At 40.4% G+C, this 71768-nt stretch overlaps 2 protein-coding genes across 12 annotated transcripts in view; one reads left to right on the top strand and one right to left on the bottom strand.

Moving 5' to 3' along the window:
* SEC22C (SEC22 homolog C, vesicle trafficking protein) overlaps positions 1–6512 on the bottom strand; it is a 22476-nt gene extending 15964 nt beyond the window's left edge. Inside the window, exons 1-2 of one of the 2 annotated variants that reach the window (XM_074573973.1) lie at positions 6438–6512; positions 963–1016 (exon numbers count right to left, since the gene is read on the bottom strand). The gene's annotated coding sequence lies outside the window, so the exon portion shown is untranslated. Of the gene's footprint in view, positions 1–918; positions 1017–6437 lie in introns of both variants that reach the window. The other variant, XM_074573972.1, reaches the window with a different exon arrangement.
* A 23908-nt stretch (positions 6513–30420) lies between these two features.
* On the top strand, positions 30421–70983 carry NKTR (natural killer cell triggering receptor). Of its 10 annotated transcripts, none has more exons than XM_074573969.1 (17): positions 30421–30565; positions 31014–31102; positions 38369–38443; positions 42013–42120; positions 43162–43206; positions 44972–45059; positions 54109–54138; positions 55012–55157; positions 56427–56649; positions 57227–57379; positions 58385–58472; positions 61257–61402; positions 62413–65355; positions 65592–65687; positions 66012–66071; positions 66693–66788; positions 68464–70983. In XM_074573969.1, the coding sequence occupies exons 2-17, from the start codon at positions 31045–31047 to the stop codon at positions 68540–68542; spliced, it is 4434 nt and encodes a 1477-aa protein (XP_074430070.1). In that variant the 5' UTR covers positions 30421–30565; positions 31014–31044; the 3' UTR covers positions 68543–70983. The 10 variants fall into 10 exon arrangements, with proteins under 10 accessions (XP_074430070.1, XP_074430068.1, XP_074430063.1 ...); XM_074573967.1 differs by having other exon boundaries at positions 66690–66788; XM_074573962.1 differs by having other exon boundaries at positions 65575–65687; positions 66690–66788.
* Positions 70984–71768: the final 785 nt, after the last annotated feature.

Raw genomic sequence — 71768 nt, 5'->3', positions numbered from 1 at the left:
GCACATTAACAGATTTGATATTAGTTACTTACAATCCAATATGCTAGCCAGAAATAAGTCAAGATAAGAGTTTATTCACCGCTGCTACTGAACAGTACTTTGTGTAACACCATTGCCACTGAAAGGCAATCAAACTGTTCTCGAAGGTCACAGCTATGTCCATTTTTTGCCTCTCTCAAACAGAAAGGTGATGCTGGGGATTTGACAGGGGAATTATCTACCTGAAAAACATCAGTATTTGCCCTCTTTCTGCTTTACCTCAAGCATCAGAAATGCCGATTAAAGTTCTTGAAGGTATTTATGGAAACCAGCTAACTCCCACTGACACGCTGCATCTTCACCAATATCCCAAATATCATAGAACTATAGAATGGTTAGAGTTGGAAGGGACCTTAAAGACCATCTAATTCCAACCCCCCAGCCATGGGCAGGGACACCTCCCACCAGACCAGGTTGCCCAAAGCCTCATCTAACCTGGCCTTGAACACTTCCAGGGATGGGGCATCCACAGCTTCTCTGGAGAACCTGGGCCAGTGTCTCACCACCCTCACAGGGAAGAATTTCTTCCTAATACCTAATGTAAATCTCCCCTCTTTCACTTTAACCTTTCCTCTTTCAGTTTAAAACCATTACCCCTCATCCTATCGCTACACTCCCTGATAAAGAGTCCCTCTCCAGCTTTCTTGCTTTAAGTACTGGATATACAGACAACTACAAACAACAAATGGCTGCATTAGTGTTGCAGTTATCTGATTTTCTAGTATAACACACAAATACAAAAATAAATTTTAGGCTACAGCCCATCAGGGTCTTTGTAGAGAATCAACTAGGACTAAATAGAGAACAAAAGTTGCCCTCTCAACTTCTTACTCTTTAACAGGTCACAATCTCCCATGAAAAGTTATTATTGGGATTTACCTGGTACATTCAGAACACACAAGAGATCTGTCCTTCAGACATACCATGAGTATTCAGTCCAAGATGTTAGAAGACTAATGCGGCAGCTCACATAATCTCTGAAAGATAACCATAATGAACTTTTTAGAAAACTAACTAATGATCTATATGCACATACATATTTACAATGTAAGCTCTTCCATGCAGTGGGTAAACATATCCTAGAAAGTATTTTGCCTAAAGGAAAACAATTAATTTTCTTATCCAATATATCAATTTCTAGATGCATTCAAAGACACTATGAGATGATATGCAAAATATTTCTGATGCCCCAATCACTGTTTTTAAGTTATCCTAGCTTCCTGTAAAAGAGCAGCTCTACATCAGCAGACTTTGATTATCACAGACAAGTAAAGAGAAAAAAAAAAAAAGAAAAAAATGCATTTACTCTGCTTCAAGCAGACTACATAAATGAATCATTACGGGGGAAAAAAACATCAGATTATGACCTCAAACTTTTGATAGAGGGAATGACTGCCTTAAACAGCCCTGTATCAAACAATTCATTATGATGCTCAAAGTTTCTTTGAAACATGTGTCTCATCATCAAGTGTTTCTCCTGTCTAAGAAGGTAAGAGAGCAAAGTCTCTCCTAGTTCAGGCATTCATAAACTCTCTCGCCTCCAGAGCTGCTCTAACATCTAATAAAGGTTGGGTTCTTACTACAAGCAGCACTAGGAGAGTCTCGCTTCTGCTCCACAGGAATCATTTCAACATAACTTGTAGTAACTACCCCTGTGTCAAAGGTGGTTGCAATTTGCCAGCATATAAAAGCAACTAACAATTTTCAGAAACCATAATTGCACATAACTTGTTTCCTTAGAAAAGGAAATTAAAACTACAGAAGATCACACATCACTTGAGAAGTGTTATTTTGAACTTTTAAAATGGAGATTAACGAAGAATTAGATGGGGTTTTTTTCCCCACTCTACCTCTCACAGTTCTTCTCCAGTAGTCATTTGAGTTGTAAAATCAAACTAAGCTCACTAACTTCATTTCAGCATGCATCAAAGCCAATTTCAATAATAATCAGGATTATTACACATCAACTTGAAACACCTCATCAGTCTTCAATGTGTTGTGCTAGTGGCCATGAAAAAAACAGCTGCTTAAGCAGAAAGCTGCTTAAACTTTAACATAAAAGTGAAATGAAAACTAAATAGAAAATTGCCAACTCAGAAATATTAACTTTAACACAGTCAACTTTTAAGTATGCTGCTTAACTCTGCTCCAAACAGCAGAGTTTTATGGTCAATGGTCGGTAATGCTGATGAAGTATAAGTCCAAAATACCCCACTTGACAAACACTGCAGAGGCATTGAACACTCTCATTTACATTTCAGAAACAGTCAGAAGATGACCAGGAAAATGGAAAGACACCAAACCTGGAAACCAAAGACATTTGCTAAAATGTGTCTAGCCTATGAAATTATTCAACTCACTATGCCACTAACAGCAAGAGTTTAAGATTAGGATAAATAGTTTTTTATATATATATATATATATATACACACACAATATATATATTCATCCCTAGCGTTAACATCACCTATAGTTAATACACATATAAATGTATAGAACTTTCCAAGACATACAAACCATCATGCTTCAGAGGGTAAGGCTCTCCCTAAATATCAGCTGCCCACTAGAGGGATTCTCTCTTCTTCTGTGAAAGATCTGGAATCAGTCACCATCAGGCAGACTTCCAGATTAAATGCCAGACTTCACTGGAGAAATGAGTCAATGCTCCTTCCTTGCAGAATACACCTGCTGTAATGTACTACCAGACTATCGCTGCTGTATTCATCCAAAAGGATTGATTAGTTTTGCCACTTAAGGAAATGAGGCTCACATAACCAAGCTGTAGGTGCAAGTGGAACAGATCTCTTGCGTGCCTTTTGGTTTTGTGAAAATAGGCAAACGTGTAAAAAGGAAAGGCACATCCCCCACAGAGAGAAAGGCTGATGCAGTGACTCAAATTTAACAGAGAGCAGGTGAGCGCAACCTCAGGGCAAAACAACTAGAAATGTGTTCACTGGTTCTGCTTCTTATAGAGCTCCCATTTACACGGTCTAAAGGAAGGTTTGCATAGGTAACACCCTACTCCCCAAAAGAGAAAAACATGTGAGATTTGAGCACAGTACTCTCTAAAGACTTATGTGTTAAAAAAAAAAAATACAAGTTTTTTTTTTTAATTAAGGGATTTATTTGAAACGTAGCACAGGTGACACTAAAAGAGGCGAGAGTCAACATGACCTCAGGGAAGAGGGCAAAGCCTGAAAATAAATTCATGCAACTAGTTTGCCTATCTTTTGTGTAACTCCTATCACCACGCACCAACCACTCAGACACATCGAGCCCTCTCCTTTCCTTTTCCACGTTCCTCCAGCCTACCTACCCTGGCACTGCACCTCAACGAGGCTTTGGGTTTTCCTCGTCCTTTTTCACAAGCCTCTTGTTACTTGCACATTGGAAGGCGCTCAGTGCCTGTGGCAAATAACAGTTACTATGTCACCTCCCTCAAAAGTTCAATTATTTGCAAACCAATCTTGCCACGTCACCTGTAAGCGAACACATACTATCACAACTTATTGGACTGATCAAGGGTACATGGACCAAGTGAATCTATGATCTTACTATTTCAGATCGACGTACCCTTTCCCTCTCCAGTCTCTTTTTATTTACATATGATTAGCAGCCCAAAGTATCTGCACCGGACTTTACGTGGCAGACCTTTGAACTTAAGTCCCGAACTTTGACAATGTACTTTTGTCTTTTGATTAAGCAGATATCAAATCTTTCACTATTCAAAATTAACAGCATCATGTCAGCCCAGCTATTTCACTGGCACAAAGCAGGCAAGACCTTAAGAAATATTTCAAGCAATTGTTTCAGAAGAATAAGTTATAATTTATGACTGAAGGAAACAAAGCTTGTTTTTTTCATTCTTTGAAACACCTGCACGTCTAACAACACTTCAGAAGAAAACTGTTCGGTGTCAGACTCACATTAACAGTACATATTTACCAGTCTTATAACAAACAAGACTTTTCAGGGTATTCCCGCAGTAGGCAACTGAAGTTTCTGAAGCACATCCCTCACTACCCTAGTAGCGGCCAACTCTCTCCAGTAACTACACAGGGATTATTAAGGCAGCCTTAATCAGACCTCTTATACTTTACTGTACTGTTACGCAAGCTCCTTCAAATAAGAAGATTAGACCCAATTCTCAAGCGCCACACTTCTCCAAATGCCAGGCAAACTCCTACCTTATTAGGAGTACTGTAGTTCCTGTACTTAGAAAACAATCTACTCAAAAGGGTCTGAAAGCTAATGCATAGTTCACGGAGGGAATTATTTTAAAAGAAATGATTCAAAAAATTATTTTATCTAAGCAACAAAAGCAGAAGTTTCCTTCTAAGAATGGCATAACACTAACAAGGACTGTCCTACTCTCAAGCATTTGTCTTCTCTCGCTGTTCAGAGTCACATCTCCCTTCTTTCTAGAGGTGGCACATGGGACAGTTTCAAACCCAACGACACCCAACCATTTCTTCAAGTTCTGATCTTCCTACTGAAGGAAGAGCAGAAAGCTTTAGTGGATGTTACCATAGTCCAGGAGGCTCCTGAAGCAGTCTGTGAGGTTTTCTGGACACATGATAGCTTGATACATGATTATAACTACTGCACCTCATGCAACTTTCCTCAGGTGGGTCAGTTTCAGAGGGAGTCACAGACTGATACAGGTGTGATGCCAGGATATAAAAGAGATTCAGGTTGACTCAATCAAACACAAAACATTTAATAGAGCTCCAGCTCAAGTGCTGGTTTCACTCTCAACCAACAAGAAGAGAAAAGGAACTGAGACATGGTTTATGAGGGAGAGTTACTACTTCTCTGCAGGATCACAAGATGGCTTTTATCCTCTTCTCACATATATAAAAAGGCAAATCTGAAATGCTGTTAAATTTCTCATCTTCTAAGGCCACAGTAACTGTATCCATTCCCACCTGTATTTCTTCCCAGCTGCTCTCCCTCAATGCTCACAGCAGTGCTGACCAAGCTACTGATATCACAGCCCTACAGCACGAGAGCCACTCTCCCGATTTAGCAGTCAATAAAAACAATTTGAAAGCATGATGTTATCTCAACTTTTAAAACAGGATTTATGGATATCAAGAGCCTTCAGGCTCCTATAAACCCTAGAGAATTTTTTCTTATCCCCAAAAGGAAGCACGTAGAAAAACCTTACCACCACAAACTTGTTCACACATACTCCTATGAATTACCATAAATAACACGTATTACACAAAACTCAAACCCCATTAACTGCGCTGCCTCAAAGGAGAATCCTCCTAACCCTTGCCCAAACCACACTGACACAACTCTGGAAGGCTCTGAAGCTCTCCCCATACATTAATCTCTCAGAAACATCAGACACCTTATCTGCTCCCCAGTATGTACCCACATCCACCAATCTGCACCTTGAAGCCTCCTAAGAGCCTACCAGCTCACCTCCAGAGCTTCACCAGTCCACTTAATTAACAACCCATCCTGTTCCACTGGCCTTTTTACACTTACCTAACCTTTATTCATCTCTCACTCCTCAATAAACCCAGATATCCTGAAACTCTTGGCACCCTGAAAGCCACCCCCACATGAGGGCACTCTCATACTGACATGTCTCCCCAAACACCCCTCAAGCACCCTAGACACCCCCAAGTCTTACTCCAATTCCACAGGTCCCAAATCCTCACACAGAACCATTTAGGTTGGAGAAGACCTTTAAGATCACCAAGTCCAACCGTTAACCTATCACTGCCAAAACCACCACTAAACCACGTCCCTCAGCACCACCTCAACACCTCTTTTACATACCTCCAGGGATGGTGACTCAACCACTTCCCTGGGCAGCCTGTTCCAATGCTTGACAACCCTTTCGGTAAAGAAATTTTTCCTAATATCCAACCTAAACCTCCCCTGGCACAACCTGAGTATGTTTCCTCTTGTCCTACAACCCGTTACTTGGGAGAAGAGACCGACACGTTATCCCAGCTCACCTCAAGACATCCCTAGCCAAACCCAAGCCCTGCTCAGAGTCTCAAGTCCCCTGACACCCCTCAAGCACTCCAAGGAACCCCCAGATCCTACCTCCATAGGACAGAATCCCCAACCCAACAGATGCACCACTCCTGCTCATCCCATCCCCACATCCCTCCAAACCCCAATCCCCTCATCGCCTCCCCACACCCCTCTCAAGCACCCCAAACCTGCCAGAGGAACGCACACCCTCACACTACCCCTGCTCAGCCCGGCTCCCCGCCTCAGGGCCCATCCCTCCCCTCACACTCCCTCAAGCACCACACACACCCCCGGGGCGGCACGGCTCAGCCCCGTCCCCGGGGACCCAGAAGTGGACGGAGGAGGAGGAAGGGAAGGAGAAGGCTTCCCCCCAGCCCCGGAACCCCTCCGCCGCTCACCTGCCACGGCCCCAGGCCTCTCCCGCCGCACGGCAACGGCGGCGGCACGACAACACACCCCACCCGCTTCCGCCCACAGAGACGGCGGGGAGAGCGTCCGCCGCGCGGGGCACGCCGGGACGGGGGAGGCCGGTGCAAAGGCCGGAGGGGAGCCCCGGCCCCGTTACACACCCACGGCACGGGGGGAGGTGGGGACACCGCGGGAAGCAGCGGCGGGATGAGCTTGGGCCGCCGGTGGTGGCTGGAGCCCGGTCGCGAGAATGTGGCGGTTCCCCCGGGCTTCCCTCAGCGCCGGGCCGGGGTCGCAGCCTTCAGCCCCCACAGGCCACCCGCAGCAGGTGGTCACACAGGGTCAGGTCTGGGCACGGGATTGACCCCAGGCACGTTGGCAGGGGCAGGGCAGTGAGATAGGAATAATTATGAGAAATAGCATGAGTAGGACTAGGGCAGTGATGGTCTCCCTGTACTTGGCACTGGTGAGGCCCCACCTCAAGCGCTGTGTCCAGTTTTGGGCCCCTCACTACAAGAAAGACATTGAGGTGCTGGAGTGTGACCAGAGAAGGGCAACGGAGCTGGTGAGGGGTCTGGAGCACAAGTCTTACGAGGAGCGGCTGAGGGAACTGGGGGTGTTCAGCCTAGAGAAAAGGAGGCAGAGGGGAGACCTCCTCACCCTCTGCATCTCCCAGAAAGGAGGGGGTAGTCAGGTGGGGGTTGGTCTCTTCTCCCAAGGAACAGGTGATGGGACAAGAGGAAATGGCCTCCAGCTCTGCCAGGGGAGGTTTAGGATGGATATTAGAAAAAATTTTTACGCTGAAGGCGTTATCAAGCATTGGAACAGGCTGCCTAGGGAAGTGGTGGAGTCACCATTCCTGGAGATATTTAAAAGAGGTGTTGACGTGGTGCTGAGGGACATGGCTTAGTGGTGGTTTTGGCAGTGTTAAGTTAGCGGTTGGACTGGATGATCTTAAAGATCTTTTTCAACCTGAATGATTCTGTAAGATTAGGGCATGGGCTGTGGGTGCTGTCGTCTTGGTGGGAGCGTGCATCCATCCAAGGCTGAGGGACCCACACTGGAGCCCATCTAGCAGCCAAGGGAGGGGAGGAAACAGTGAGGTTTTCACAGTGGTACAATGCAGACACCAAATCAAACGTGAAGCAGCCTTCCCAGGCTCTTCTGGAAGCCGATGGCTGAAATAAAACTAAGCTGTCTATCTCAGTCCTTGTGCTGGTGCTTCAAGAGGGACTCTGTACTGCTGTGCATCCTAGGTGACAGATGGGTTTTTCTAATTACGAGCTGCTGCAGAAGTTGAACTGGGATTCAAAGTAGATTACCTTCTTCCTTCCTTCTGGTGGTGCCAGGCATAGAAAAAAGTCAGGAAGTTCTGCATCTGGAATGATACCTGTGCCGCATTGCAGTTGTCGTGGCAGTAACACACCACAAATTGTCTTCTCACAGCATGTTCATCTGAAAAAACAGCAGAATAAAAAGAGTGAAAAATAAATAAATAAATGTTACCGGGCATGGGAGCTCTGAATCATAAATCTTGATGTGGGGACATTATCTGAGTGTAATCAAGTTGTTGCTATTTCTAAGCAATAGCAGCACTGCTTAGCACCATGTGAGGTGAATAATCATTGATGTTCTGCTGTTCTTCTAACAGCTTCCCCTCATCAAAACACATCATCACGCTGGTGCAGGTCTAGCTTGTTTCACAGTCTGATTTCATCCCCGCTGAGGGTTGCTGCTTTGGATTCTTTCTGTCGGTGAAATGAAATATCCAGCTTTAGGGGGAAAAGATGGATTTGGGATTCTGGGGAACAGCAATAGATCAGCTTAATTCCAAACACTTCTTTCCTTTCATCCATGCAGGGTGTTGTTTGCCCAGTTCCCATAGTATGGTGGATTTTGATCTCATTCACTCTGCCTTTAAAGGGAACATCTCTCCGTTTACTAGCACCACCGAAAGAAGTAGGTGTGGTGTTTGGTAGGCTTTTTCCTCCGGTTTGGAGGCCTTCGTTAAGAAGCTGGTGACCAAGCAAGTCCACAATACAGTCTGACTACTCAGCAGTAGCTGCATCTGTACTCCCAGGTGTGTCAGAGGGAGCCGTGCTGCCACCAAAGCCAGCATTCTTCTCCCTGTGACTGGCAAAACTATGAGCTGTTACACTCTGTTAACAGCAGCTGTATTTTATTAGTAGGCAGAGGCGAGCCAGTTAGAGATCTGAGGATGTCACAATCTGTTTGTGTCATGAGTTCTTTTGAGGAGATGGCTAAAGTCTAGCTGCGTGGGGATTTGTTAGCCCATGACAGCCATCCTTTGAAAGCCTTTGCTCCCCTCTTTAACTCTTCCACCTCTTCAAGATACTCGCCTGCCAGAAGACTGAGCAGGATATCAATCAGGCAGTGACTGCGTTGCTACTAGCCCGGGGGGGATAAGCAGACAGAAGTTGTGTCAGATGGTTAGCACTGCACAGCACAGATTATGTTCCATCGTGCTTATCTTGACTTAGCGACAAAAACCTTCCTGCTAACCATTTCTCCTACTGCAGAACAAAATGCAGGGTTCCTGTCCTTTACAGAGAGTGGAGGGTTGATCTACAAAGTCATTGTATGTTTAGAAGTGAACTTCTTATGTTATTGTAGCTTAGCAGCATCCCAGTGAATGACAACCAGCACTTTGCAGGGCTCCATCCGTACTAACTAAACCAAGTTATAGCACAAGAGTGGCTCGGGAGACAAGGAGATATAGGTTCCTCCAGTAACACTTTGCAACGTCTTGTAGGCTGAGCCACTGCTGTTCTTTCCCAGTACCTGCTGTCAGGGAAAACGAGGAGCCCAACCAGTAAATATGCTGAAGCGTTGCCACTCTGTCAGTAAGGCTGCACTGACCACCAGATGCTCCATATCTTTCCAGTTGCTCCACCAGTCTGCTACCAGTCACCCAACATTGTTCCTCTTTGCAGCAGGCAGTGGATCTGGGACAAGAAGTTTGAAGGCTGAGCCCAAACAATTATAGGGAAAAAAATGTTTCCATCTACATCAGCAGTGATCTACCCACTGGTGCTGAAAAGAAACAAAAAAGCTGATTTTTTTCTTTTGCCACAACTCCAACTGTAAGAAATGAGAACAAAGAAGCACAAAGCAACGATGCTGAACTTCCAAAGAAAACAACATTACACGCAGACAGGCTTGAACCAGATAAGCTGAGATGATCTTATGCTGTATGAGAAGCTTTGCCAGGGAATTTGAAGCCAATCTTTGCTTCCATTTTGAAGCAGCACATCCTTTTGTCAAAGGCAAAACTATAGAGTATTTGGGGAAAAAGAAAATATCATCCACCGCTGAATACTATCGTGTTTGAAGAATCTTTGACAATGCATGAAAACCACAGTTGTTGAAGAGTTGTTTTACCTACCGGCTGAGAGGTGGTGATAGCAACGGTTAGCAAAAACAAACCAGACAAGAAACTACTTACTGCTACTCAGACTGTTCAAGTTTTTCCACTTCACATGGGAAGTAACTTTATGTGAAGATATTTTTTAACAAAAAAAAAGCCAAAACAAAACAAAACAACCAAACCCAGCGTACCGTCTGAAATCAGAACAGCACCTCGTTTACTGATATTGAAGGCGAGGTGATGGAAGATGGTCACATTGATAAAAGGTGACCAAGTAGGTAAATTGAACATATTTTAAGTTTTCCTTCCGCAAGGTGGTACAGAACTGGGTTAGCAGACATTAGACATGGCACATTCAGGGTTGAGCAGCCCGGCCAAGTGGATTGTACAAAATCATGCCGTAGTCCCTAAATCCCCAGGAAGCCGTGGAAGTGCCAGCCAACACGAGCAGTGCCTTGCTGTGAAAATAACTTGCTGTTATTTCACTGAATGAGTTTTTACACTTTCATCTCTTGCATTAAATGCAAATTCACTTCTTATTGCTGTGGCATGGTGGTTAGAAAGAGGCCGGGTACTCGTGCCCTCGTTTCCCTGTGGCATTCAGAAAAGCAGGATTTTTTGACTGACCTTCTGTTTGAATTATCCTGCCAGCCACAAAACAAAGGACCGCTTTATTAGATTGCTTGCCTTCGGGATTTTCTTATGATTTAATGATCCTGGCCATGACTGGGAAAGAACCAAGCATGGCAAATACTGAAACTTTCACTAAGAGGTTTAAATTAAAATAGAAGAAAATGCACTGACATGCAAACCCCTTGACAGCTTTCTGGATGAATACAAGTTGGCATTTGGCGGTGACGTTAAAAACAAAATAGACATAATAGCTTGTTAGAGCTCAAATATCTTCACCAATACTTCCTGAGTGAGCAAGAGTGCTGGACACAAATCCTGCTTTTAGAAGGCCACAATGCCGGTTCCAAGGTAAACAATTCTGAATTATCCAGCTGATAGCACACAGCTCTGCTTAAAAAGAAAGGTAGAGCCTAATCTGAAAGAGAAGGCTATTACAGTCCTAATGCCTTTCACAACCGCTTATTTATGGTATGTGGATACACCTTGTGCGTGTATGAATAGTGGAGTGAAACCACTGGTGTATATCTTAGGTATGCAAATAGTGAATCCAAACCATTTGCGAAATGGGAAAGTATGTGTAAAATTAAAACCTTCTCAGCATGCTCGATTTTACACATGTCCAGTAATCACAGCCTCAGTGAAAATACGTCTGAGGAGGTTATTCATTTTGTGAAGGGAGATTTGGCGTCTTACCCGAGGTAGAGGATCGTGGTGCTCCGCTGATAATGGCTGGCAGGGCAAGGTCGCGCAAGAGCCTGGTCTGTAGCCAGGGTTTCTTCTCTAGCTGCCACATTTCTCCCCCACGCTGTCAGCAGGGTGACAGGCTGTCATGAGAGACATCATTAAACATTTTGCATCACCAACAGAACTGCATAAGACACCGGTTGAGCACTGCATTCAGACAAGCTTAAACACATAGTAAAGGCAGTCTCTGAATCCCCCGGTAATCCTCATTTCATTTCTTCCCAAAACATCCGTGATGGAGGAACATAAGGAGCAAAGTCTTAAATTTTCATTTCCTAGGGATTTGGGAAGTAGATTTGTTAACTTCCAGAATAGTTTATTTCATATTATAACAGGAGGTAAACCCTTCTGTTTGCTCCACATGATTGTAGAAGAACATATCATAATTTGTAATCTAAATCCCCGATTTTGTGAGCGTTTGATAAGCACATGAAAGGTCTCTGTCTGACTACACTCACTGAACTGAATCCATCCCATCACATGCATTTGAGAAATGTAATGTTGGTTTGTATAAACATTCTCAGGATATAGGGTCTGTTTTAAACATCGTATGAGAAGAGTCAATAAACAATTGTTCAGCTTTGTCGTATTCATGTTAATGGTTTGTTGTTAATAAATAATACCATAAGGGCAAAGCAAGAGGGATGCAAATGCACAACCACTGCCCTGATTCCTGAAGTGTCCATAAGCAGACGTCAAAGCATGAATAAGTGACACTTCCCCCACCAACTACAGTTCCCAACTACCTTCATCTCAGAGAATGTCATGAACCTGATGTGGTTGGTCTACTTGGTAACCCTCAGCAGATCTCTCCTCTCTAAAATCCGGTCTTCATTTCCCTTTTAACCCAGGTAAACGTTCTGCATCTGCAGCCTCTGGCAAGGAGTTGTACAGTTCAGCTGGCCATAGCATGAAGAACCACCTCTTCTTCCTCTGTATTTATATTGAAATATGTGAATACATACTGACATTCTTGCATATGTTTGGTTGGGGTTTTTTTAATTATGGATTTAGCCTGAGTTCTCATGCGTTTTTCAGATGTTAACATGACTTACGTACAGGTTATTTCCATTGCTCCTACACAGCCTACAACAACCACTTCCTAATATAACAAATCTTTTTTGTTCCCTCAAGCAAAATAATCACCAGATAAATGCATTCGCCAAATCCAGCCCCATCTCATTTTTACACTGCTTATAACAAAGTGCTCAAAGTGACATGTAGTGAACTTTGCAAGACATCAGATAAACAATCATGCGATCATTATGTTTTAAACCAATGGTTTAAACTGAATGGTGTGTGGAAAATACTGACTGGGTGCAAATATGGCTTGGAGTCTTACCAAAAAGTGCAAATCGTTAGTTCTCATTACACACTTCACAGCTTATTTTGTTACTCAGAAATAGCAGAGGCATCAGACGGGATCAGCTCAGTCTATCCAGAGGAACAACCTGACTTCATCCGTAACCAGGAACGTCACTCCAGGGGAAGGCGTGAGGATGCTGCAGCATGAAGGCACGAGCTGCACCAAGTATCTCTTCCTGAACAAGTCCATATACTCTGTGCTCCCTATTTCTCTTCTTTCACTCCCCAGCTAACGCTCCAAGGACAAAGAAAGCAGCCTGATCCTCGAGGCAGCTCACTGCAGCTTTTAACTTTCTGCCCGGGTTTGGCATGATGTAGAAGTGACACAACTGGCTTGAAGTCTTCCCGCACCCCGCTGTTCATTCCTGTCCTACGCTGACGCGATGGCTTTGGCGGGGGCAGCCGTGAGAAAGATCAGAGAACGCAGCAAGAACAAAGAGGCGATGCACCTACTTCTCCTCTCCAAAAACTTCAGAGCAGAGCCCCACGGGCACGTGGGTGCAACCAAAGGAGGAGTGCAGGAGGACGGTGAGAGCGTTTTAAGCTGACACCGCCGACCGCTTTGAGGACGTTTCACATTGCGTTCACCCTTGAGTCAAGCAGCAACTTGGAATATTTTTATCAGCAGGGAGCCCTACGTACTTTGACTTTTAAAAGCCTGAGCAGCATAAGCAATAAGCCAGCTGTGCTTTCTGCTAAATGTAGCCCCATCAACACGGTTTAATTCTGTACTCCATTTGCGGTCCACGTGAAGGAGGACACAACGCCTCTGCAAAGGGAATTAATAATCAATTATGCATTTATACTGGCAAATAATCACACCATTTTAGTACTTACTTAAATGAGCAGAGTGGGAATAAGCCCTAACTTTTATTGTATTACTCTGACCTCCATCTTCTTTCTTCCCTCTGCCAGGAAGCTGAAATAACTGCTCGGCAAAGCCAGGCAGAGGACAGCCATGCCTGCACCTCAGCTCAGGCAAGGACCAAGGGTAAAGGCTTGTGTTGAAATGCAGCTCTCAAGCCCAGGGTTGGAGGGTTCACGGACAAATACACCAGACAGGACTTCTCATAGCTCACTCTTCCAACTTAGCTGTTTCCACAGCAGCCTGATCCAAGGTTACAGCTGCCCCACGTCAGGGCTGACCCTGAGCACCAGCAGCTAAAGCCCTAGGAGGGGCAGAGCAGTTGCAGAACCTGTTGGTGCACTTAGCGCTGTGACAGCTACCTCCCTTCCCGTTGCTGTTGTCCCCACACCTTACAAAGGTCCATCTTTGGAGTGATGGGTGTTGTGAAATGCTCAGTGTGCAGACACCACCCCCCATATGCCAGATTAATCTGGAGGTGTTCAAGGGCCACCCATTCAGGGTGCAACACTCTGTAGATGCTCCCAGCAGACTCAAATCAATGGGGTGACCATACAGGCAGTGCGGTGGCAGTGTTTCCATCCGCATCGAAGATGTTGGCAGTCACTGCACTCATCTGGGAGTGTGGCTGAAGGGTGAATCTTGTGCCTGGGGCAGGGGCATGGTCCTGGGAGTGCAGGATAGGGCAGGACAGAGTCTGAGCATTCGAGTGACCTGGAGGGGAATGGTCTTGGGGATGATGGACCCCCTTTGGGTGCTCCTCTCACCGAGAGCAGTGGCAGTCATCGGGGTGGCTCAGAACTGGGTAGATATCAAGGCTTTGTTGGCAAACTCAGGCAACAGAATTACAGGACGCCCCAGGTCCACCGGAGCAGCAGTTTGGGTGGTGCACCCACCCAACGGGGTGATAGTAAGGGGTAGTGCGAGGTGGGGCTCCAGCCTTAGCCACAGCCATATAGGTTGTGGTACCCCCAGAAAATGACCCGGAGCAGTGACCATTTTCAGGATCCTTTAGTATGGGGCTTTGACACTCGGTATAGCGCATGACACAATCACAGAGATCTGGGACATTATTTTCATTGAACAACTAAAATCTGCTAAATAGGTGGCCAAGATTAGTTGCATCTGACCAGTGAAGACCATAGCCTTGCCCAGTCCCCATTAAGCAGTTCAGGTCTTGAGGGATAGGGACCATTGTGGCTGCAGAGGTGTCAGAGAAGCCTGCAAGGTCAAGACCTACCTCTGTAGGCTGACCAGAGTCCTCTGCAGGGCTTGGAGGTCACCCAGGAACTGTGGAGTGCATCTGCTTTACAGCAGAAGGATAACCAAGAGCTGAGGGTGGCTGCAGCCTCCCAGCGTGGGCTTGGTTCCACAGCAAATAGAGCAGAGCAGATCCAGTGAGAGTGACCAAGTCCACCCAAGAGCCCAGCAGATGCCAGAGAAGACCGTAGCAACAAGGAAGCCAAGTCAGCAGGCCAGGGTCAGCAAGGTACGAGGCAGGGCATGGACAAACCTCAAACCTCAATCAGGCAAGGGTGCAAGCTGAAATGCAGCTCCTGAAACACATGAAGGAGACCTCACGTGGGTCTTCTCACAGCAGCTCCTCACACACACTCATGTCAGAACAGGCTTAGCCAAGGCTATGGCTGCAGCGTTATCAGAGCTTCCTCCAGCACAGGCAGCTAAAGCCCCTTCTTGAGGGGAAGGGGGGAGGTTGTAGAGCTTAGTGGTGCATGCAAGACCCTGATGAAAGCCTCCTCTTGTTCTTTACATCCTCTTATCACGCTATATTAACATTTAAGACCAGACACTGGTCTGGGAGCCTCTCAAGCTGACAAGGACTTAGTGGAGGCTGTAAGGGAGCTGATTGCAGCTTTGCGTTCCTTAACCCAGAGCCTCCCTCTCTCTGTTCCCTCTCCCCCTTCGTTGTAAGTCACAGCATCTTCAGACTTTAAAAGATGGCATCCACTTGATATTGGAGAGCTTTGCTATTTCTTGGGACCTAACAGGACACGCAGCTCTGGATAAATGTTATGACAGTTCTTCCCCTGGAGAGCCCTCATTGCTCCTCCTCCTCAGGCGACGCTGTGACATCTAAAAAGCATTGACAGGAGGTAGTTTAGAAGGTCGGGCATTTTTTTGGCTCACAAATAAGCTAACTGATTATATCTATACCTGTAAATAAAGAAGGTCAGGGCTCATCCTCTGACCCGAGATCAAATGCCATGTCAGGACCCCTGTTTATACAGCTGAACTCTGCTCCTGTTCTGCCTGCCCAGGACAGGGTGGCTTCTTCCTTCTGCTGGTGAGGAAGTGCTCTTGGCCCATGACCTTCTCAGACCATGCCCGGGTCAGTCAACAGAAGCCAACAACACAACAAAGAGCAATGCCAACAACTGAACAGCACAGACAGCCACGGACAAGTGTTCACACCAGTGTCTGGCCCTGTTTACCGGTTTGGATATGTCCATCCAGTCCATTGGGTAAGTACGTGCATAATTCTTTTCAGTATTTGATCCTCAATATTTAATTTTCTCCTCTGATTCCCAACTCAAAAAGGGGGAGTCTTCATTTACCTACCATTTGTAGGTTACTGACTTTTAGGTCAAGTGACAAGTTATCAGACTCTATGGAGAAGTAATTGGGGAAAAAAATCCAACCACAAGTGAGGTCAGATTGGATAATTTCCTTGTCCCTTTTAGCTCTCAGTTCTGAGGATTTTGGTGCTGATACTTCTGCTTTTTTTCCACGCTTTTTTTTGCCCTGACTTGTGTCACTCGATGGGTTTGGCCGTGCTGGAGGTCCAGCTTTTACTTCTGTGCCAGTAAGTAGGAATGCATTACTTCAAAGAGGGAGGCAATGACCTTGGTTTGCAGGCATCTCGCTGTCCCCGGTGGCACTGTCAGATAGCAGATAAAGAGTCTCTGTGCTTGATGAGCGCTTTTGCCTCCCATCTCCGAGCCAGAAAGAATATTTCACAGCCTGCCTTGCATTCGTTAACCCTTCCCTACCTGCTTTCAGGGTGTTTTTCTTCTTCCTAGTCCCCAAGAAGATTCAGATGGAGGTTATATTTGCCTAATTAGCAGTAGGCAAGTATGCAGTTTTATAATGTTCAAAGAACCTTTTCCCCCTGAGGATCCCTAGGATTAGCCCTTTGGAGAAACAACATCATCCACCACATAAATACACCCTGCTTGTAGCACAGTCATGCTGAATACACAGGAACGGCAAAGTGCAAATTAAAAAAAAGAAACATATCAAAAGGGGCCAGTTATAATTACAAGGGGAATTCAAGTCAGGAACATCAGAGCTAACATCCCTTCTTACATGCCACTCTTTAATGAATCCTAGGGAGAGGTTTAACACAGGAGGAGGGACTGTGGCACCTACACTGATACTACGTGATGTAGTGCACCCTGCACCGCCAGCGGGAGAGTGGCAGTGGTGTTACTGCACACGCCACTTCTGCTTCATGCTCATGGGTCTGCGTTCAGTCCTGAGGGATGCCACGCTTCCAAATATCAGGAATAATGCGGCCAGCAGGACTGGGGCAGTGACCGTCCCCCCTGTACTTGGGACTGGTGAGGCCCCACCTTGAACACCGTGTGCAGTTTTGGGCCCCTCACTACAAGAAACACATTGAGGTGCTGGAGTGGGTCCAGAGACGGGCAACGGAGCTGGTGAGGGGTCTGGAGCACAAGTCTTGTGAGGAGCGGCTGAGGGAGCTGGGGTTGTTCAGCCTGGAGGAGAGGAGGCTGAGGGGAGACCTTCTCGCTCTCTACAACTACCTGAAAGGAGGGTGTAGCCAGGTGGGGGTCGGACTCTCCTCCCAAGTAACAGGCAAGAGGATAAAAGGAAACGGCCTCAAGTTGTACCGGGGGAGGTTTAGGATGGATATTAGGAAAAATTTTCACACCAAAAGGGTTATTAAGCATTGGAACAGGCTGCCCAGGGAAGCGGTGGTGTGACCACCGCTGGAGATATTTAAAAGAGGTGTTGATGTGGTGCTGAGGGACATGGTTTAGTGGTGGACTTGGCAGTGGTAGGTTAATGGTTGGACTGGATGATTTGAAAGGTCTTTTCCAACCTCAATGATTCTACAATTCTATGAAATGTAATCTCTTCCTCCTGCCAAATAGCACAGGTCACCAGATACACAGTGTTCAGAGCATGTTGGGGCATTTGGTGCATACCTGGAGTGTGGCTTCATGGCAATTAGAGGCTGGATTGCAACATGCATAGGTGAAGTGTGTATCTTCTATCACAGCTTTAATTTCCCCTGGGAAGAAAGGATTGTTGCCTTTGGTATGTATGACAGAAGCCCACCAGGGACTCTGGGTGTATTCTCCAGTTGCCGAATCGCACCGAAAGGCTGTGCCGCCAAACTTTACCGTCGTCCCCTGCTTAGCTAGGTTAAACCTGTCCCAAGCACACCTACAGGTTTTGGGCACACATCCATTTGCAGGTACCTACAGGCCTTCACTGATGAGACAGAGAAAATAGCAGCTTCTGAGTGTCCCTGGAGCATGAGTGTACTTTACCATGAGGGCTAATACAATGTATTTAGGGAGCTACATTGCATACACGTACATCCCCCGGCAGAGTTTATGGGAGTTTCAGGGATGAGAGGTGAAGACACTGCCTTCCTTCCAGCAGCAGCCCTTTCCAGCCAAGCCCTTGTCCCAGTTTGTGTGTTGTCCACACAGCCCAATCCATTCCAGTCCATAAAACCTCAATCCCAGGCAGTCCTTATCAGGAAGTCCATGAAACAGCCATTTGATTTTTCCTCTCCTTTCCAGTTACATGAGAGGTGGTCTGAAAATTAGACTGTTCTTCATCTGGTATTTAGAGAGGATAAAAGAGCTTACTTAGCTTATTTTGAAAACCGTTATCATGTTCATCAATATTACCGTGACCTCTGAAATATATGAGATTTTAAGGTTCAAAAATCTGGATTAATGAGAAACCTGGGGAAATCCCATCTTGCTTTCTAAAACGAAGGTAATTTCTAGATCTCACAATGGGAGAGTAGAGCAAAAATATGAATCCTTAAAAGTATAAAAGAAAAGCACTTCGACCTCCTTACTTTAAAAATCTGCTAGACTTTAATTCAATTTTAGGATTATTTGGGGCTGGACTCAGGAGATGAGCATCTGGAGATGATGGTATCACAGATGTACACTGGGAGTGGTGCAGCAGGAGGTGTGTCATCCGCTGCCTTTGCTGGTGGGAAAAAGGAGCAGCCGTGCATCAGGTTGACGGAGCGACTTGTCTTAATAAAGACACACAAAAGAATGCATGAGAAATATGCCCTGAACAATGAGATAACACAGGTTCAACCACTCATAAGTGGATTTTCTTGGGAAAAAAAATCACTTGAGTACAGAAACTATACTGATCTCTTGATTTCCAACAAAAGTACTGTTATTCCACATTGATATTTCACTGTATTTTTCTGCCAAAACTTGCTTCTGCAGCCCAAAATCTGAATATGAACATAGAATGAAACTTTCACATCTTCCTTCTGCCTCAGTGAAGACCCTTGCTGATCAAGAGTGATACCCACCTATCACTTGCATGCTGCAAGACACATACTGGCCAAACTGGAGGATATTTGGTGGGAATGAAGCAGGGAAGAATGGAGATAATGATGATGCACTCGCAATTATACAAATCTCAGAAGTCAAGGAGCCAGGCTCAGAAGTGGTTTCAATTTTGTTTTCTCTGTCTTCCTTCAAAGAGACCGCATTTCACTGCCTTCAGCAAATGATGCCTCTGCTCATAAATATTGTTTGTCCTAGAAACCTGCCTTCTTGGGTAAAGCTTATCCATCCGTGTCACTCCTGTTATGACTAATCCAAATTAACTAATTTGTCTCTCAGTTTTAGAACATCAAATACGAACAGTGCCTGCAACAGCCTATAAAACTCCAAATGAGAGGCCAAAGCATCGGGAAAATTATTTGGAAAATCTGATTGAATAGGGAGAGAACAACAACAAAAAAGAAAATCGCCAGCCTCAGGAGCAGAGAATGGGCTGTGTTGACTGAGCACGTTGTTTGCTGTAAATAACGCGGTGCAAGCACGCTGACTTTTGCAAACACTGCAATTACTGTCAGGCTGCCCTAAATCTTCGCATTTATCTCAGGAGACTTTCTCCACTGTGTATGATTTTTCACTGCTCTTCCTCTAAGCTGTTTCTTCCCCGGCAGTGTTGCTTACATGCTCATTATTTTTATGGCTTTTCCCTTTGTTTCCTGATAAGCAAGAAAATGAAAACATGGTGTAGAGAGAGGGTGTGAGTGAGTTTGTGCGGTGGGTCGGTGACAGTTTAGTCAAGCCAAGCATCAGCAGGTGTTTTCTGACAGCAAGTTCATCCTACAACTGTTTGAGACAAGTCAACAGCACAGGTTGCCTTTAGCGAAGGAAAATGATTGATGTAGTGCTCTGGCAGAGGGGAAAATAGGAAGACAATGAAGGCAGAGACATGGTTTTCTTTCCAGAAATGAATTGTTTTCACCTGAGAATTAGGGGACGCAGTTTGCTTACATTTATAGTGCCAGGAGAATTTGACTCAGCCACGTCTTGTCCACGCCAGAAGGGCCCGCGCGAGGAAACGTGCCCATGGAGATGTGATTACATCCCCTCTAATGAAGTTTTCTGATGATTTTCCTTGCCTCATATATTTTAACCAGACCTCAGTGTATCCAATGCTTGGGTCAGAAATTATATTCAAAACACTTTTTTCTACTGTGTGGACCTCAATTTGGCCAGCTCGGCAGATGTTGGCCAGGAGCACTGAAGCTCAACTTTACGGAATGTGGAAGAAACATTTTCTAGTGCAGCCAAGACCTAACAGTCCAGGAACACAGGTTTATAGCTGTTTCTAGATGAGCTTGTAACAACTAGATTTATAGATTTTTTTTTTTTTGTGGCTTTCCATTATAAATTGAACATTAAGTAAATCATTTTGAGTTAGAGGGTTTTTTGCTCGTAAAGTCTTTTTTTGCTCTTTTCTACTTCATCCTTGATGCAGTTAAGTGTTTCTTCTCCTAGAATACATGTACATACTTTCAGGAATTCAATGCAACCACCGGCACAGGAAGATATTGAAGCATTTTTAGGATATACCCGTAGGATGCTAAAGGTACAGGCGATCAGGAAATTAAGTTTTATAGTCTTAAAGCCTCTGAATCCACCCTCAGAATCTGAGGCTGAATGTGTGCAGCCAGTGTTTTTATTGATCTTGATTTACGTTTATAGACACTGTGTGATAATATCACTCCTTCACTTACCCTGATACATTAACACTTCCATATCTGACTGTCCAGTTAGACGCTAACTGGCAGCAATGGCTGCATGGCTGGATTTTCTCTTATTCTGTTCCTTAAGTCACCATAAATGCTTCATTATTATTGTGACAGTAAAAAGCTTAGTTATTCATTATTACTCTCACGAAGGCCAGGCGGTTACCCCAGATAAATACTTGACAGATTTGAGCACCAGGACTAAAACTAACAGGGTGCAGTAGAATGTAACACAAGTGATTTCCCAGCTGATCTATAATCCTCCATCAAACCAGAAAAAAATTCTCTTCCTTTGACTGACCGACGCACACAAGTCGATCAGGATACCTTTGCCAAGCTGCAGGTACAGGATACCTTGCCTAGATGACACCTCTGTGGTTCAGGTTCATCCTACTTAACCTACATGATGCACCTGTAGGTGAAGTTTTATGAAATTCCTGAAGGTTTGTGGGTTTGGTTTGGGTTTTTTTTTTCCATTTTTTTTTTTTTTGGTTGGGGCAGTTTTCTGCTGGTTTTGTTGGTCTGTTCAGGCTCAGACAAGTGCCACAGGTAGAGCAGAAGTGGTGGGAGGTTGGGACTGTGAAAGGTGGAGAGTCAATAGGTGGGTTCACTTGTTTTAGGGAACCTTACATGAGATGAGAGTTCAGTTCAGTGCATAAAGTTAGAAGGATGGATATTTAAATGTATCCGAACAACGGGTAGAGGACAAAGGCTATTTACTCACATAAAACCTGGGCTGAGCAATGGAAAGGATCGTGCTCGGGGAGACTTGGCTGCAAACTGGAGCCATGGAGTGGGATGGGGTTGGCAGCCTCCCCCATACTCCCGTTGTGCAAACTTGGCATCAGGAGAAGGACGAGGCCTTCTCCTTGTCTCTTTTTTTCCCCCCCTGCAAGCAAATCCACTTTGGTTATAGCAGAAACTTGAAGACTCCATTTTGGAAATCTCTTTGTGGTTTTTTATGTGGCCAGTCCTAATTTCTTGCAGTGGGAGGGAAGTTTTGTGGTGCGCTGTAAGGGGAGCAGGACTGGAGGCTGGCTGCTCCCTGTCTTGAAACATTCTCCTATTTTTCTTGGTCTTCATTGCGAAACTGCCCTTGCCCCCATATTTTAAACCAATCGAACTGAAAGGTGACGCAATTACCGTCTTTATATCACAAAAGTTCGACGTTAAAAGTGCAATTACAGTATATTTTAAATCCCAAGCAATTACCATTTGTTTATAGCAACAATTGTGATCCATTAAACGAATATGCCAGCACAATTGATGGTATATCTGCAATTATTAGCGTGCTGCAAACCTATGGCATCCTGGCCTGCATTTCAAGTAGGAGCTAGAGTAAATAGCAAGCCATTTTATTTATATTTTGGGAGCTAGAATTTGCAGTCTAAAGTAAATACCAAATCATTTCATTTATATGCTTACATTCAGGTTTTATTTTAAGCTCCTGCCTTATCATAAGACAAACTTTCTCTGCCGCGGCATAAACAAGATTCTCACTTGATCACACTGGCACCTTTATATATCTCTGTCCACCAAGAACTTTTCGTATCAAATTAAGTGAGGCCAAAGCTTCTGAACCCCCAGCACAAATATTTTGTGCTTGTTGCAGAAAAGAGAAACTGTTGTTCCCAAACAGATCGATGCAGTATCCTGTCTCTGACAGTGGTCAGGGTTGAATGTTTCAGAAGACAATATACATCCTCCCCTTCCAACCTCCCCTGTCTGTAAGTGCACACAATGCGCTTAATTGTTCAAGCCAGAAAAATAATCTCTTCCTGACCTTAGCTGATCATAATTGCATATAGCTTTATTTATATCAATGTTAACATTAATCTTGACAGTTATTACTAGCGCTGTTACCAGGAGGCACTGCATTTTTTATTAATACTGTTCTCTAAACCCGCTGTGCCAGTCGAGGACTTCTGGCAATCCTTCATTCCCCAGCACGTTCCTCCTATAGAAACCTCCCACTTCTTTGCGGGAACTCCCTGAAGGAATCCGTTCCTCTTCCTCATCTCAATGATTCTGCCCGTATCCACCAGCCAGAATTTCTGTGTGTCCGGCAAACTCTGCCCTCCGTTTCAGGGGCAGGCTGAGGTTCCCTTCTGCCTACTTTGATCTGTGGAGAATTACCCGCCTCGCTGCAGCCACGGCTCTGCCAACCACTCAGATTTTTTCCTTCTTGGCACTCTCCTCGCTATTATCATCACTCTGCTTTGAAACCTCAGCTGCAGATTCACAGCTTTAACACCAGAACAAAGTGCTCTATCAATTAGTCTGACCTCCCAGCTCACGGGGGCCACTACATTTCACCCAGTTACCTTTGCGTAGTGACTTGAATTCTTTATTTTTAAAGCACAGCCGGCTGTCTGGATTTAGATGTACCTGAGATGGCTTTGTGCGGAGTCAGCTTGGCTTCGATCTGATTTACTGTTTCAGGACCAGCAGTGCATACAAATGGAGCTGTACTTGTTCTGAGGCCAATTTGGGTCTCGCAGCAACGCAGCTGCCTTGAAACAGTGCTGAGCCTGGGCTAGTAAAGCCCTGCCAGAGCTCAGCTGCTTTTGCCTGGAACCAGCTCAAGCATCTCTGTGCCACATGTCACACTCCTGGAAACGGGAACTTTGGGAGAACGGTGACAAGGTGTCCCACCAGCTCTACGTGAAGTCATTTCTGGCTCAGCACAGCAAATTGTCTCCGATGAATCTCTGCTGGTGGTAGGCTGGTCTGTGGAGCTACTTTGATGTCTCTGCTCCATGGTCCCCTGAACCTCTGCTGGCTGTCGGCATCGCAGCGGAATTAACAAACCCTCCTGCGATCCACAGTGCTGGCCACCATGGTGCAGAAACGTCCAGTCTGTCTGACCTCAAACTAACAAGCTCTGAAGTACCCGAGCTGACTCCGTTTCAAGCTTTTCAAGCACATTGTGCTGCGTAACAGGGTGTTCTCAGATGGTGCTTAGTGAGAACGCTGGGCTGGGGTTTATACATCTTTAATGCAGAGGTAAAAAGGTAAATTAAACTTTAGAGAAAAAAAGAAAGAAAGAAAGTAAAAACTTAGGGGAAAGGAGTCATCATGCCATTTTCCCCGCAAAAAGCTATTAATTAAATATTAGTTTGAATCAGATTGATCCTGGGGATATTACGTTTCATACCAAGCTTCTTACAGGGTCGGTTAGCTGCCTTCAGCAATATGTGTGATTTTTCCTTCCTACTTGTTCACTACCGTTTTTTATTTCTAAGCCCTACCTCAGTGTCACTTATGAATAAGGGTAGCCTTTTAGGCAAAATTGTCTTATTTCTTTCACTGACATAAAACCGATATAGGTTGTCAAAGTACCTACCAAAAGACCTTCGTCTCATTCATTCCAAGAGCTCATAATTTAATACAAGAGACAACAGGCGGAGATAAACAGATGGAAGATTGCAAGAACACGGTAACACAAACAGTCTAATTTTATTGTGAGGGTAGAAACTCGCTTGTGTTGCTGTTATGCAGCGTGGCCCACTCACTGGTTTCCACACAAGACTCCACATGCAGAAACAGACATCCTAGCATTAACCTCTGTGCTTTCCTGTGGCACCAAGTTTCACCAGTTAATTATAAAAGAATCTCTTTTTTTTGACCTAATTTAAGTATTATTGAATGGGTAAATCAAGTCAGATATAAAGTAGGCTTCATCCTTTGGATAAAGAATAGTTTTGATTACTAGCAAGACATCATTTTCTTTCAATAGTCCTGAGTTTTAATCCCCTGAAGTAAATGAAAAAAATATTAATTGCGTTGGTGTTTGGATCAGGCCACATGTGATCTTGAGACCTACACAATCCACACGTCAGATATCTGGCATTTATTTGTTAAGGCAATATAAAATCATCCGCCTCTTTCTCTACAAGCAGTGAAAGAAAAGCGAAATGGAGATATTTTTGTAAAATTATTTGGGGAGAACTCAGATAGTAATGAAGGGGAGAAAATAAGCAGGTAGGTAGATGGGAAGATTGCAGAGGCAGGAGTCAGTCTGGAGCAGTTGGAAGAATGATATAGAAAACTACATTAAACGATGTTCCAGCTTCTGAACTCACTCATATTGAGGCTTCTTGACAGCATTTGCTTTTGAATGTTTTTTGGATGAGATCTTGGTGCTGTTGAGATTTACGCCAGATCAGCCGGAGCGGCTGAAGCTGTTTGTTTATCCGGGGAGAGCACAGGCAGCCAGAGGAGGAGACTTCCACTCTCCCAAACCCGACCTGCCTCCCAGCAACTGCCTGACTTTATTTCTACTCTCAGCAAGCTGCTGGTAATAACCTGCACACATCCTGGCCATTTAAAGTCCCGTATACTAGTTTACATGAAGCACAGGTGTCAGTGCCTAAAGAAGCTATACTTACAGGAATACAACCTGCCCCATTAAGCAATTTACCACATAATGGATTAATTGTTTGCTTATATTTCTGTCACGCTGCGACAGTCATTAACAAATTCTGTTTACTGCCCGATAGCAGATGGCTCCACCTACTCATGCCAGGGATGGAAACACTCCCAAGGCTTTAGGGCAGGATGGAGGAAAGCTCGGTAATCCTTTAGGAAGTGCGTTAATGGCTCAGGTATTAATTGGGTTATAGTTCACAGGAGATCCCTGGGGAAAGGGAAGTGTGAATGAAGAGAACTGCAGGGAGTGTTTGGATGTGTGAGGTTACAAATATCCCTATAACCTGTCCGAGCATATGCGTGTCCCCACATCAATGCTCTTTTTTGGTAAAAGCAAGTCCTAGGAGAAAAGGTTTGGGTTGAGACATGAATTTCAGCTATGGGACAGCTGTGTAAGCATCCTAAGAGTTTGTCAAGGAACAGAAGAGAGGGAAATTTATTGGAGCTGGCTCAGTGTATGGGTGGCTATAATCTGGTTTTATTTTACTTCCGTGCCCCTGACTCTATGAAGTTATTAATGACATTACTGGTATGTTAATAACAGTAAATACAATCTTTCTTTACTTTTACCTAATGTTCACATTCGGTGAAAGAGTGACATCAAAAGATCTGGCTTTCCATTTCCATGGGCAGGTTTGCCAGACTGCTCATGCACTGGACCCGGGGGCAGCAGAAGGGTAACAGATGGTTTCTCCCGTCACCTTCCCAGGCTCTTTGAATAGCTGTTAATGCACGGTGCCAAATGGGAATGCTGCTGTCAAAGGCAGGCGCTAGCGATACCAGCCGAAACCCCCAAATCTCCTGCTGTACTTGGAACATTCTCCTCTCCATGTCCTTTCGTTCCCAATTTACTCAGTCCTGTCAAAATAGGAACCGTTAACTGCTTCCAAAGCTCCATAAAAGCCCGGAGTTTTCACGTTTTTGGTAACGTGGGCAGGAGCTTTTTGCTGGCCGTGCACAGATCTTCAACGTCTTGGCATTCAATGTGGGGAAAAATGTCAGATGTTACTGCCACGGTGTGGATTCCGATCAGCAGCCTGAAGCTAACAGATTTTATTGCTTATCCCAAGCCATTTACTTCCCTTTAACACTCTAAACTCCTCTCTCAAATGCTGACATGGGTATTTTTTAATTAAGCACCTTTTCAGTGTTTAAGTTTGCTTAACAGGTAACTGCCTGTCAGCTTTTCACTTTTAACTTCTTGTTTGCTCAGCAGCGAGGCTTTTCATAATTAAAGACCTTTTTCAGTTATTCCGGTCTGCAATATTTATTCTAAAAAAAATACCAAAGAAATGGTTTTGCATGCCTGAATGATTGAAGGAAACACTTCAGGTGCTCGTCTGTTCCTCAGTAACACAAGTTTTTAAATTTAACTGTGGAATTTTCTGGTTCTTTTCTCCACCATCCCTCAATGTTCAAAACTTCGGTGACCCTCGTGAACAGCTCTGAGTCACTTCTTCTCCTGGTGTCAACACTTCGCATCCATTCGCACCAGATCAGGATCTGCGCAGAGCGCTACAGAGCGAGATCTGGAATAAGCAGCCATGAATCCGTCTCACAGAAGTATTTTGAGCACCACCCCCCCAAACTGAAACGTCCCAGATAATGAAAAGCTACATTGAAAATTCCTTCTCCTCCTTATCTAAGTAATGTGAGTGCAAATCACAAATTAGGTAAGGAAATATTCAGCACGCAAGGAGCAGACCACAGGTTTTTCAGACGCTAGGCCCTGTATGGTATTGGAGTTGACAAATAAAATGTAACTGCAATGGCAACATCTAAAATAGCATAAGAAAGAACTGACCAACAACAAGTCGCTCATAAATAAAACTTGTTTTCGACTTCAGACTCAGGTTCTGTGTATGGATTTTGAAAAAAAATAAAAAAAAAAAGGAAAACCCTCTATAAAGAAAAAACAAAAGCTGGTTAGTTCGAGCTTTCATGGCCACAGGTAGACTAGGAATTATCAGGGCAATCAAAGACACTTTGGAAAATAAAGACTGTGTCCCAATTTACACCATTTTACCCTAATGTGCGTGTAGGTTGCATAACTGCTCAACAGCGGCTTTTGCACCCTCCTACTTTTCAAAGTCTTGTAGCCAAGCATGCTCTATCTCAGAGAAGAATGCAACTTTCAGCCAAGATTTGTCAACCTGAATTCTTATGCATAAAACGTACCACTAAGAAGTTGATTTTAGGTAGAAAATAAAGTTGGGTCCGCTGATCTTGGTGCACGCAAACGTTGTCTGTAGGACTGGAACATAGCTGAGAAAATTTTAGCCTATAAAAGGGGGTGTTTCACAAATTTATGGCTTATCATTATACAGAAGCAATTATTCGTAACTATACTGCTTTGCCATACAGACCTGAATCCCCCTCAAACAGCCTACATCCATAGGCGCTGAAATCAATGGAGGCTTTGTCACTGGTTTCAATGGGCTCAGGATGTTACCAGAAGGGCATCTGCAGCAGTTCCCAGATAGGAACACAAGGCAAATTCTTCATTTGTAACTAAATGTTTCATGGTTCCAAAGACCGGCCTCAGAAGTGCTTGGGAAACATTTTTCTGAGGGTATGTCTTTCTTCCACCAAGCTGCATATTTATCAGCTGTAGTCCTAGAGATGATCTTGAGAGCTTATCTCCCAGGGGATCAGAACTTCTTTCTAGTTTGCTTCTTTATTAAAATAATCAGGGCTTGAAATTAACTTCTTTTTATTTATTGCTCACAATCTTTGCTACTTGCATGAAGAGCAAGTAGCACATCTCCATATCTTTTTTGAGACTTATGCCTATTTCTTTGCTCATCTGCCTTTAGCAATTTCATGTTCTGAAAACAGAAACGCAAGAGACTGCAGGTAAAAGGGAATTAATAGTTCATTTCATCTCAGGGGAAAAAAAAAAGCCCAAAACCGTAAAAACCCAAACATACAATATTTATTGTTTGGGAAGATTAAGGAAATCAAGGAGATGTGTCTTCAAATTTTAATTTTGGAAAGGAATTCCTGTGGACCTACTGTAACTCAATTTCTCAGTAGCTTTGTTTCTCAGGTTACCATTTTAAAGCAAGGCAAGTAATACCCTTCTACTTTATAAGAGCATTTTACAGGTAAATAATTTAGGGCCAGACTCTGCTACTTTTTTTTCACATTGTGTGTGATATCTTGTCATGCGACTATCCCCAAAGGACCAGCAAACCTATGTGACGACTCCAAAGACAGGCTTCCTTAGGGACAATCACGTGTTATTAGACATAATAAGGAATGACAGAATCTGGCGGTTAAAACTTCATGAGATGCTCAAATACTACAGAGACAGCAGCCATTAAAGCTATAGATTAATTACATCTAAAACAATCCCACTTTGCTGCATTCCTAACATCTAAAATATCCTTTGATTTCAGTATCGCTACTCTTCATTCTCAGCACATTTTTTTAAACATTAAGACCTCTGAATTTCTCCTCAGACAAGGACATAACCACAGACGCTGATGCCAGGTAAAATTACTGCAATGAGTTCTGGTTTGTACAACTTTTGGAAAGCATTCGGAAACAGTTTGCTTCTTGGGAGGTGAGGACTTAAAAGAGTGTCCTTACAGCGCGGAAAGTGACAAAACTTCTTTCTGGAACTAATAAAAGACATTTTTTTGCACCAAGTGGTGAGGCTGTGGTTTAGCTGGAGACTACATAAAGGCTGTATGGATGGCACAATGTATTCAGGGTGTATGCTATTGTTATGGTTTGAGGAACCTACAACAATTTATTGTTGTTTAGACAATTATTCTGTCACCCAATGACTCCTCTCCACCCAGGAAGGGGAATCAGGAAAAAACAAGGAAACCCAGGGGTTGAAATATAAACAGATTTAATAGAATAATACTAAATAATTAACATTAATAACACCAAAGAACCAATATTGATCCTGATACCAATATAAAAGGATTATACCCAGCCAATTATACCAGTAGGAAGCTGTGCACTCCCAGCAGGGGACAGCAAATGTTGGACACTGCAGCTTTGGGAGGAAGAGAAGGGCTCAGGGGTCCAGCACCGGGGCAAGGAGGTCTCAGGATCACAGCCATCAAGGGAAAGAGAGAGAACTCCTCAGCAAACTTTCTAATTTATATTGGATGTGACGTTCATGGTATGAAATAATCCTGTTGGCAGCTTGGGTGAAGTGCCTGGGTCTCCTTCCTTCTCATCCCCCCACCTGGCTAACTCGAAAATACTGAGACCTTGAAACCCACACACCGTAGCTGGCTATAAAGTAAGTATTTTCACAAATTCAGACACTAGAGTCTTCTAAAAATGCGGTTTTCCCAAGCATTAGAAGAGAGCTTACTGAACAGTAAAATTACTGAAAGAGAAATTAATCCTGTGTCCCTCAAACCAGGACAACCATTCTAGAGGTGCTGCCTTCCTCCACCTTCCCAGAAAACCCATCTCTGTACCGATGAGAACAAAGTTACTGTTACAGGAGTAATTACATAAATTAAATTAATATGAAGGGGCTACATGAAAAGCTGTTTTAAGCTGCTGGACATGCTTGGAGTGAAGTAACTTGGCCTGAAAGATGTCGTAGGCTGAGGATTTATAGATTTAATACTCCTTCCTGAACAGTTTGACAGTTCACAGTTACCACTTCCACACTCTGGGATGGGCCAACATCCCAAACTCAGGAAAAATAACCTATGGCCTGCTGTAATAACTAGAATTTCTTAGGTTTACATGACACGGCTGGGTAAATTTATACCGGGCTGAGGCCGAGCAAGGCACAGGATCACCCCAGGCTGGCCCTCGGAGTGGCTGAAGGAGAACCAGTAGTCCCACCACAGCCTTGACGAACGCATTGCGGCAAACATTTCCACATATAAAATCTTCTGAGGGGGGATTTTTTGTGCTCGCAAAAATCTTTTCCCTTCAGAGGGAGAGATATCTCTGGAAAACCATTCAGTGTCCTCAAAATAAAGGTGTGAAGCCCGGGGGCGGGGGGGTTCGCTCAGCTCCAGAGCCCAGCACGGACAGAGGGCGGTGAGGGGGGATGCCCCGCTACGGGCATTCACCGTGTTATTTATTCTATAAAGCACCTTCCTCCTCCGCAGCAAAGTGGACGGGGGAAGCTCGCCCCTCTGGAGGGAGCGGAGCCACTGGCCCCGAGACGAACCTCCTCCCGCTCCCCCTCGTCCGCCCCATACAGCGCCAGGCGGGCGGCGGGGGCGGGCCGCGGCGGCGGGAGGCGGCACCGCGCCGGGGCGGGGCGGAGCGGGGCGGGCGGAGGGGCCATGGAGTCCGTCGGTTAATGGCGTTCGGGGTTGCCGGCGCCTGCCTGGCAGGGGCGGGGGGAGGGTGAGGGGAACGCGGCGAGGGAACAAAGCACCGGAGCTGCCAGGTGAGGCCGTGGGGAGAGGGTGGGCCGGGCCGGGCCGACAGCGTTAAGGGAGGGGGAGGGCTCATCCTTCCTCTCCCCTCCTCCATATCGGCTGTTTGCGAGAGGAAAAAATTCTCCTCGGGGTGAATTTTCCCCGCCGGACGCCTCACGGAGCTCCGCCAGTCCCTCCACGGAGCCCCGCCGCCCCTCGCGGCCCCGACGACCCCCTGACGGAGCCCCGCTAGCCCTCGTGGCTCCGCCGCCCCCTCACGGAGCCTCGGAGCCCCTCACGGCCCCGCCGCCCACTCAGGGAGCCCCGCCAGCTCTCACAGCCCCGCCGCCCGGTGTCGTTTTACCCCTCGGTGTGAAGGGAGGGAGGGAGGGAATGAGGGAGGGAAGGGCGGCCGAGGGGCGGGATCTGGCGGGGCCGGGCCGCTTCCCACCCAAGGCGCCTCTTCTTTGTGTCCAGGTGGCGAGGGGCCGCCGGGCTGCCCGCCGCCATGGGGGTGCAGGACCGGCCCCAGTGCTTCTTCGAGATAGAAATCAACCGGGAACCAGGTAAGGCTTACCTCTCCCACACGAACACTCCTCTCGAGTGCTGTGGTGGTTGTTTTTTGTATTTTTTACCACATTTTTACCTTAATAATTGACTCAGGCCGTTAGCAATGAGTTTGGCCACTGATGTGTTATTTCTGAGTTAGTCTTTAGTAACTTCTGATGTTTGCTAGGGTGCTGGATACTTTTTATTCTCGCTTGCAATTGATTTTTATTTGCATTCCTGGAGAGAGAGCTTCAGTGAGACTAACTATTCTGAAGATAAAAAGCGTTCTGTATTATAAGTGCTGTGTAAAGGTATTATACCTTTACAATTCTATAAACTATGGAAAATTGGGTCAAGTTGTGAGGAAACTGGAGAGGTACTCCTAGAAGTATTTTTAATCACACAGTAATTAAAACTGGAAAAGGACTTCAGGAGGTCATCTGGTCTAAATCTTTCCTCTTCCTGCTCAAAATGAGTCTTCTGAATGTAAATGAAGAATTGGCCATAGAAGCATAGAATGTCTCAACAGATGGCCTGTTTAAAAAAATAATAATAAAAATAAATCATCTCTTAACTCGTATTTTCCCAATGGGAAGTGTCATCACCCGTACGTGGGACACTGCGAGTTTTAATCCCGGAATAGCTACTTGATTCCCTCTTCTGTTTTCCCCGCTCTGTAAAAATGGTCATACAGATTTACTTACTTGTCTTTTTGAACATGAATTTATCGATGCATATTAGTTGTCTCACACGTACTCAATGCCCTATGTTGTTACTATTTGTCTCTCAGAAAAATGAATAAATGTGATGGCTTCATTATGCTTTCACTTTCATTTTCTGCTCCACTGTTTCTCTGAAAGATTTTGAAATAAGGTCTCTGCATTTTCAGATTTCAGTTGCATGAAAATGTAACTGTAACCTGTTTGACTTGCTTTTTATTTTCACCAAAACTTGAAAAGAAAGATTCAATTCTAACTTCAGTGACCTGATAGGGCATATCTGTAAATCTGTTGCTATTCAAACTCCTATTTGAGTTGCTTTAATTAACAGTGACTTTTCTGAATACTTTGATTGAAGAGAAAAATGGAGTTTTAACATTTTCTGTTGCTTTAAATTCAGATTTGCTATGGAATGAGACTACTAAAAATGTTTCTAGGTTGGGTAGGTTTCCAGTTTAGGAATGGTAGTTTGATAAGATTGATTATAGCAAAGACATTTCATCATCCTTCATCTCCTTTGCTTTTAATCTTTGTTAGGGTTTTTTTAACTCTTCATCTGAGGCATCTCTCCCTGTGCTGTTTTCTTCAGCTCTTTCTTTGTGCGGATGTTCCTGCTCCCATTTCATAATACTTCTTGTTGCCTGCCTTGTCCCTTCCTCTGCCTTGTGCTGTGCATCACGAGTGAAAGTGGATTACCTTGTTTTCCCTCACATCTACTTGGGTTTGACGACTGATAGCGGTGTCAGAGAAGAATTGCAGCGTTAGTGTTCTTGGTGGTGCAGAGCTTTCGGTACCTGGGGTAGACACAGGGGCTTTGGCTCTGTTCGTGCCAGTCTGTAGTTATTTTCCCTTTAAAGTAACAGGAATTTCACAAATTTATCAAATTCAGAGCCCTGCTGTTTTTATTGCAGCTGACTAATGACTTGTATTTTGGCAGTAAAACATGCCAATTTGTAAAATGTTGGTATGGGGACTCGTGTGTACTCTGGTTATACTGCTTTATTCTAGTGTCTGTTTATTAATTCACTATGCAACTATGTCTTGGGATTTAAGGTTATATTTAAAAAGCTTAAACATTGCTCTTTTAGCTGTAAGATGACCTTCAAAAGCTGAACCAAGTGTGAATGATAAAGCAGTGCTTCCAGATGACATGAAGCATTAACTCTGAGATGTACTCTCTTGCTGATACTAGTGAGGTATTAATTTTAACTTTTAAGCTACCAGCAGACTTCCAAATTAACATTTTGCTTATTTGACTTTAATACAGTAAGTCAATCTACTTGTTGATTTTTATTAGATGTAGGGAGAAAGAACTGGTGAAAAGAACAATCCTGCATTTTGTTGCTAGCCAAGAAGTAAGACATTGCCCCCACCCTGTCTACGTTGAAAAGCTGAACTCGCATCTCTCCACGAAATGTGGAGAATAAGAGGACGTGCCTCTCGGTACTGGAGACATCTCTTTGCCTGCAGAATTCAAAACTGTGTCATTTTTAACAGTGTAGGTTGCTTGGAGTCCAAAAATATTCCTTCACGCAGCTGCCAACTCTTAGCTTTCCCCTTACAGACTTTGCTTACCCAATGTTTGTCAAGATACCTCTAGCAATTAAAAATAAGACAGCACAGGTATGTGTGTGCATATGTGAGAGGGGAGGGGACTGCATAGTTCAAATTAATTTCACTCTTTAACTAGATCGCTTAGAAAATACAGGAGTGAATATTGTAGCTTTGGTTGTGCTTTCAGAAGCTTTATTACAGCTTTTGCGTCCATATTTTAATTTTAGCTACAGAATCTTGGCATAAAACTTGATGGCTGCTTGTATGTGCCTCTTGCAGTGGGGCAAACTTTGTAGGCTTTGTGTCAGTGTTTTTTAAGTCTAAATTTAGGCTACTTTTATTAAGTTGCCTGTTAAGCATTTTTTTATGAATACACATTGTGGTTCGTAATTTTAAAAGAGCAAATGGAGAATAAATCGGGAATAAGCATTTATTTCAATACTAGCACAGACAGCAACTGTCCCTTCTTTGGGACCCCCCTACCAATGGATTTGAACCCATACAGCATGCACATCGGAGTAAACTGTTTACAGTGTGCCAGGAAATTTGGGATGGCAACAGATGCCTATTTAAATAATTCTGTCTTTACTCTGTGATGCAAAAATCCGTGTGGAGCTCAGTCTTTCAGGTACCGTGATAATTAGAACGGATGTCCAACTGGTATGTCACACACATACTCTCCTGCTGTAGCATTCATGTGGCCATCCGAGATTTTTTTCACACATCTCCCCTCCCTGCTCCCCCGACTGTCTTTATCCATCATGAAGTATGTTATATTTACTAATTTTTCCTTTATTTCATTCTTATTCACAGCAGAATTTTCCTTCTTCTCTTTTTTTTTTTTACTTTTTTTTTTCTTGTCTTCTGTTATCATTTGACCCCTTGCTCGCTTTTTCATTCCACTTCAGCTTCTTACCTTACTGGGGTATGTCCCTTCCCTTATTGGTCAGTCTGTTATTTCATTACTTCTCTCCTTCTAGTCACTTTTGCCTCAAGTTTGATGTATTTCGGGATTTCAGCTGCTATGAATTTATGTGAAACAAGCTCCACTGCAAACGTCATAATACTGTGCCTGCATTAGTAGAACCAGGGAGGCCTTATGGCCTTTTTGTTACCCTTCCTGAAGATGGAGACTGTTCTCGACTGGCTTCCCATTAACTTTTAGCCATTTGAAGGCAAAAAGTTGTAGATTGGCAGAAAGCACTTTGCCCATGAACCGCTTGGCAAACCAGTTGAATGTGGTACAACGGACGCCAGAAGGGCATGCGCTGTGGGGGGACCCCTGTCAGAGGGCGTGTAAGGGAGATAAGGTATAGATTTGGAGGGATCTGGTTTAATAAAAATTGTAATCCAGTCGTCATACAGAATTGTTGTCAGTGCAGAATGAAATAACCTGAAGACTTATCTTGGAGTCTGGAACAAATTGGATCAGTAAATGGAAGACCAAACTGATCAGCCCCTTCTGCTAGAAGACAAGGTGTAATCTCTCGCTTGTGTATCTGTGAAACTGAAGACAGTAAATTTTTGTTATATGCAGTACTGAAATATGTTTACTTTTGTGGAGACCACAGAAGATTGGGAGGGAGGGAGCTTCAGGTAGTATTTGTGGAAGACAGGCCTTAGTAGAGACCTGGGGAAAAAAGTTTATGTAGTGTTAATGTGTCAAGACTATAGATCCCTGCTCAGGGGAACTGAGACATCCATTGTTTTAACTGGTATTTTAAATCTGTTCTTTTTCCACAGTAAGCTTTTATTTTTCTGAAAACAGTAGCCACATTTCTACTTGAAAGCTGTCTTTTTAAATTTGTATGAGTTAGCGTTCACAAATTCTGGGATAAATAAATTAATAAAATTAAAGTAGGGTCATTTTAGTGAGCTGTTATTTAAGCTTGTATGCAAATCTATCTAAGCCTTTGGGCCTCTGGCAGACGTCCTGGCCACTGTCTGTAAGGGATGTGCATCACTGTCTTAATGGTTGTAATCCCTGCTTTCTCCTTCAGCAGGATATTCCTGTTGATATACTGGGAAAAGTGCTGCACTGGCTTCTTTCTTGGTTTGCTCTAAGACATCGGGGAAAAGACAAAACCGATATATTTAAATTCAGTTTTGAACAGCTAGGTTTATTTTGGGTGCAGCTGTCTGAAATTGACACCTTTATGCCTGAAATGTAACATCATTTAGCAAAACAGTTTGTGTTACATGGAAAATACATTCAAGCAATATGTGTTTTGCTCCTGAGGTTGTTTCTAAAAAGTTAAGCAGCTAAAATGGAGGAAATCACTGGCTAAACATTTGCAATCAATGCTCATTTTGTTAAACTTTCCTACTCTGAATTTTTACCACTTAATTTGAATCAAGTACTAGCTCTTCCTCAGCTAAAAAATGGGTCAGGGGTTCAAAAACAAACCAAAAGAAAAACAACATTTTCATCTTTCAATTTGAAAATAGAGTTCTGAAATTGGATTTTTTTTCTGGTCGTTATGCCTTCTGGTTTCTATAATTGGTATAGCTCATTAGCTACAGATAACACTTTATGAAATCAAACTTCAAAACATCTTAGACTTTATATATGCATCACTTACTGTATTTAATTACCAGTAATGTAAATACTTCTTTCATCACTTACTCTAATTTATATTTAAAAAAAATCTTTAAAAAATTAGTTAAAAGCCTGCTAGCAAATAAGAATGCTTTATCAAAGTATTGTTTTACAAATAACAGGCAAATGTTAAGTTGGATAAATTTCGATGGTGTTAGCACAAAAAGTACAGTAATGTGCTGTAAAATCTATGCTGTGGTAGAGACAAATGTGTCTTCATAGCTAGGAGCTGGTGAGAATCAGTCTTCTGTTGAGAACAACACTATGTTAAAATTATAGAAATGTCCTGCCTGCTGATGCATTACAATAAAGATTTTAATAGTTTGTATAACTTCCTTGTGGCGCTGGAAGACTTACATCTCAAGTTAGGCAAGAACTTCATTGTTAAAAATATAATCCCGGCGTTTTTTGCTTTAGCCTAGAAGTGAGTTATCACTTCAGGCTCATTTCTTGGCTAAAGCCTACTGAGGAGTCTGGGTGGGTTTGTTAGCAGACTTGAATAACCCTCTTTAGCAGTTTTTTGTGTGTCTTAATTTACTCTTCAAGTCTTATGGTTAGTCACAGAAAGCTTGTTCCCCAATCAGATAACTTTACCTTCATACCAGAGAAATTAAGCTGAAGAAAGTATTGGAAATTTTCTCTCTACAGTGCAGGTGAATCATTTCAGGGAAGAGGTGTCTAAATCTGAGGAAACCGGTAGCATGTCAAATGCTGTTTTTATCTGAGCTCCAAATTTAAAATGAGATGTTTCCTTTTGTTTTTTTGAGGTAAGAGAAAGATTTGTAGGTTCTAAGCATGCTTTATAAAAAGATTTTTTTTTTCTTTTTTTATTAACAGCTGTTATTTCATACGTATTTGATCAAGGTGTGGAAATGCGTTTGATCTTTCTTTGGCACATTTCATTGACTGTTTGTCAGTGGAAAATACAAGCTTTCAGTGATAATAGCATTCATGCAGTTTAGACAAAATACAGATAGTAACCCAGTAGATGGATGCACAGTATGTGGTTTATGTATTACAAGCACACATTTTAGATAGCTGGATATAACCAGGTAAACAGCACTTTAGGTTATATGGAGGAGAAGCGTCCTTACCCTTTAAACTGGTTCTATAGTCTTTTGATGTTGAATGTGTGCGTCACAAAGTTTGTAGGAGTTGAAAGGCATGAGAAGCTAGCTGACGTTATTATTGAGAAAGCACTAGTGAAAGAAAGATACTGTTGAAATCATGGTACCTTCGTTATGAATGTCTTTTTGCATGTTCTGCCTGGACATCTTCAAGAACTTAAGATGATTTTCTTCCACCGGAAGACAGATGTGGTGGTGCCTACTGCTTAAGGTGCTAAATATGGTGGGTTTTGTATGTGGGACAGGGACTTGAAACCATAAGGCTTCTGCAGTTTATGCCTGAGGGCAAAAGTCCCTCCTGAAGACCACAGGTGGTGACACCTATTAGTTATTTGGCAGCTGTCACCTTGGTAAATCAGCAGCTGGTCTTTATTTCTCTACTCTTGGTACAATGGGGATAGTGACTTTTTTTTTTCTGAAAGGTTTTATATGCAAGAGGAAATCAGTACGTGGCTTTCTAAAGCACTTTGTCGCTGTTCAGTTCAGCGCTTCTGCAAGCAGAGGAATGGGATTTCTGCTCTCCTGAATTGTGCTTATAACGAAAATTGATAACACTCTTGCTAAACTGTCTTCTCTATTGTGTTCTCTGTATGAATCTTCAGCAGTTTCTTCCAAATAGCTGTCTTTTCATAGTGGTAGTTACAGCTACCGCTGTTTAATGTAGGGTCTTTGAATGTTTGCTATTTCTTCATTCTTTGGAGACTGTCCCTACCCATTTTCTTTAGATTTTCCTGCTGTAATGACCAATGTTCAGAGAATGTTCTTACAGCAGTTAATGAAATGCAGACATTTCAACAGCTGAAGACATATTGAATTTTTATATAAGAGTACAAAATACAGGGGTGTCTCTGTTACTTCTTTTCTTTTTTAATTTCTCCCCTTTTTTGAACCAACAATGCAAATTGCTGGCAATTGTATATGTTTGGACAAAGCCCAACAATTGAACACAATTTCTTAGGAGCCTCTTAGAATTTTTCTTGGTGACAAAGTATTGAATAAAATGCACTTGAACTTCAATTTTTTTTTTTTCTTTAAGTGGAGGAAAAGAGAAGTAATTCCTGAAGTAGTTACTTTTTTAAATTATCTTTTAAGTTCTACCAGTGTACACCACTAGAGGGTAGTGCTCATTGACAGATTATTACTGGTCTCTTTGTAATGCTGGCCAACAGTGTGGTTTTTATGGTATATTTCATAACCTATAGACACCAACTTTTTCTTTCCTAATTAAGTATTTTTATACAGATTTTGTTATATAGCTATAAAACTTATTTTTTTATCTTCTAGTTGGTCGAATTATGTTTCAGCTCTTCTCAGACATATGTCCGAAGACTTGCAAAAACTTCCTTTGCTTGTGCTCAGGTAAGTAGCACGCTTATGTTTAAGATTTTTAAGGTTTCTTACAGTTACTATTTGTTTATGCAAGTATAAACCACAGTATAATAATAATGCTGATATATATATTTTTTTCTTTTCTGGTAAAAACAAAGCTGATGCTTGTTAGCCCTGAGGAGGATTTGAGTAATGCATAGCAGGAAATAGCGTGGTATTTCCACTCCTCAAATTGTTAGTGTGAGTAGTGGAGATAATTGATGATTACAGAATTCAAAACTGTGAATTTATGGAACAAAAATGTATATTTATTTTTTTTGTCCCTAATGTGGGGCTCCTGTTGGCAGAAGTGATTGACAAGGCTGAGACGATGGTGGAATTATTGATCACTGAAGTTACACAAATGTGATAAAGGCAAGAAATTCTTTAGGAATTATCAGGGTTTTAGGATTTATCAGGAGAGACATTAAGTATTAATGTCACTGCACAGTATAATGGTGACGTTTGACTTGGGACACTACATAAAACTTTGAGTATATATACATTTTTTCTTATTTAAAATGTTGATTATATCTAATAAAATTTTCAGTGTATTTCAGGTTCATAGAAGTGCTACACAGGGATCAGAGGACAGGAACATCTGTTAAATCTGAGAAAACTTTCATTTTTAGCTGAATGAAGGACTAAAAGGGAATATGATGGTCCCTTAGAATTCCTGGGCTTGTTTGGTGGGAGACAGGAGAGAAGGGATCTGTGAAATCAAAGGGACAACATGGGCAAAAGAATGCCTGGGTATAATGTAGCACCCTCCAACCCATTTTTTTTTAAGTAGGACTTAACTTTTTAAAAATGGTTTCTGATGATTGGAAGGGTTAGGGTAGTAAGGGTTTGGTGGGGGTTTTTTTTTTGGTCTGCACTGTTCCTCAGGGATTTTTAAGCTGTAAGTTGAAGGTGAAGGTTAATCTTGATTAAGTTATTATAGGAGTTGCTGTGTGTTATTTATGTGAAGAATTCGAAGGTCTTTTACACCTGAACGCTCAACAACTTGCAGTATACCTTGAATTAGTTGCACTAGTGAAGCCTCTATCTTGTATATGAAATAACTCTTTTCCAAATCATTAAAATGAGTCAGCAAGGCTTTCCAGGCAGCACTTTAACAAGTGGTTTTAGTGAACAGCTTTTAGCTAACTGATTATGTGAAACAAATTTGTTGAGGGACACGCTGACACATGAAGAAAAATGTAGGCTGATACTCCTTGGTATTGGTTGATGTGGGGTTTCCAGTGCTGTAGCAAAGGGGGGCATGTGGAGAGGGGGAGGAGGGGAGAGGGGTATGTCTATCCCTGTGATAAATAGCTTTGCTTGAATAACTTCTGTGGAAAATAAAAATGGGGTAGGAAGAGGCATGGGTTATGGGTATGGAGAGTCAGGGTAATGGAAAATAAGTTGTATTCTCTGAGGCTTCTACAGGTATGATAAACAGCAATGCCATGAGTGGTTTCTGTGCCACAAACTGCTCTTTGTCTTCATCCTGGCAGTGATGGGCTGTTTGGAATGGCACATCTGGGATGATTTGGCCATCAGTTAATTTTGGGTGGGGGAATAATAGATCGCAAAAGGGGAGCATTGTCTCTGGGTAACAAATACATGTGCACATCTGAGGGCACTACATGGCGCAGAACGTGCTGATTAAATGTCCTCTGACAGAATGTCAAATGCCTTTTCCATAACCATTGGGATGAAACTGAATGCTGGGTTATTTGTCCTGTCTCATTACAGATTATCTCATGCACATGTGATTTACGTGGGATTTTAGCTGTTGCACAGGGTATTATACACTTATTACTCTTAATTGCCATGTTCTGACAGCTTCCCTCTTCCTGGAAGCTAAAGTCAGTGTCTCTCTTGCATTTCATCCACCTGCCCAGTGCAGTTTTTCTTCTGAATTTTTCAAGAAATAATAATGAAACTTGAGGTTCTGGGATGCCTTTCTCAAAAATCACTATTAGGTTTGAACACCGGGAGCCCACTGGGGGCCACTTCTTAGGAAACCTCAGGCTCAGAACAGATTAACAAGTACCATGGCCTGGCTTGGCTTCTGCTGCTGGGTAAGAATGGCCCTGGGCCCAGTTCAGAGTTTGGGGGATTTTTAATTTTTTCCACCCCCCTGTTATGATTCTCAGTTCGTCCTGGAATGGTTCTTGTATACACAATTTTGTTGCCCTGTTCTGCCAGTCTTTTCAGAAATGGGCGTCTGTTTTGTGCACGTTTCATACTGAGATGGTAAAGGTTGGTGCTGGGCAGGTTGGCATTAAGGGATGGCCTGACACTGTGCATGGATTGGTAAAGATGCTTGGAATAGCTCAATCCCATTTTTCCAAGAGCAGATTGCACTGAAACTGAGTTGAAGCCTGTTCTGAGCTCAGATTCCTGTCTGGGGATTCAGCTGGTACATCCAGATGTATAAGTGGTTTGCAAAGAGCTCCGGTGTAAGTTTCAGCTCACATAGCAGTGAGCAGCGATAACCACAGAAAATAAGTAACCTATCATTATCGTGAACTCCTGTTTTCTTAGAAATTGTTCTGAGTAGGTTGCTAATAAATACACTCCTCCTTGGGAGGAGAGGATTTTTTGGTTTTTTGTTTTGTTTTTTTTTTTTTTTAAGAAGAAACCTATTTTTCACTTGAGAGTTCCCTTGTAAATGGGTCCCTTCTGCCATTAGTGGATGGTGAAAAGGCAATAGGTAGGACTGTGTGATCTTTTATATTTGTGGTATTCTGATGGCGCTCTCATATCCATTAGCACTAGTGTCGTGGTTTTGGCCAAATTGCCCAACGGCCGGTGACAGATGCTCCTCCTCTCCACCTCATACACAGAGAGGAGGAGGAGAGAGAAAAAGATTTACGAGTTTAGAAGAAACTAAACTACTTTAGTAAAGTATTAATAATAAAATAAAAAGGAAAATAAGGAAATAGATACAGTACATACAAGACTGTATTAAGCTCCCAGGATGACGTCACCGGCAGGCACTGGGGAAGTCCCAGGCTGGACTCAGCAATGGTTGGGAACTGGATTCCACAGCTGGAGTCAGGAACCCATGGATCAGGATCAAAGGCTGATGAACAGGCAGGGTCCTCCTCAGATGTCAGCTGTTGAAGGAAGAGACCTGACCCTTCAATCCCTCAGCTTTTCTACTGAGCGTGGGGCAGATGGGATGGAATACCCCTGTTGGTCAGTTTTGGGTCACCTGTCCCGTCGCTCCTCCCTGCAGGAGGGACCCCTGACGCTTTTCTGTTTCTGACCCTCCAATGGGGCAAAGAATGAAATTAGCTGACCTTGGTTGTTATAGCAATAAGTATAAGCAGGAGCCTCACTGCATACCATTCTGTGGCACAAACTGTCTTATCACTCTGAACGAACCATTTTAGACACAACATGCTGTTAATTTCAGAGAGTTAGAAGAGGCCTAGCTAAGAAATAAAATCATTGAACAGAAAGTTGGTTTTGTTTTACCTCAAACCAGGACAACTAGGGAGGTAAAACCCTTGGAATTTTTTAAGTCACAATCTGTACATTCTTTTTGTTTAACCTTCTTGCAGGTGAAAAAGGAATTGGCAAAACAACTGGAAAGAAGCTGTGCTACAAAGGCACTACGTTCCATCGTGTGGTTAAAAACTTCATGATTCAGGGTGGGGACTTCAGCGAAGGTAAAATACACTTTTAAAACTGAAATGCTTTAAGTGGAACAGAAATGTTATAACTTAAGTGGTTATAATGTAATTTTAGAAAAAGCCATGGATGCATTACAATGCCATAAAACTATTTCATTTTCTGTGAAGTAATAGCATAGATCACCCATTTCTTTGTTAATATTTGAAATTCTAAAATGTTTCAACTGAAGTAATATTTATTTAGAAAAATGTGTTAAGTTAAAGAAAAAAACCCAAGCAAGCCCTTGCTGGAGTTAACACCTATCTTATTATAACAGAATTCAAATCCAAAATGTAGTCTTAGTGCTTTTCACTTTTGCGTCCACAGTAGAGGCAACACTAGTAATTGACTGATACAGGGACCTAACTGTTTGAATAAGTTTACTTTTTTTCATTATTTGTAGTAAATAACCTAGAAGTTTTTAAAAGAAGTCTCCAAAAGGAGTTTTTTTGCAGGAGTTTCTTTGTTTCCTTCCCTGCAGTATGCGTACAACATAACGTTTTAGCCTGTTGTCTGTCCATGAAATACCTGTCCTTACCAAAACGTATGTCGTCTTCACTGTGTCCTGAAATCTTGTACCTGATAAAATGGGCGCGGTGAGAGAATATCTTGTTTCGAGAGTCAAGTAGAAGTGCCTTTAAAACTGCCAACTACTTTCTTATCCATTCTAGTGGTTTCTCGGCCGCTTTGAGCTGGGCGAGATTGTTGGTCGTACCTACTTTGGTCTTTTTTTTTTTTTTTTTTTTTTTGCTTGGTGTTGTTTTGCTGTCTGCTGCTTTGGCAAATACCAGTCAGGATTAGCCTTTGGAGCCCCGCTTCAGACTTTCCAGTGTTCAGAGGCACTAAGGCAATCTTCATTCTCAATATTTTGAGTGTCAGCAGGATAATGCACGGCTGTGACTTTTAATTAAGAAGCTTATGCTCAGATTTTATTAACTGGCCAGAGTATCCTGGTTTGTTATAAACTGGTGGAATGTTAGATACAGCTTTTTTCATAAATGAAACAGAAGGTTTAATTCATGTTTTTTAATGCGTAGGTAATGGAAAAGGAGGTGAATCTATTTATGGTGGCTATTTTAAAGGTAAGAGGAAATATGTCTTTGTGGATTCTTTATTCGGTTCTGAGATAAACAAGTCTTGATTCCCAAGCTACTTAATGAAATCAGGTCTACTTATAGATCACCTCTTGCATGAAACTAATGTTGCATGAGAATTATTTTTATATGCATGAGTTTCAGATAATTTTTTTTTGGTAATATTTAACTTTAACTGACAATTAATTAAGGCTAACATTATTGATTAAACGTGACTTTCAGCATGGAGGTTAGGCAACTTTATTCATGAATAAACTCCTATCTTCCTGCCTAAAACTGTCAACATATTCTTTTGTTTATAGAGAATGTGGTCTTTTGCAAAATGAGAAGGTAAGAGACAAAAGCTCAGTAACACAAATTCAAACTCTGTTCCCTTGTACCCTCCCTAGTAAATATATAGACAACTGATACGTCCGTTTGTAGATGGATATCTGTGTTGCTTGGAGAAATGAAGAGTTCTGTGTCTAACCTTTCTGAGGGTTAATGACTTTTTCTGAGAAAGAATACTGGCATAATTTCCAGCTCTAAACAGCTATTTTTTATTTTGTTAATGTCCCTTTCCTCCCCTTCCCTGTTCAAGGTTTGTATGCTTAGTGTTCATTTCTAAAAGTGTTTGATTTTGTTTATATGCTACACAAGCTTTTTTACTTGCAAAGAATTTGTAAATAAATGTATATTTACCTCTTCTTAAAATCTGTTGTTGGAAGGAAAATGGTGAGTTTATAAAGTATTTATTTAAAGACATACAATTCTTTGTTACAAAAACCAGGTAGTTATTGTGGTATTGGAGTGTTAATGAAGTCACTACATGTATTGATGTGACAGCCCCTGGTCCTGTATGTTTTGCCAGTAGCTCCGCTGGTTAAGCGCATGCCATTAAGTTTGTCTTAAACAGAGACGTAGTTTGGTGTTGGAGTGTCGCAGCCTTTAGTCAAAAGAAAGTGTTGAATAGATCCATTTGCTAAGCAGTTACTAGGGTTTGTTCCTAAAGGTGGTGAGTGCGAAACATGCAGCATTGTGTTTTGGTATGTAATCTTAAAAAGAATGGCTTTTTACACTCAACTTAGTATTTTTAGCTTTGAAAATGAACTTTGGAAGATCTGGTTTTATGTTATGCTGTACTGCCGGAAGTCCTCTTTAATTCACCGCAATATAAAATGCGTGTTTATTTTAGTCTTAATTAATTTTATACTTAAGTTGTAGGAAGAATATGTTCTTTAGTTTCTCATTCAGGCATCTAGGGTTTTATTTTTTTTTCCCTTGTATGTTTTGAGACTTCCAGTTTTGAATAGATAGCCACCTATCTTGTAATGTGCCATACCAGGGGAATGGCTTAGATCTTTCTGCCTGAGGTACCTGCTGTGTAAATAACAGTATCATGTATGTTAAGTCTTGTTTTAGGATGTCAGTAAGTCTGCCAACCTTGGTTTTATTCAGAAAATGCTGGCTTTAAATCCAAGTCTATGAGAAAGTAATGTTTACTGAAGACACTATAATAACTTTTTTTTTCATTAGAAATGTTTGCACTGTATCTGAAACTTTTTCTTTTAGAAAGAATGCTTTCTGTCTGATAACTGTTTCTACTGTAACTTTTGAGAGAGTTGTTTAAACTTGGTCTTTGTTTTTTCCAACCTGTTCATGTTTCTTCAGCAGCAGAAGAATTTCTCCTTATAGCATCCAAAAGTTACTAAGAAAATTAGACTTGCGTTCTTTGTCAGGGAAAATCTGACAAACATATTTTTTCTTCAAACAGATGAAAACTTTATTCTCAAACATGACAGAGCGTTCCTTTTGTCAATGGCAAACCGAGGGAAACATACCAATGGTTCCCAATTTTTCATGTGAGTAGATGTAATATGACAGTTGAGCTTTTCTTAAACAGAGAAGCGCTGTTCATGAGAAAGATGGTATTGCTAAATTATCTATAACGATGTTATCCGCCTTATTTTAAATAGGGTTGAGGGGGTACCTGCAGTGTAAACTCTAATAGGAAACATTAGTTATTGCAATTTGCTTGTGGCATTTATTTGGATTAGGAGCTGGTACTACATGTATGTTCCTTGTTTATCTCTTTTTTTTTTTCACCCTAAAATTATGACTTATGCAGTAAGTTCTTAGTGTCCAGAAAACAGATTCTTTGACTTTGTGTGTGCATCAATCAAATCTTAACAGATTATCTGCAAATTACAATGTTGAGCATTGTATGCAAAAGGAAGTTGGGTATAGAGGTGGTTTGTGTAGTTTTGCATGTGCTCTTTAAAATATGGTGATTTATGATTTAGTTTGGGGTTGTTTGGTTTTTTTGTTTGTTTGGTTTGGGTCAATTTTTTTTTTTTAGGGGGAGGATGAGCAGTGGTTTTGTTAGTTGTTTTTGGTTTTTTTTCTTAATTTTTATTATTTTGGAGTGTTTGCTCCTGACATGCTTTTCTTCTATATTGCTGCATAGTTCTGTTTACTTGTGCATATACCAGCTACTTTGGTACCAACACTGTGTAAAATTATGTGCTGATAATCAGATTTTTCCTTCATTGCCTTAAAAAAAAAAAAAATCCATTCTAGTATGTAGCCATATTCTGTTAAATTGTAGAAAACGCATGACTCTACCATCAGTAAATACTCAGACCTGATATGTCAGGGTATTCTGGTTAAAGTAGCTGTATTCTAGGTTCAGTATTAGTATCTTTAAACTTGCTTATTTGTATGTGACTATTTCTCCCGTTGACCCCCATTTAAAAATTGCTTTCTGTTAATGTTCAACAGTTTGTATTTGGAAAGATCTGGATTATAGCTTTGGGCTTGTGCTGAGAAGAACTTTGTGAAATAACACTGGTGTGTTCAAAAGTAAATTTTAGTGTAGTTACTTAACTAGAAAAACTGTTTTTTCTTTGCCATCTTTCTTGGGGGTTAAGAATGAATGGCGCTTCACTGTCTTCAGTAAAGGAGTAAATTGTCCTCAAGAATCTTTCTTTTTTTTCTTTTGCCTGAAAAAGATCTTCAGTATGATACAATGAAGTTCAGATAAGAGACATTTTTAGGTTTATTCCTAAAGAATGCCCTAAAAATGGAAAATTAATAGGAACCGAAGAGGAAGTCTTTCACAGTTACCACTGTTCTGACTTTCCATGGCGATAAACTCGGGGGGGGAAGAACCCAAAAAAAAACCCCATCTTGTTTTCTGTTACCTTCAAACCAAATTTAACTGTTGTGCTTCCTTACAGTAAATCTGAGTGTGTGTGTGTGTGTATATATATATACACACACAAAAAGTAATATGGAATGAAATATATATATATAAAAAACCCTTATGGTTTAATAAGGTCTCTGCAAGACACTAGTTCACTCTTTATTACTTTGGCTTATCTTTTGGTTCTCATGTCATAATTTTCCATTTTTAAGCTTATCTGAACACTATACATGAAAACTTAATGATGTCACATCAGTCAAGAAGCTATCATTTGAGGGCTCTAAAGTTTCTTTTCTCTCCTGCATTGATTCGGAAGTCATCTTCTTTCCCTTATGCTTAGTAGACTCAGCTTACTTGTTCAATTAGATTTCACAGACATAAACACCTTTTCTCTCCCCACACACCAAAACAACCTAAGGATGTGTTAGATGCTAAATTGTAATTTACATGGGACAATACAATGAACAGTGTTTAAGAGCACTTTCATCAAATACAGAAGTATTTTGCAACGTGCAGTTTTCTTCAAATATTCTGATTTTTCATAAAATCACTGTGAAGAGCAAGTGTTAGTTTGGTGGGAATTCAGGCAGAGTAGGATAGCTAAACGTAATCCTCTCCACATAAGCTAGATTCATCTCAGCTGCCTGTAGGAATCTAAAGAGTCCTGGGGTGTCCTGCCTGGCCTTCAGCTGCTGGGAGAGAAAGGTGTGGATGTTCTGAAGGTTTTATTTGTTACCCGCTTGCCCCATGCAGATTTCTTGGACATCCTCCGGTGTCTTAAATGTCACCAGCTTGCCCTAGAGTCAGGCAAGTAAATCCAGCCCAGGAGTAAACTTCCAGTATAACTGATGAGGTTTAGGTGGGCTTCTGAGTCTTCAAAGCGTGTTTCAATGTTCTAGACTTCTGTGACCCTCTTGACCAGGACTTTTTTTCATTTTACCATATGCACAGACAGCTAATGCTGTTTGAGACACCATCAGGAACTCCAAGACAGGGTGTGCAAATATGATGTAGCACCTGCAAGACACCATGTACTCCAGGAGAAGCAGCTGGAAGCCAGGCAGGATGCAGTAGGGCAGCTGAAGATGTCTATACATTGGTAATCGAGCCTTCTCCCTAGATCTGACCAGCAGCTGAGATGCCTAGCTCGCTTGTGGATGCCTTTACTGTATTCCAAGCTTACGGGTTTAAGCTGAAACCCACCTTTGGCCTCCAGTACTGCAGCTGATGCTGGGAACGAATATCTGCAATTCTAGAATCCATACAGAAACCATTGAGGCTGCTCATAGAGGCAGGTGTGTATATATACCGTCAGTTGCAAAGTCAGGGTCATGTTGGGTAAATCAGTTTATGAATAGGCAAAGATGGGTGGTGAAACACAGTTCAACAATCTCCCTTTTTGTATAGCTTTTTAATGGTGGAGCTTGGTTTCTGCTTCATAATATGGAGAGTTTGAATTTCAAGATTCAAAGTAGGAAACAACGACTGAAGACTTCATCTAGGCAGTTTGTGACTTAACTTTAAAGTGCAATGTATTAAAGCAGCTAGTCTTGCTTGGTGACATTTGCCTGATTACTTTAGGGAATGTACTGTGCATCTATACAGCTTTTCTTTAATAAAATATGTTTGTTTCCTTTAGTGTTATACTTTAAGCTGAAATTGTGTTTCTTAAAAGAATGCTCAGTTATTCAGTAGTTTATCATTAGGAAAAATGTTCTTCAAATGTGTAACCTGAAAATTGTGTGAAAGGCAGTCTTTAGATTTTTTTTAATAGTTTGAACATGTTTCATTTTATTTATTAGATTTATAGAGAGTGAAATAGTTCATCTCCATCTGAACTTCTTAGTTGTTTTCATTTTTTTTCATACTAACTTCAGAGTTGAAAACTCTATATTGCTCTATCATACACGTGTAATGTGGCAGATAAGGAGTGCAAATAAGTTATTTTCTTGTATGTTAGTATTTCTCCAAGTAGGGCTAAAGTAATAGCCAGAATCCTGACTATGACAGTTCTGCTTGCTCATCAGAAGCTCTTTCCCTGCTTACCACAGAAAAGTGTCATTTGAAGTAACTAGCCTTTACAGAAGGTAATTAGGCAGCAAATATCTCTTTGGCAGACTGCACCAACACACTGGTCACAGCAAGATTCTATGCAGTGCCTAAAAATTGTTAAAAGTTGAGCAACAGCGGTTAGTTTTACTTGAAATAGAAGCTCCAGGCTAATCTTAATGTAAACAAGCATCTGAGCAATCTTAAAGTATCATCAGCTTTCTTTGATTCATCTGGAATTTCTCTGGCATGAATGAGTTTGAAGCATTTATAAGCAACAGTAGAGAGCTGGGCATGGAAAAGACAGTGTAAGTATTGTTAGGAAGCTCCAGTGAGGCCAGTGTAACAAGAATGAATATAAATTAAAGCACTGCAAAAAGCAAAAGTAGAATAAAGTGTCAGAAGTGTACATATATAATGTCAGCAGTGCTGTGTTTAATGCTCATTGAGTAATTTTCTCCCCTTTTTATCTCTTTTCTTACTTGAATAGGAGTAACAGTTGGGTTGAAAGGAGAATAAGACAGGATTGGTTTTCATGCACGCGCGCTTTAAATAGGCCAAGTCTATTCACAGATGTGTCCGAGAAACATTTCCTGGTCTGGAGAAATGCATGTTGTTGAAATCCAGCAGAAAGGATACAGAGACCACCCCTTTATATTGTTCAGATTTCTGAAATACTGGAATTTCAATTTTCTATACCCACAGGGATCTGTTCTAACATTTTGTTGAAGGCTTGTGTTGAGAACAGTTGTAAGGTACCAGTTTATAAATTAGCTATTTGCATTTTCAGATAACACCACTATCAGTTTGCTTCCTTTCTGTGAATAACTTTAGAGCCACCTGAGTGTGTTAATTTTCTTTTAATTGTCCTGTTTCCATGTTGATACTCCGATGTGGAATCCCTAGGATGGGGTAGAGCTTGACAAGGAACCACTCTAGAATCACCTTCCTTTTTCTATATATTCAATATCTGGTTTGGACTGCTGCTGAAAAGGTTGTTATTACTATTATTAGTTATTGGGGGAGTGCATCTAGAGGATTATGCAAATACAGTTAGTGTCTTCAGGTCCCTGATTTAGCGTTGGTGGGGGCCTGGGGGGAGGGAGATAGTCAGCCTGTTCCTGGATGTTGCAGCTCAGTGACTGTGTTACTTCTTGGGTAACGTTCTTCTTGAGCAATCTATTCTGCTTCTCAGTCAAGCTGATCTGATAATGGTATCTTGTCTCTTTAGAGCAACTCCATCCTGCCTGTGGCCATACCCAACCTGTAGTAAGGAAAGTTGCAATGCAAAATAAAGTACTATAAAAAAGAGTAAAGCAATATAAAACTAATGAGACTCCTGATCCAGCAAATTCTTGCATGGGCTTAACTTTGCTTCCATTGTCATACAAAATCTGTCAAGCTACACTTACTAGAAAAATAGACACGACTGGGCAGGATGAAGCATAAAGAAAACAATAGGAGGCAAAAAAAGTAACCAGCCTCTTTGTTGTTGTTGGGAAGTTTTGTGTAATTAACTTATTGCTTTGTTATTTAGTCATGTAGTTTACTGAGGAATATGTCCTTCATACAATTTAAAGAGCGGGCCTTGGTTGTGTTCCTTATCAGTTCAAATGCTTGGAGTTCTTGCCTCTGTGTCCTAAAGCTATTTAAAACTTGAGGCTGTTTTGCTATTACTGATAGATTTATATTAATTTTTTTCCATGTTGAGGGTATTGTTGGCTTAATGTGTCTCTCAAGCTCTGCTTTCTTGCTCAAAACTAAATAGTTATTTTTATTTTAAAAGTGTTTATAATGTGTGGTGCTGTGCCTAGTTACTAAATCCAAACAAACTAACTGCTTTGATTTCCTAAATGAAGGATAAAATAAATCACGAGGACTTCTTTGCTTTGATTTTACAAATGGTTTCTGAATGTTACTGACTTACTAAAGTGGTTCATTTTTAAGTCTTTTTGGTGTCCCATAACAGGTATCTTTCTAATCAACACTTGATTTTTTTTTTTTTTACTGTGAATGAAATACCTTTGAGCTAATTTTTGAACAACTGACAGTAATATAAAAACCTAAAATTTTCAAATTAAAGGGGCTGATGTTGCATTATCTTTGAGCAAAAGCGGTATATGTGCACTTACACACAAGCAGGTCCCATTGGTTTGAGCAAAAGTTTGTGGAAAAGCACGGCCCGAGTGAGAGCATTCACTGGATGCTTTTATGTGTAATAAGTAACAAACAGGTCATTTCACTGCTCAAGTTAAGCAGAGACATAAATAAGAAGTAATAGTTTATTTGGGAGAAAAAAAATATGGATGAGCTCAATTTAAAACATTGCTGCTGCTCAGAATTATACGAGAGCAAAAGTACGATGTTAGCTGGTGCACGTGTTTTGTCTTTTTTTTGCATCTGCAATGTGTTTGTTTTTCTATAATTCTGAACACAAGCAATCGAACAGGAATATGCGTATTTAGAGAAAACACCTATTTTTCTTAGTTTTAGAAAAGCTTCATAATACAAGGAAGATGTCAGCTAGTTATGAAATGTATGAAGTTGTAGACTTACTGACTTAACACATTTCATTTGTAAATAAAAAACGTTTTAAGCTATGGTGTGCCATCCTGTGAAGTATATACTTAGGACGGGGTTCAACAGAGCATTTGAACACCTATATAACTGCAAGCATGTGAATAAACCCATTGAAATCAGTTATTCATCTGCTTAAAGTTGTGCATGTGTTCTAACATTTTTGCTGGATTGAGACGTAGAGGGGAGCGGGAGGATTCTCTTTTCTAACCATTTATCTTTGTAATAGTGTATACAAGCAGGTTATGCCTGTAGGTTTCTTTTTGTTTTTAAGGAGAACTTACTGTAGTTTTCAAAGTACCTTGTATTCTAAAGAAAATTTAGAGCCCTCTTTTAGGCATCCTTGTTCTGCATACAACTTGATGAATATTAATTTTAAACTTGTATTTAATAAAACATAGACTCAGTTTTGTCTGAAAATGTATTACAATTTATTTCTGCCATTTTTGTGTAAAATTTACAGAAACAGTGTTACATCGTGCGCTCCAAAGGTAATGTCTCATTCCTCTAAGGCTGTGTCCTTTCCTTTTCTTTATTCTGTTTTTATCTTTCTTGTTTTTCTGATCATATTGTTATGTGCATTGAATCCTTTGTTAGGACTGAGGTTCTCGGGGGGGGGTGGGTGATAACATGCTTTTATCAAAAAGATGCTTTTCTCTTCAGCAGTGACTTAAACCAGTTTACTTTAAACTTGAGTGAAGAAAGGTATTTTTCCTTCTGTAAATAACTTGGATAATAATATACGCTATAAGGCAGATATTGAATGTTTTAAATTATAAAAGTTATATATAAAAATGCTTTAATAAAATATTATTTTCTGGGGGGGAACTCATCCTGACTGGGTTCCTATAGTGCAAAGGCAGTAAGTATGTTTTCTCCTGATGAAGTTTTGAAGCCAGAGCAAATTTTTAAGGATTGAAAGGCAGGACATGTGCAGAAAACTTTGAAGTCGTTTTTTAAAGTGCCCATTTGCAGAATGAATGTCATGTTACAACCCTGGCATTGAGATGAGAAAACTTTCAAAAGTACAATGAGGAGCTGGGTTTCTGCTTCCCATAGGAAGTTTTAAATCACCCAACTCCTTACTGTGCGTCTGAAAAGTTTGGGGTGTTTTTTTGATGCTGCTTTTCCTTGTGTTTTCACTTCATGAAGGAGTAAGTGAGGAAAAATCCTACCCATTTTATCTATCAAATTGCCACTGTAATGGAAGAAACCTCTACGTGGGTTTTAATGTACCAACTATCCCTCTCTTTGCTTATTGAGGACTAGTCTAAAGAAAGTATGTGCTTAGGTAATTTGCTTAATTGGTCTTCACGTGCTGCTGCAGCATGGCAGGAGCACAGGACTACAGCACTCATCGAGTGCGTTGGAACCTGTTGCTGTTTCTAACTAATTCTAAGCACCAAGTCTCCTTTATTACTGGTTTCATTGAAGTAACCCACTTCTGCTTTTTCACTACTTTAAATCAGCTTTATAATTAAGCCCACTTAAAGTGTTTACTTAACAGCAGGTTGTTAATGCAGTTAACTTTTGCTTAAAGAACTTCAAAAGCTGTAAGAATTTTTGTTTGTAGCAATGTGCTATATTCGGAAGGGACAAATAAAAGACACCCCTTACTATTGAGAAATTAAATGTCATCTTGATAGCATTTCTTTTCTTGTGTTAAATCAAAGAAGTTTTCTGTATTATTTATTCTGGTTGGCATTTGGAGCTTAAAAAAAATGAAGAGTGTAAACACTCTTGATTCATTGTTCCATCTTTTGGCATGCATTCCAGCACTGGAAGGGTTTGTGACCTAATAGTTCAAAACTCGAGTGAGGATATGTGCTTAAAAAGTAGTATTTTATTATAGCAGTGAAAAACTGACTTCATTGTGCCACATCTGTGTTACTGTAAATTTAGAAAAAGCATCTGTGATTATTTATTTTGAGAGAGGGGAGTTAATTGGAAGTAGGCTAGAAAGGCAAAATAGTGCCTGGGGAGGAGAGAAGAATGTTTTCAAATGTTAAAATAACTTCAGATGCAAATTATCTTATGTATTTTTTTTTTCTTCCCCAATATACAAGATTAATGCAAGTTCTGATGTTCCTTACTGAATTTGTCCGTGTAGCAAGGTTCCTTTGCAACATTGTGCAGGCTTACTTGTAGAAGTAATTGCCTTTATTTTTTGGAAAAGGATATAGAGAGATCAGGTCATGGCATTATCATCAACAAGATGAATCTTAACATGTAATTATATATGTGCAGCCTTGAATATTCCAATATGAAGCCAACTCAGAAATTTGGTGTGACTCCAAATGCCTTTTAGGATAGCGTACAAAACGTAAGGCACTGGCATTTCTCCTTCAGGCTAGAAACAGGTAAATGTGGGATGCTGAAAAATAGGGAGGAATTCTGCATTTATCCCCGGAGTAAGCTGTAGGGTAGTATATAACGTCTGCTTTATTGTGCTGCTGCTGCTGTTGGGAAGCCTGTGAGCTTCTGAGCTGAAGTGCTGTAGTCTTGATGGTTAAAGATAGAAGTGTTGCTTTGTATTCTGAGTCATAAAGCTGATTAAATAAATGGAAAGTAAAAAAAAAAGTAGCGGGGGGGAAGCAAAGAATCTATCACATACTGTAACTCTTCTTTTTTTTTTAAATAAACTGACTTTAAAGTAACCTTGTAGTGTAATTACCTAACAATTTCAGAAATGTTTACATTCCATTAGTTATCCAGTATTTATTGCCAAATTGTATCTTCTCTGCGATTAAAAATGTTAGTGAGTTATATTTGAATGTGTATTTAAAGACACTTATTTGAAGATTGTTTATTGCATGCATAAAATGATACTTGGTACAGCTTTCAAGTATGCACAATTAGCTAAACTTCAAACAAATTTCATGTAAAAGTTTAAAAAAGCCTGTGTGTATAATCTGTAAAGTTTTTTAAATTCCATGTATGTAACTGGATTTTTTCACTATTTTTTTGTCTTACCTTCACCTCTTTTTTTTTTTTCTGTGCCATTCTCCTCTTTTACTTCATCTGAATCCCTGACTTTTATTTTTTTTTACCATCCTACCATCTTGCTGTTTGTCAAACAGAACAACGAAACCCGCTCCTCATCTCGATGGGTAAGAATCCTTTATAGTTTTTCCAATGATGACTAAAATTTGAAGGTTGTAAGTCTTCACATGTTGTATTGAAAGTAGACGACAATGGGGAAGCAAATTCTTAATTCTGTGAAAAATTATACAATAGAACAAGATGGAAAACAAAAGTTTCTGCTCTATAAAAATTTCAAGTTGCAACTTATTTCCTAAAGCTGATCAAAAACTTGTAAGACCCTAAATCTTAACATTCATTTCTTTAAAAACTGGTTGCTGCCCTCAGTCCATAAATCAGTGCTTTGAAATGTCAAGTTTAATGTATTTGGTAGTACTCTTTTTTGTGGGGTGTTTTTATCCCCTATAAAAATTAGTTCCTGGAAGTATCAGTTATGGGGCAAATGGAAGGAGGACAAAGAAACGTGGTATGTGGTAGAACAAAACCGGCGATTTCTTAATTATAACTGTCCCTACAGTGCCAGTGGGAACTTGTATGCTAAGTTTGTATACACCTATAAATGCTTCTTCTGTAGGGAAAACTGCACTTGGTCATCTTCATTTATGGATCTCTCTATTGCGCAAAATTTCAAAATAGAAGGATGGATTAGAAATAATGATCTGTTTGCCCTGCCCGAGTAGAAGAGAGTAGAATGACATCAAGTATTTCTCTCAAATTGAACTGGAGTGGACCTCTGTTCCACGTTGCATGAAATCTTAGCACTGTTGTAAATGTAAAAGTAATAAGAATCTTAGTTAAGTTTAAGACATTTTAAGAGACAGATAATGGCAATGAAGCTGAATGTTTCTATTGCAGAATGACTTTTTAAATCTGAAATTCATTGGAAGATAATTACAGCAATATATAAATGTTCGTACTTTCCAAATATTTTATTTCTGCAGTGTACATGTTGTCTTTGGACTGGTTATTTCTGGTTTTGAAGTAATAGAGCAAATAGAAAATCTGAAAACTGATACTGCAAGTAGGCCCTATGCCGACGTACGAGTTATTGACTGTGGGGTGCTTGTTACAAAATCAGCAAAAGATGGTAAGCATACATATGACTGAAGTTAATTAAAAGTTGACATGGCTTTCAGAGAGTATAAAAATTACTCCAAGGTTGAAAAATCATTATGGTAAATCTCTAGAATCTTAATTAATTCCTGCAAGCCTTTAAAACTTAAAGCTTGGTGTAGGTGAGGAAGGCACAGCAAACCTAACCTGACCTAGAGCTTTACGCCTTGGAAAATGTATGCCTGCCTCCAATTCTCCTTAATGTTTGAGGTTAATGTGACATACTCAAAAAGTAATTACAGCTTATTTTTCTGACTTTAAAAGATGGAGATGCAAGCACAAGCTTTTCTTGAAGTTGAATTTTGTGCTGTTTCCAAAGCTTTATTTTAAGATCATGTATTGTTAATATATGCAGTGTATGTAGTCAACGTAATTTGCCTTTTCCTGAGAATTCATGGGAAACAAATGATCTTAAATATATGTTTAGACAGTCGCTGTAAAGTAGTAGAGTGTTATAAGTTTGAATTTTCTACTCCACTTTTGACTTTCCTTAAGGATAATGTGGTTATTTATGTCCTTTAGAGAAAGTCAAGAGGATAGAAAATGTAAAAGTATGAGGATGCAGAAAGGAGAGAATGACAAAGTTTTAGAAATAAAAAATATACAACTGCAGCTGCGACTAATTCTTTCTTAAACTTTGTTTTATAACATGTCCATTGCTTTCTAAAGAAATTATTTTTTTTTAAACTATAAATGGTCTTTGCTTATTTGTGTATTCTGTTCTAACCCAATGGTGGGAATTCAGTGTTATAACCTAAAATACATTTTCAAAGGAGAAAAGGGGGGTAACCCTCCTTATTAAAGTTATACTTATTTCTCAGCCTTTCTTTATATTGGCTTGGCACAAGTGAATGTTCAACTTCAGTTATACAGTTACTGTGTGTGACTTATCAATGCAAAGCCAAAACATTCTTATGTTGTCTTATATGGTGGAAGTTGTTCATGGAAGTTCTTCCAGTTCGCTTCATGGCAACTGAAGACGGTTTTGTACAACAGTCTTTGTTGGAAAGTATTTGTAGCATTTTGTTGTTATGGGTTTAGACTGGACACAATTATATGACTCTTTATTATTGTACTTTAATGTAATTAATTATGAAAAAAAGTCATAGTTTATCACAAAGCTCTTCTGGAGCAGAGTGTGTGTATTTATACGTGTATGAAATTGTGTATTTTGTGCTGTATACATACACAATAAACATACATGCATATAAACACATTGTAAATATAAAATGTCTATTTTAAGCTTTGGAGAAGAAGAAGAAAGTATGTTCTGACTCAGAAGCTTCAGACTCCTCCTCCAGTGCATCAAGCTCTTCAGAAACTTCATCTGACAGCGAAGCTGAAAATGAAAGAAGCAGAAGGAGGAAGCGTAAAAGAAGAACTAAAACCAAACAATCGAGAAAACGAAGAAAGGAAGAGAGAAAGAAGGAGGATCCAAGGTGCAAGCGAACCTCAAACCAAAGACGGTGACTAGTCTCTTAAATTTAAGAATTTCAGAGAAGTCTGAGAAATTCAGCTTTGTTTTTATGGAGTACTCAAGCAATGAATATGGAAATGATTTTATTTCAGTTTGGGTTTTGATGGTTGATTTTTTTTTTTTTAATATATATATAAACAAACAAAACCAATCAAACAAGAAAAAGCTGAGCTTGTTGGGTAGCTTCTATGAAACAGTTTAACATCTTTGTAGATAAAAGCTAAAGCAACTTTGAAGTAAGTCTCAGCACATTAAAGAATTTAGGATTCACTATGCCTATATTATAGTGAGACAGGCAATCAAGAGATATTTGCTTTCTATTTGGTTATATTTTAAAAATATTTAATGAAAAATGGCAAATTAAAAGCAAAATTAAATTTCTTTCCAATAATTGTGCACCATCCTTTCTTTAGCCTAAAATGGATTGTTAGTGAAACATTTCTGGTCTTTAAGCCATCCTAAAGATCACTGTGTTATGTGGGCTTGTTTTGGAATTCGCTTTGAAAAGCATTGTTTATGAATTCGCAGTTAATTTTTATTTATCAACTTGCTTTTCCCCATAGCAGCCTTTCTGACAAGAGTGATATAACAGAAAAAGCAGCCGATGTTAGCACAAAGAGGGACAAACCGGTGGTACGTCCTGAAGAAATTCCCCCAGTGCCTGAAAACAGATTTTTGCTAAGAAGAGATGTGCCTGTTGTCAGCGTAGAACCTGAACCGTAAGAATCGTTGAGCTTTCTTATTACGTTGACATGGTGGAAACTATGCATAAAATTTCCTCACTAACATCATGTTACTATGATAGCAAATGATGGCTGTACTATCAGAATTTCTAAATGAGATAATTTAATTGCCCTTTTTGCAGTTTTCTTTGTAATATTCCTTACAACCTGTGTGAGGGTTTTTCAGCGAAACTTAATGAGTTAGTTTCATTGGTCCTTAAGGATCGTGCATGTTACGACCTTAAACTTCATTGCAGATGCTGACAAAAAAAAGAAAGAGTGAATAATTCCAAGAGCAACTTTGCAATGTAAACCACAGCAAATATTTGGCAATATTTGGCAAATAAGGTAGACTTGATTGGGAGAGTTGATTTTTCATCTTAGACTAAAGAAGAAACTTTGGTTCAAAATCACTCAGCCAGAACTTTATGACCTGTCTGTGATTTCAAGAATAAGAGAAAATGACTCTCCTTTTGATTCAAAGGAAGTAATGAGTTCACAGGCTACTTTCAGTAACTGTAAGAAGGAATGCTGAATTACCTCTTGTTGCTTAGGAGAGAAGCAATGCTTTAGAGTCTGTGGACTATTGTGAACTGCCATTCCCTACGCTAAGACATTGTTGTGTAATTGCTGACATCCTGAAAATCTTCTGCCCATGTTGTCGTCATGATTTGGGCACCAAACACAAGTTGACTTCTTTAGAAAAGCCATGTACTAGAGAAGTCATGCACCAGTTTAACAGAGTACTTTGCAAGTTCATTGTAAGCGTTTATTTATGCGTAGAGAGCTCAGATAGGCTACGTGTTTGGTTGAGAACAAATATATGTTGATTTGCTTTTCTTTGGTGCGTGTGTCTTCCTTTATTTCTTGGATAATTCACTGAATTCTTGGTTCTGCCATCTCAAAGTAAATTAATAAGGTGAATGTTTTGCACGATTAACTTAAAATTAGTTTAATTTTTTTTTCTTTCCATGTAAGCTCATATTTTATTAATTTATGTAGGAAGCTTCTTGATGCTACGCCAGTTCTGACTGATCAGAAACCATCAGTTTCTAAATCTGGACGAAAAATTAAAGGACGGGGCACAATAGTATGTGACAATTACTTTTTTCTTTGTTTTTTTTTTTTTTTATTTTTCTGTCACACAGAGTATCTTCTCTGACCTTGAGCTTTGAATTTCCTTGGAGGCTTTGTGTGACACTTTAACTATTGTTGAATGTTGTAGGTTCTAGCTTAGAAGGCTGAAATATTGTCGTCAGGTAGTTCATTTTATATCGCTTTTTTCCCATCCTTGCTGTCCTTTTACCTAAAGGTTGTTTGGGAAAACAAATGCTTACTCCTCATCTACAAGAAGTCTTCAAACATAAGAATAAAATTATTTCTTTTTAACGATTGAAATTAATTCAGCTAGATTCGTCCCAAGTGAGCCATGAAATCTGAAGTAATGAGAAGTGACGGAAGCTTTTTCTCTTCTCCACTCATTGCATTTCCTTGCTGTTGCTGTTAAGCCTCAGGACTGTAACACATGACAGTGGACAACGCTGTTCTACAGTGTCAGGGGTGTATACAGCCCTTTCTGATGTATAATGCCTGTCCTCCGAGTTCTGGTATTTGCATCTTCTGATGGTTGTGCATACCTTGCTGAGAAACAACAGCTTTGTTGGCAACTTTGGCAGAGTCACTTACATTGTTCTGCTTTTTGACATTTTAAGTCAATCTTTTGTTTCCTTTTTTCAGCTACTTCATGTAGTTTGTCAGATTTCATGAGCTGTCCTGGCTGAGATCAAGTCTGTGTGATGTCATAAGTGACACTACATGGGCAAGAAGTTACTTCTGTACAGTGCGGGTACTGAAGCATTTTTACAGATGCGCAGACTCGGTCTTTTTTTTTTTCCCTACTTCCCTCTCTGAAGACTGCCACTGTTTATGCAGGTTTCATTTCTACTTCAAATCTTTGGTATCCTGAAGACTTTTGCCTTAGTTCTGCTGCGCTCAAGCAAAAGTTTTCTTTTGTCTTATCTAGTAACCCACAATACAGGGCCCAAACCACTGCACAGCTGCGCTGTTGTTTTTCAGTAAGTAGAAGAGGGAGAATGTAAGAAAAGCTTTTGTAAATGTGCATTTGATTCGGGTGTATTTCAAATTGTAGCGTACCATGACTGAGCATATCCTTCCCCTTTAGAATGTTTCCCTGGATCAAGTTAGCCAGCAGCATTTGGGTAACCATAAACCAAACCAAGGCTCGGTCCTACCGAATTTTTTTGCAAGCGGAAGTCTTTGATAAAATAAAAGTTTATACATCTGTATAGCTGAAGACATTTTTTGTTAGAATGGTCTTAACTGAGACTTCTCTGAGCATGTTTTTCGTACATGATAGCCACTAGATTTGAGAAGTATTTTTCTACTGATCCCTACAATGCAATTATTTTAAGGCACAAAATTAACGGCTTATGGCCCAAGTGTAGACCAAGGTATTGTAGTGTTTGAGCCTCGTCTGAGAACCAACCCTTATTTGCCGGCCTTGACATTAAATCCGATAGCTGTCTTTGCTGCATCTGACAGCTTTTCTTTGTGTTTGACACTTGTGATATCCACTGAAGGAAGCCTCTCAAATGGAATGTTTTGAAATACTTATGTAAACAAAGACTTCTGGGAAAAATAGCTTAAAGCTGAATGGAATTGGTTTTTGCCAGAGATTTGGGTGTCTGTGTCTTGTTTTTCATAATTTTGGCACCCTCTTGGCAAAATTAAGAATAAAAATCAGTAATACAAGAAATAATTTAGGGCTATCAATTAGTTGGAGAAAAGCATTTTTCTGCTGTCTCCAGTAGTCTGATTAGCCACAGTTTCTATCAAGGGTGGAATTGTTTGCTGTTTTTCAAGATACTTGTTTGTAGTTTTGAGTCCTCTTAGGTTCTGAGAGATTCCTGAGTATAATATGAGAGAATTAGGGAGGTCCAAGAAACCTTCACAACCTATTATATGCCATTCATCTGTAAAAGCCTTTTTTTTTTAAGTAGTCATTGCTTCAGCTCAAAGGGAAGCTCCAAATCTTTATGGCAGGTTATCTTTTTGTTTGTTTGTTTTCTATATAAACAGGATGTCTTAAAGACTTTGCCTGTCATTAACTGAATAAACCAATACATACATCTTTCTGCCTTTATTCTGGGGGTTAATATATACTTCTTTTTTTACACACATTGCTTGTGGCTCAAAATAATTGAGTAAAATCCAGATGTTTTTCTTTATTGAGTCAAGGAGCATCTAATCTCTTCACAGAATTTACCTAAGTGTGTATCCAGCTGCGTAATGGAAAATAATGAGTTAGCAATATTGGAGTTTTTTCTCTGCAGCACAAGTAGCTCTTATTGCCTACTTAAATGCTGTGCCTAAGCATAATTTTTTGCTTGGAACAAGTCTTTAACTGGATTCCCATTTCTGAAGAGCTGAATGGCAGTAGTTCTTGAAATAGGGCTTGTCTTTACTTATACAAGCAGTTAAGTGTCTGCTAACTGAAGTGAAACATCTGTGCTTTAGTATCCTGAAAAAAAACCAGTTGATTATCTGCAATAATTGTGTTATGCCAAAAGGTGTTACTTAAAGGGAAACCATGACCTTGTCCTTGATTCTTCCTTTTACGTTTTGAAAAAATGAGTTAGCTGCTGGCCCCTCTCAAGCTTTGTGAAATTCTCTCAGAGTACAAAAAGATACGGTTAGCTATGTTATCTAGTCTCGCACGTGGGATAGATGTTGTCTGTTTTGTGTTATGAAGATGCATGCAAAATCTGTGTAAGAGGCACCATATATTTTCTGTATTATCCAGTCTCTTTTAAAGCAAAACATATTATGCAATTATCTTTCTTCGCTTTCGTAGCGGTATCACACCCCACCTCGGTCACGATCGTGTTCTGAATCCGATGATGATGAGAGCAGTGAGACCCCTCCTCACTGGAAAGAGGAAATGCAGAGATTACGAACATATAGACCACCTAGTGGAGAAAAGTGGAGTAAAGGAGATAAGTAAGATCCTTACTACAAATTTAAAATGTCTTGGGTTTTTTACACAAGCTTTAATAGATTGTGTAGATGCACAGTGTCATTCATGTTTGAATAAAAAATGTAAATATCTTCGTGGTTAACATGTTCCATTTAAATTCCAAAAATCAAAAGTGGAAAACTTTCAGTGTGACACTAGAAGAACACATGCTGAAAAGTGTCAGAGGGTCAGAAGAGTTGTTTCTGATGGTGCCATGTTGGATGCTTATTTAAGAAATAATTAATTGACCTGTCCAGTTTCCCGTTGCTTTCCATAGAGCTAGTCATGTCAGATTTCCTTTAGCCTCAAACTTGGTTATGTAGTTTCTTTGGATACCAAATAAGACAATCAAATCTACCAGTCCCCTAGTGTTTTAGTTATAATGTTCTTTCTGCAATTGCAAACTCTGTGATGGCAGTCAGCTCTCCAGAATTTCTGATGAATTAATACTAAATATGAGCTTCTGTCAAATCATGATAGATACACCTCAAAAGGAAAACTGAAGAATATTATATGTAGTCGTTATTGAATAATTGTCAATATTACTCATAGTTCTTTTTATATACTGAGTCTATTCAGTTTATTGCTGTATTGCAGTGTACCCGCTAAAAGAATACTAAATAAGATGATGTTTTAAAATTTGTATGTAAATGTTGTTTAAGAATCCTATAATTATAGAAGTCAAAGTCCTGTGGACTAGGGTAGTTGAAACATCTAGTCTCTTCACACAGATTCTACAATATGCAAAATCTTCTTGTGTTGGCTGATGCATTTCTTATAGAGAAGTAGCTCTCTTCATAGCAATGCAATTTCAGATATTAAAATGAGTGTAAGAAGCTCAGTCAAAGCACAATTGTCTGTTAATAAGGGGAGGGGAATATCTTAGTTTTTTAGAAACTTAATTAATTGCACTGGAGATGGGGAAAATACTTAATTTACCTGAAGTTTTTAAAGAATTTCCACTTAGTGTGGGGCTTGTTTGTTTGTTTTCTAGGTTGAGTGACCCATGTACAAGCAGATGGGATGAAAGAAGTGCATCCCGGAGATCAAGGTCTTGGTCCCATAACGGTTATTCTGATCTGAGTACTGTAAGATATTCTAGCCATCACAAAAAGCACAGAAAAGAGAAAAAGAAGGTGAAACATAAAAAGAAATCTAAAAAGCAGAAGCATTTCAAGAAGCACAAGCAAACGAAGAAAAAGAAAACATCAGCCTCATCGGATGTAGAATCCTCTCATTCCTTCCCCAAGAGGACGAAATCATCTTGTGATCATGAGAGGAAATCTCGTTCTTCTTCGTTGTCTTCCAGACGTTCATCCAGAAGAGACTGGTCGAAATCTGATAAGGAAGACCAGAGCTCATCGACGTTATCAAGCAGAGGGACTCGATCGTACTACAGGTCCAGATCCAGATCTAGGTCTAAATCAAGATCTTATTCCCGAAGAAGTTCTAGATCAAGATCAGCCTCTAAATCATCGCGTTCTCGAAGTAGGTCAAGGTCAAGTTCTAACGCTAGGCACCAAAAGACAGTTTCCAATTCTCCACGAAATATTTCAACACGATTAAATGAAAACAAGTTGAACAAGACCGCTGAGCCTGTAAGAGCAGTTATACTCCCAAGTGACAAAGTTGTCATACCACCAGTTGTCCCAGAAAACCTCCCTGTTATACCCTTAAGTGATAGTCCACCGCCTTCAAGGTGGAAACCTGGACAGAAACCATGGAAGCCATCTTATGAGCGGATTCAGGAAATGAAAGCTAAAACAACCCATTTAATACCTGCACCAACTAATTACAATTTAGTAGTCATTAAAGAGGCTAACACTTCTTCCTCGTATCGTAAGCGACAAAGGAGTTCAGATAGCGATCGAAGCGGTTATTCCAAATACCGTAGTGACAGAAGCTCAGATAGTTGGCCAAGATCAAGAAGCAGGTCCTCTCGAAGCAGGTCATACTCAAGATCTTACACGAGATCTAGAAGTCCATCTAGCTCTAGGACAAAGTCTCGTTCTTCTGGCAGATCACCATCATTGAGTAAATACCGCAGTGACAGGTCAGGTTATAGTGAGTCAACGTCTTACTATTCCCTTAGTGATGATGATAGACACAGAAACAAAAGAAAATCTGCATCAAGCGATCAAAAAGCTCGGTCTCTTAAACTGAGGCAAGAAACGAGCTCTGAAAGTACTCTGCCTTATAAGTGTACAAAAGACTACGATGAGTCTTCTCAAGGGTTGAAAGAGAGCGACAGTCTGTCGTCTTCAGACTTCTCTACTGACAGTGAGCGTTCTGCCAAAGTGAAAGTAGTCCAAGAAAAAGAAGGCCGTTTTCAATTAGAAGGAGATACTCAGAAACAGGATAAAAATAGCTTAAGTTCTGAGAGAGGGGAGGAGAAATCCAAGTGTGAGCGGGATTCTGATCACGCTAAAAAGAAAGCAGCTAAGGAGAAATCCTCTGAGCAACCTAGAGGTGGTGCAAAAGCTAAACGAAAATCCTATTCGGGTAGTAAATGGGACTCTGAATCAAATTCTGAAAGGGGAGAAGCAAGGCATAATAGGGGAGATTCCAGACCCTCCTCTGGTAAAGAAGAAGGAGAGGCCACGTCAGGATCTGATACAGAGCTTAGCGTTACCAAAAGGATAAAAAAGCAATCAAATTCTTCAGAAGGCTTTCTGGATTCTGATTGTACCTGGAAGACAAGCAAACAGTTGTCATCCTCTGAATCTGAGAGTTCTTGTTCTAGCTCAACAAACGTTAGAGGAAAGTCAAAAAAACACAAACACGGATTGAAAAAAACTCTTAAAAAATCACATTCCAAAAAAGCAAAAGAAAAATCCAAAGGGAAAAAGGAGAAGAAACACAAAGTTCAGAGAAGAAAAGAAATGTTTCATTGGCAGCCCCCCCTAGAGTTTGGTGAAGAAGATGAGGAGGAGATAAATGAAAAGCTGGTTGCCAAGGATGATAAAGAAGAAAAGCAGCTTATCAGGGACATAAAGGAGAAAAAGCAAGTTCATGAGAAGGATGAAATAGTCAAAGATAAAATGGGAAATGGTGAAAAGCCTTGTGCGGATGAAAAGCTTTTAGGTAAAAACTCGGTATGTGATACCTCACCGGATTGCAGTAACGTTAATAAAGATGGCATTGAAACAAATGCTTCAACCGGTATTTTAAACTCAGGAATAAATGTGACCGCCTGTAAGAATGAGGTTAAACAAGCTGAAGAAAGTAACCAGAACGGATTGGAAGATGTTATTCAGACAGATGACAACATGGAGATTTGTACGCCAGATCGTAACTCACCAGGGAAGCTGGATGTGGACATTTTGTCTCCTGTCATTCTCACTGCTAAACCTCAGGCTTTAAGTGCTAGTATACACAAAGATTTACAGGTTGAGACCCCTGAACAAGAGGCTGTCAAACTAGGAAACAATATTATAGACTTTATTAATATTAAAGAAGAAAAAGAAACAGGAAGGCAAGAAAATAACTCTGTCCCCATGTCTAGCGCTAAAGACTGTAGTTTAAAAAGTGAAAATACTGAAAATACACAAAGCAATATGATAGATAATAAATGGAAGCCTTTGCAAGGTGTTGGTAACTTGCAGCCAGCAACAGTTAGTACTGCTGCAGAAGTTAAGAACGTAGCTTCAGTGCCAGAGCCTAAACCAGCTGGTTTAAGAATTGAAATAAAAGCTAAAAATAAAGTAAGGCCTGGATCTCTGTTTGATGAAGTTAGAAAAACAGCACGGCTAAATCGAAGGCCAAGGAACCAAGAAAGTTCCAGTGAGGAAGAATCTCCAAGTAGAGATGACAATAGCCCGTCCAGGAGTCTCAGCAGGTCACGAAGTAAATCTGAATCTAAATCCAGACACAGAGCAAGGTCCATGTCTTACAGTCACTCAAGAAGTCGATCTCGAAGTTCTACATATTCATACAGGTAAGAAGTTTGCGCCATTCCCACAGCCTACTGTGTTAAATTGAAAGTTCTGATACTTAAGTCATGTTTTTCTTTTTCAATTCATGTTTTACTTTTAAACAGCACATTTAGCAAGTATGGAATAAATACTTATCTTAAAAGATAAAGCTTTATCATGCTTTGCTTTGTGTTTTCTGCTGCTCTTCTCTTCAGTTATATTCTATTTTGTGCTTTTCATAGTTGTTCGTTGATTGTAGGTCAAGAAGCTATACAAGAAGCCGAAGCAGGGGATGGTATAGTAGAGATCGGTCAAGAAGTCGAAGTAGTTCTTACCACAGTTACAAGAGTCGTAGGTAAGTTTCTCTAACTGGAAACAGTGTTGTGGTCTGTTACAAAACCAGTAAATTAGGGACAGCAGTCCGACGCTTCAGGCTCTGAGCGAGTTGGGAACGTGCTTAGCTATGCAGTTGAAGCGTTGGCTTGAAATGTGCAAGTTAGAATACTCAGATTTCAAAATTTCCTGTAACTGAAAAATAATTTTGTTTAATGTTTTGCAGTATGGGTAAGGAGTTCTGAGCAGAACATGTTCCTTTCCTTTCACTCCCCCTCTCCCCCCACTATCTTCAGCCTTTGTTTCTGATTAACTTAAAATGTCTTTGTGGTTTTGCTTTTGCCAGTCGAACCTATAGTAGAAGCAGATCCAGAAGTAGTTCTTATGGTCATCACAGTCGATCCAGGTATGGATTATAGTTTTAAACAAACTCTGCAATAAATGTACTTCTAATAAAAAATATCTTCGTGTAAGAATACTCCTTTATCTGTGGTACTTAAAAATCCAACATCACGATAGCAATTTTAATCAAAGCAAAATCAACATGAGATGCTTTCAAAAGCTTGAAAATAACCAAATCATCCTGGCATTACAGTTATAGGTGGTGATAGGAGATAAGCAATAGTGAACGCATTTCCCTTTATTGTTAAAATAAAACTGAGTTATAAATGGAGTCACTTTGTTACTTGTTTTCAGAACTACTAGCAAACAAGATTTCTACTGCATCTACAATTTGTAGAGAAAACGCAAAACTTTAAATGCTTACTAAGTCTTTTCTAGATTAATAAATCTGAGATTTTTACTGTTGTTTCAAAGATACTTCGTCTTGTATTTCAACTTTTCTACATTTCTAAAAATTCTACATTTTACAAAATGTAGAAAGATGCTTGCCACATCCTTCAGAAGTAATTTCTGTATAGCCACCTATCTCTGTATATAAATGCCTTTAAAACATACCTTTAAAATAAATAGCATTTTAGACAAGAAATTGTAGATTTACAATGACTTTCTTTTCCCTTTGAAGTAGGTCATACACGTATGATAGTTACTACAGCAGAAGTCGAAGTAGAAGTAAAAGGAGTGACAGCTACCGAAGATCCAGAAGTTACGATAGGCGATCCAGGTATGGTTTTGCTAGCGTGGCTTTGACACGCTGTATTTATGCAAAAGAATTTGCTAAATACATACTTAACAATCTTTGTGAAAACTAATTTTTTTCCCCTACGTAACATAAAAAATACGTTGTTACTAAAAATAGTAATTAAAACCAATTAAAATTAGAGCAAGTGTGTGAGTAAGGAAGTCGGAATTTCTGACATACTAAATTTGAGAATGGGGAAGAAACCAGAGTTTCCCCAGAAAACTCTCTCTAGAAACCCCAGAAAGATTTGAGAAGACTCCAGTTCATTGTATGTATGCATTCAAAATAAGCGTGTCTGGGTTTTTTTAATAATTTCAAATGTTTCTTAAACTACAGTGAACGAGCTCTCAAGGTTTAAACCAAGTGCCCTGTTACGGATTAAAAGCTTCCTGGTATGCAAAGTATTCCATTGGACGGTAATTTCTTTTTGGTTAAACTGCAAAGATGGATTTAAAAAAAAAAAAAATCTGGAAGGGAAATTAAAAAATGCAGTGCTAGCCAGAAGTAATTTTTAACTTCATAGAACATATTTTGAAAGAACATTTTGCTTGCAAATCCAGTGAGATTCTGATGAATTTAGGATAAATTTCATTCTACTTAGACCAGGGGAATTATATAGGTGTAAGTGAGCACATTTCACAAAGATCAGAAGTGGAACAGGATGGAGATAGAAATAGATATTTTTTTTTTTTAATATCAGTGATGATTCTTTTTGTACCTATTAAAATGTCCTATCTTAGTCAGTGCTAAATTAGGCTGATCCCGAAGACTGCTGTAAATTTTCATCCTCTGCTGTCCCCTTACCGTTTTTTCACAACTTTGTACCAACTCTTACCAGACTTTGCTCACATGCATTTCCCCATCTAGTTCTGACAGTAAGACAATTTTGGTCTTGTGTTTGAGGGGAAATTAACGACATTAATGGAGACTGTGGAAACAGAAGCATCATCGGTTTAGGATGTTGGGAAGCTTCAGAGAAAGAGTGTTGGATTATGATTGGCTCATCTTTCATTTAGAGAGCTTTCCTTCCAGGCACAAGGCTAGAAAATCTCTAGTGGAAGTTTATTCTGTGTGATTTGAATATATTCTGTGGCTTGTCTGAAACCATCTGGACTCTATCTTGATGTTCAGCCAGGTGCTGAGCTTGGAATTCTTCTGGATAAGCCAAAACTTTTTAATCTACAGCTTCCACTCTGCAGACGCTCATGCACTCCTGGTGGTGTTACGGGGCCTTAAGACCCTTTTTCAAATGAAAAACTGCAATATATAAAGCAAGGATTTGTTAAATTATCTTAGTTGAGAAACACTTGCAATATAAAATGATTTTTGTTAGAATATATTTCTCAGTCAGCTATTGGTATTTGCAAAAGAAGTAACTGTGGGTGATTTAGCTGTATTGGAGAAAGAAATGTTGCAGTTACAAACACAGTTTGACTTGAGTTACACAGGGGTTTTCATCATGTAAAGTTAGTGATTATTTTAATTTTGCATGTCCCTTAATGAATACTTCAGTTATATGAAATATGGTCCTGTAAAAGACTTGTGTGTTTTCTTCTTGTCTCGTGTGTGTCTGTCTTGACAATTTTTTCATGTTGATGCAATTTTGAATTTGAAGCTCAAAATACAATTTTGAGGCATTTTAATCTTTTCTTTGTAGATCTTATGGCTCTGACAGTGAAAGCGATCGCAGTTACTCTAACAATCGAAGTCCCAGTGAAAGCAGCAGATACAGCTGAAAGTGTTTCTTTGACGACGGAAACTGCATTTAGTAATTTTTTTCAGTGTTATGTTAAAAAAAAACAAACCACAACTGTTTTGACAGTGTCACAAGTGAAGTTGAAGGGTGTTTACAGAGTTAGCTGAAACTTTACCATTTAGCAGTGAACTCTCTTGATGGTATCCTTATGGAGAGAAGTACTGAGCTCAGCTCCCCTGGTTTGTGGGGTTTTTTTAATGTCAAATGCTACTTTTACGAAACAGGAAAAAAAAAACTCCACCAGTTTTCTTTCCTTGAATTGGATTCTCCAAGCCATGAATGACACTTCGGTGAATTTGCTGCCACCGCTTTTCTGGATGCAGCAATCAGTACTGTCTTCAAGTACGTTTATAAACACCTTGGGGCTTTCTGCCTGTTACTATTAAATATGTGCTAGCAAGTATAAAACTGTGAAGAAAACTTCTTACAAAGGCTGACGTTTCTAGTTTATTAAAATGCTTTTTTTTTTTTAATGCTGGAAGATGGGTTCCATGCCATCTTGTTTGTTGGTTATCGCATTATATATGGCATATACACAACATCTCGGTGACGCAAACAAAGACTGCCGCTCTGTCTTAATCCTTCCCATACTGTGATCTTGCCGAACTCTGCCGAAAAGGGTGAGATTATCCACAATGGGAATCGTCAAACTGACAAGCCGTGAGCAAAAGTGTGATGAAATGAGTTTGGGTCTTAATATCCAACTTGTCTAAACTTTTATGTTTAAAGTGAATTTTGTGATAAGCAGCAAAGTTCTTAAGAGTCTAAAAAAAAAAAAAGTGTTTCTTAACACTTTCTGAATTTCATTTCAATTCATATTACAGTGCTTGGCACACTTCGCCACATTTTGAAGTTGAATGTTGTAAACTGTTCTGTATATCATGAGTTTGTCCAAAACACTTTTTAAAAAAAACTTATGTGATGATATTTTTTTTGATTAAACCATAATGGTTCCTTTATCAGCTGTCTGTAGATGTATCCCATTTGCCATAGGGAATATCAGATATTGATATTGCAGATATCGAACTATATATTGTTAAAGCGATATGACTACAAAAATACTTGTTTGCCTGATAAGAAGCACGGACAATACTTTAAAAGTAAAGTTTAGTACCAGAAATGACTCCATGTTACAGGTAAACGGTTTGCAAAAAACCCATAGATTTAAACTGAAGAGCATTGAGTAATTTTTGCAATATTCTGATTGAGTTGATTTACAATGATTTGTAAAGTTTTTCAGCGTTTAGAAAGTTGAGTACTAAGAAACAGGGGTTTTTCTAATGGCATAACGTAACCTGAAAAGTGGGGTCTGTAGTGAAAAAAACAGACTAACGTAGCTTTATTAGAGCTAATGAATACTGTTGTATCATAATAGTTTTCATTACTGACTCTCTGTAATATCTTGAGATGCTTTCATTTTCTCAAATGTTTTCAAATATTGAAAATGACTTTTTTTTAAATCTCATCAGGACCCAGCAGCTTTGAAAATGAAAAGTGGTAATTTCTTGCTTAGGCGTCAGTTCCTACTGTCTCTTTTGATTGAATTAAGCTATTCAAAATTAGCTTTTTGGTACACTTCTGAAACATGAAAAGGAAGTTCAAAGTGAAGTTTGAAGACTGTAACGATGCTCTCTGTTTCTGTTCGTGAACAGCTGAATAAGGCATTTGTACACAAGTTCCTAAAACTGAATTTGTCGCAGGCTTTTCACTTTCTAGAACCCAAAATTCTGGATTTACACCTTTCTGACTCTTGTAGTTCAATGAACGCGTGTGCACGTAATCCTTTCGAATCAATATTTTGTAAGCTTCTTATGCTTTTTAAAAGTACATTTATTACTCAAGTCAGTACACATTTACAGGCACGTTTCTAACAGAGTAGCAGCCGTTTCAGAGCTCTGAACAAATATTTAATTGCAAACTCAAGGTTATGTTTGTTGCCATTTCATAGTTTTCAGTACAAAAGTAACTTGTTTCTTGCCTTACTGAGAAAAAAGAACTAGTGGGTTAGTGGTGTAACGAAATACACACGTATGAACATGGACATTCAATGCTTCTTAGAGGAAAAAATTACTCCAAAATCAGACTTTGTCATATTTCAGATCTGAGCTGACTTTTTATTTTTAAGGCCAGGGAAAGGTAATAAAAATACAGTCAATCAATTAATTGCAGATGTCCAAAATTACTGCAACGTCACCGCTGTCTATTTCATATCTTGAATTACAGCTTTAGGAAGAAATTCCATCTGGTAGATGGTTGGGGAGGGATGTGAGGAAGGGGAGTATTTTTACTTAGTGAATTCTGTTAAATTGTGCTTCAGATGATAAATGTACCCCTGAGCTGGTTTTTCTAACGTTGATCTATGTTTTTGCAATTTTGTTATGCAGAGGTAGTTGCTGTTTGTAAAATAAACTTTTGTACATATCTGCAGATGCTGTTTTTCTCTACGCCTGGAAAAATCAGTTGCTACTTGAGGGGAAACGGGCAGGAAAATTAAAAATACACTTCAATTTCTGTGTCCACTTTTGCCCTTTGCAAGACTCCCTACAAGTTGCTTTTCCTTTTCCTGACCTACACAGAGAGTGATTCCTCACCAAGCCTCTCTCCTGGGTTTACATAATGGTCGTTGGAGGAACAAATATTTTGAAATTTTCCAGTGATGTGAGGTCTCGCCATTTCCTCAAGATACAGAAAAGGTTTGTGAAAAGATACACTTAACAGATCTACGCGGAAATCTCTAAATGTGCCGAGTTCAACTACTCTGCTAAATATGCTTTCCCGAATACACGTTCCCACATCATTTCCGCAGCATATTGGAAACGTGGTATTAGCTCGAGTCAGCAGATGTAATGGCTCAGCGGACTAATCCATTAGTCTTTGAGACCTTCTGTTCCTGAAAAACTGGATTTCATTGGAAAATCCTGGCTCTGTCCTGGTGGAAAGGCTAATTGCCTTGGTCTAAGGTAAAAAGGACAAGTGGAAGTATTTCCTTATTGTTTGGTTTAGTCTTTAGCATGATCTGGTTAAACTACCATTTCCCAAACTTCGGAGCAGTGCCTTGGGGGGGGAAGAGGCAGAAGAAAAAGTAGGAATGCCAGGCGCTAGGAGCTATAGTGATGAAAGGTGTAAAAAAAACTATAGGGGAAGGGTGAATGGCTACATCAAAGACAGCAGGCAAAAATGAGTCCAAGAAATGTTGGACAACCTCT

The sequence above is a fragment of the Larus michahellis genome, chromosome 2 (genome assembly GCF_964199755.1).
Source record: "Larus michahellis chromosome 2, bLarMic1.1, whole genome shotgun sequence".
Classification (NCBI taxonomy): domain Eukaryota; kingdom Metazoa; phylum Chordata; class Aves; order Charadriiformes; family Laridae; genus Larus; species Larus michahellis.
The sequence above is the reverse complement of the archived record's forward strand: the minus strand, read 5'-3'. Positions and strand labels throughout refer to the sequence as shown.

Bases quoted from the DNA above. Each gene is read 5' to 3' on its own strand.
- NKTR (XM_074573960.1), top strand. From the start codon at position 31,045: ATGGGGGTGCAGGACCGGCCCCAGTGCTTCTTCGAGATAGAAATCAAC. The intron at 43,207-44,971 runs GTAAGAGGAAAT...TTCTTCAAACAG, and splicing joins TTATGGTGGCTATTTTAAAG to ATGAAAACTTTATTCTCAAA. The intron at 66,789-68,463 runs GTATGGTTTTGC...TTTTCTTTGTAG, and splicing joins AGTTACGATAGGCGATCCAG to ATCTTATGGCTCTGACAGTG.